The 72,089-nt window shown below is 42.0% G+C and overlaps 1 protein-coding gene across 2 annotated transcripts; it reads right to left on the bottom strand.

Moving 5' to 3' along the window:
- Positions 1-38,554: 38,554 nt before the first annotated feature.
- HPRT1 (hypoxanthine phosphoribosyltransferase 1) lies at positions 38,555-69,922 on the bottom strand. Of its 2 annotated transcripts, none has more exons than XM_070783894.1 (9): positions 69,726-69,922; positions 60,677-60,783; positions 59,000-59,183; positions 49,927-49,992; positions 46,373-46,390; positions 43,548-43,630; positions 40,021-40,067; positions 39,790-39,866; positions 38,555-39,268 (listed from the first exon to the last, which is right to left on the bottom strand). In XM_070783894.1, the coding sequence occupies exons 1-9, from the start codon at positions 69,750-69,752 to the stop codon at positions 39,221-39,223; spliced, it is 657 nt and encodes a 218-aa protein (XP_070639995.1). In that variant the 5' UTR covers positions 69,753-69,922; the 3' UTR covers positions 38,555-39,220. The 2 variants fall into 2 exon arrangements, with proteins under 2 accessions (XP_070639995.1, XP_070639994.1); XM_070783893.1 differs by lacking the exon at positions 69,726-69,922 and adding an exon at positions 64,681-69,383.
- Between the last annotated feature and the right edge of the window lie 2,167 nt (positions 69,923-72,089).

Genomic DNA, 72,089 nt, shown 5'->3' with positions numbered 1-72,089 from the left:
TCGGCAGCTCCTCTGCTGTGCTGTGCGCCTGGCCGCCCACCTGCCCCGAGGCCCCCGGGTGCCTCCCGGCCTGCGTCCCGTGTCCGGGGCGGTGGCCGCTGCCGGCCAGCGCTACCCATTGCCCTTCCCTTCCAGAATTCGCTGGTCTGAGCCCTGCGTGCTGACAGATTTGTCCCACCCGGGACAGGGAGGGAGGAAGGAGTCGCGCTCATTTTCCTAGACAGCATTCAGGCGCTGTTTCTTTAACGAGGAGAGGGAGTTCTCACAACGTTTTTATTATGACATTTTGCAAGTAGACAGGAAAGTTGAAAGAACAGTACAACAAACATCCACTTATCCCCCACCTGGATGTGACAACTTAACACACTATAACACTTGCTTCCTCTGTCTGGCACAATGTGTGCGTGTGTAGGCTGTATCATCTGAAAACTGAAGACAAGATGATATTTCACCTCTCCACTCCAGCCTTCATCTTCTAAGGGTATCCTCCTACTTAACTTCAATACTATTCTCACTATTCTCACCTAAGAAAATCAACTCTCCGTCCCTAACAGCAGCTAGCATTTATAATAAGGGCTCATTTCCCTCCTGTTGCCCGGGGTCAATCTTAAAAATGTTTCCCCTTCTTGGACCGGGACGTGTGCAGACAGTTGTTCCATTCCTCCGGGCTCTGTGCCCCCAGCGGACGGCCTGCAAGTACGGGACCCGCTCCGGGGCTGCTCTCCCCGAGGGCTTGGAGGCTCGGAGGGGTGGCCTGGGCAGGGGAGTCCCCACGAGGCTGGCCTCAAACGCTTGGGGAAAGCGCTACGCTCACGCGGTTCGAAGCACCCCTCCCCGTTTCCTCCCGCAACAAGTCAGGCACCCCCAGCCGGCACAGCGCCAGGGGCGTTGCTCAGTCACCTTGCTCCCTACTGGCAGCTCAGGGGGCACCGCGAGAGGACCAGTGGGCGCGGGGTGGCGTCCGTCCTACACATCTGGGTGTGCGCTGCGCTACCCTGTGCCCGTGGCTTTGCCTTGTCCCATTCTTTTTTCTCCCTAAACCCCGGCTCGTCGACTCTGTACCGGCTCTACTGGATGCCCCGTGCCCTTCTCGGCCCCATCCCGGCTGCGGGCCAAGGTTGTGGCGTGGAGCGCCGACACACACACACCCACACACCCACCCACACACACACACACACCCCGCCCCCCCATCCCTCTCCTCTTCCCCTCCCCCTTTCCGCCCCGGGGCCGGGAGCAGCGCGCCGAAGGGGGGGGGCGTGGGCACCGCGTGGCCACGCCCCCGGAGCCGGCTTTTTCTAGAGCCGCTGCTGGAGGCTCTCCGCCGGCCGCCCAGCTTGCCTCCCAGGGTGCGCGAGGCTCCGGTCCCGCGCTCCACTCCGCTCCGCCTCCGCCACGCCGCTCTCCGAGCTTCGGCTGCAGCCAACGCAGGAGCGCGCCCTCCGCGCCGCCACCCCGAACCCCGGCCCCGGGCTCCCGCCTCTCCGCGCCCGGCTCCGGTCCCTATGGCTCGGGACCCGGTCCCGCGCCCCCCGCGCCCTCGCCGACCTCAAGCCCCGGCCCCTCTCCCCTCCCGGGCCCCGCTCTCTCGCTGTCTGTCTGTCTCAGCCCTCCGCACCCCCTCCATTCCTCCCTCTCTCTTTTGCTTGCTTGCTCGTTCGCTAGCTCTCAGACGCGGCGAAGCAGCTTCGCAGGAAAATCCCAGAAACCTTTGCAAACAGCTGACAATGAAATTTAAGAAATTCTTCGATTTCGGCGCCATTTTCGAGTGGATCGAGAGGTGACATGAGATTTTTTTAAAAGGGACTTGTTGGCTGGCATTTCTCCCTTTAATCACGTTGGTTACGGCAGACTGAAAAAAATTTGAGTTACCACGCTGAAAAAGTTATGTGTTGCTTTGGGATTGTAAAGCATGTTGGGGCGGGAGGCGGGGGGGGGGGGGGGGGGGCCGGGGTGCGGGCGAAACAGACACATGAGTGGGCTGGGAGAATTCTTAGGAAACGGGCTGGAAAAAGCTAAGATGGAGGGGTGGGGAGAGAAAATCGAGTAAGGGGCTGTGACCGCTTGTCAGCCTCGCTAGAGTCGGGATCCACTGGTTTTGACGGACTGTACATGAACTTTTCGTGGCTCCTATTTGTAAGCCGTAAAATATGTCTTGGAAATAAATGTATGATTAGTTTTGCACTGTCTTTTCCCAACTAAAACTTTCAAGGTTGTTTAGTTTTCCCTGTAGGAAACATGACGTTGGTAAAGTCGGCATGAATGAGCCGAGGGAAGGTCCATCGTGTTTGTGGTGGGGGGAAGAAGACATCTGCAAAATTGAGACAAAACGTTGTAAAATATGAACAGAGGAAGAGGCGTATGCTTTGGCTCTCAAATGATTTGGCCCAACACAGTTCAGTTCAGAAGGCGGGGTGGGGCTAAGGGCAACTCGAAAGTATCGATTCTTTGTCTATTGTATCCGCGACTGACTCTCTTCTGAAGTGACAAGACTTCTGTTTGTAATCTCTTTTCGTAAGTAAACTTTAATCTAAGGGGAAATCCATAAACTAGGGGAGCGAAGTGGCTTTTTAGGAATGTAAGTCGTTGTACTGTCACTAGGAGAGAAAAAACGGGTTAAATGACAGGTACAAATGAATTCGATTCCAGTGAGTTTGCAGAGCAATCTGGAAGGGACCTTCGCCTTTGACACCATTGCTGTTTCGAATGAACTTTTGTTTTTCTAAGTAGTCAACTAAGGAAATGTTAAATGAGGGATGACTTTAATGTGAGGGTTCTCATATTTGTGTGGGGCATAAATATTTAATTGGGAGAAGGTTGTGGAGTTTTAAAGTAAAACTGTACATTTGCTAAACATGTTTTTTTTTTCTTTCTTTTTAAAGGCAACCAAGGACGTTTATCTCCATTAATCCCAAAAGTGAGAGTTGTTTGTAAATAGCATAGCCAAAACAAGATGGAATTTACACACACTTAAATGTATGTCCCAATTTAGGGAACGAGTTATTAATAAATTAGTTTACCATAAGTAGTGCATTTGGTAACACTGGATCTCAGTCTGGTGTTACGAATTTTGTAATTAGTCTCATTGAATACTCTGAACATTTTATCATCTAATAAACAGGACACAGCATCCATTAAACTGGTTTTGAAAAAACGATGTAAATTTTAAATGAACCAAAACACTTAACAGACGTGGATACTTGTCGTGTCTATTACTTGTATTGAAACGTATTTTAACTTTCAAAACCATTAGCATTTTGTGCTACTTGTGTTGTTTTAACTTACAGGTTTGTGATTGAGGGTTACAGATTTATTTGCTTCTGCTTGACTATTCCGTTTAAACACTGTGGGAAAGGATGCGTGTAACTTATTGCTAATGTGTGTCCATTTTAAAAAGGAAAAAGTGGTATGTAATGAGTTAATCATTAAGGAGTATGCACAGAGCCGGCCATTTCAGAACGGGAAAGCATTTCTGGGGAACTGCTTGAGACAAGAAGGACTGATTTGACATCAAGTATTTAAACTTTTTGACTTGTGTTTTAATAGCTGATACTAAAAGGTACAAAGTATTTATGAATAAGTTTGAGTTAGTTTCATATGTAAACATCCAGATATTTCATATCAGAAGAGTTATCTCTTCATTCTTTAATACCTTTAAAAAGAACTCAAAGCAGGGTGTTTGCTGTAATAAGAAAGCACTGGTGAGTTCAAGAGGACATCTCATGCTTCTAGGGATGGATCTGTATTTCCCAACTATCATATATATTAAAATAAGCTGAAGCCGCCATAGACATTTTGGTGATCTTCTTTAAGTCAATAAATGAAAAGTTATTGTTTTTTTAGTGGGGACATTGAGTGAGGCTTATTTATAACATACACCAGGAAAAAGTTTCAGGAAGACTTTGGAAGCAGGCAAGAGTGATCCAGATGTTGCCAAACTGCCTCAATTTCTTTTCTTACTATGCTTTCCTTCAGAAGTAAGATTCTTTCCCACCCTAATTCCTCTCTCAGCCCTCTGCCTTTCACCACTACACTTTTCCAAGATTCATCCTCTGAGGGAAAAAAAGAAGAAATCGAGTAACATCCTTCACTCCACCTGCTGAACCTGGAAATCAAATTTCTAAAAAGTATGTCGATTTGGACTGACGTTTCGCTTTATTCCTCGCCATCGGGCGGCACGGGGGTCTTCCTTCCAGTCACCTTGTCTTTCTCCACCTGCAGGTACCCCAGAGCGATCCTCCTTCGTTGACTCCGAGGGGATGCAGCAGCAATTCATGTTTTGAAGTGCTTTAAACGGTTCAAAACGTGAGGCGCTGCTATACCCCCTTGCGAGGAAGTAGGAAGGTGGGGTTCTGCTAGACGTGCGTGCGTTCCCGGGGAGCACCGGCTCCCCAGGCCAGCTCTGGAACAGGTAGGTGAGCGGAGGCTTGGATCTCTCTTCCTCTTCCCCCAGCGCCCTTTCACCTCCCACGAGGCTCCGCCAGAATTCGAGGAGAGCTCTACTGCTCGCCCGGGGGGCTGGGGGCTGGGGGCTGGGGGCTGGGGGCTGGGGATGGTCTGGGCCAAGCGCTCCGAGAAGGGGGTTGCCGTGCAGCACTCAGCCGTGCCCTAGCAGCGGGAACAGTACTGCAGTGGGCAATTGGTGATCTGGAGTATTGTTTCTGCTGCCCGGGCAAGACTGGGACTCCCGCACGGGCCCCCCCACCAGGTAAGTCCTAGTCCAGTGCCCGCCTTGTCTGCTCCAGCAGCGAGACCCGGGTGAGGCGCGTTTGTCCTCGGTCCAACCTTTGCCCGCCTTTGAATAGATGCGAAAGAAACTGCATTTTAGCACTCCTTTCCCCGTCCGGGTAAAATTTAAACGAGGGTGTGGGGGGAGAACCCTCCTGATCACCTAGACTACCACTCACAGGACAAAAAACGAATAAAGACTACCTTCAAGTCTCAGCAACTAAATGGTGTGGGGTGGCGAGGAGGGGAGTAGTTGGAAAAGAAGTAAGGGGACGCCTTAAGGTGACCCATTGCAAGCAGTCGCCAGGCCGCTGTGCGGCTCCTGGTAAATGACTCACATCCTGCGTGTGGAAAGGACACTGGAGTCCAGGAAAGAGAATGTTTCTGGCCCCTTCTCGACACCTTCCCCACTCTTCTCCCTGTCTCTGTTGGGGGAAGCTTCTGTCGAGATCTGGCAAGGCACAGGGCCTGGCCCGCCGGTGAATCCCAGGCTGCCTCGTAGAAAGGCCTGACCTAAGTGATCTGAGGCCTGCAGGGAGCGAGGTTACCCAAGGGGGTGGCTGTGGAATGAGGCTCGGCGGTTCAAGCTGCCTCTTGCCCTATCTCCCAAAATCTGGTACCAGAATTCCACTCTGGAGGCGCTTCCCCAAGGCCACCGCAGTCGCCCGGGGGCCCGCCCACGGGGATTGCCCCGCTGGCAGGGCGCTGGCTGGACAGCTCCTGAGAAAATGGCAGCCCCTGAGCTGTCGACTCTGGGGCCCTCCGTGCCTACAGAACTCCAGGAACTGTTACCAATGGACCTCGAACGCTGTCTCCACCCCTCACTGTGCGCCCCCCAGTCTAGGCTAGGAGCTTGAGAGCCGGCCTAGAAAAGAGAGGACTCATTCTCTGGCTGAGGTCGTACTTTGCCTGTGAAAATCACTTTAGGTTTTTGGTTTGATCCAGCGCATGGGCAGGTCAAGGACTCTTGGCAAAGACAGAGAGAGGTATGGAAACTTTCCCACGCTTTCTGTCATCCTAAAAGAAACCAAAGACGTGAAAGCCCCTCTGGTCTGTACAGGCTGCCTGGAACTGTCTTCCTGGGGGCCAGGAGTGGGACCCCTGGAGGAGGAGCAGGAGGAGGTCGGGTTTGGGGAGCCCTGGGTTCCAGGCAGCCCGAGCCGGGGCTCAGGCTCCTGCCGCCCCCACGCGCGCTCTCCCAGACTCCTTTGCGCTGAGGCCGGCGCGGGCGGGTCGGGGCCCTTCCGGCCACCGCGGACCTGAGGGCTCCTGGGGCGCCGCCACCCGGCTGCTTGGGGCCAGCCCGGTTCCCCGCGGCCGCCGCTGCCCCGCCCCGGCCTCGATCCCGGACCGCGAACCCTGAAAGTTGGCTCGCGGCCGGCCCAGGGCCCCGCGGGCTCGCAATCCCGAGGCCTGAACGGCGAACAGGTTCCCACACCCGCCTGGCTTTGCGCTTAGGGTAGGAAAGGCACCTCGAGACTGCCGCCGCGCCTCTCATCTTCTCCCTTTCTCCCTGCTCAGGACGGGTCCCCTCGAGCCAGAAGGAGGCCTGGCAGCAGCCAGCGCCCATCCCACGGGAGGACCATACCCGCGCCCTCCAGCTCCCTCCAGCGAGACCCAGGTGAGAGACCCGGCCGGTTGGGGACTGCAAGTGGCGGAGGGTGGGAGCCACGATCCGGATTGGGGGCATTGCCTTCCAGATGCGCTGTGGCCCTTGGCCCCAGGCCCCCAAGAGGCATCGAGCTTGAGGGCATCCACACAGCCTTCGGACTGCGTAGTGCCCTTTTTCTGACTTAAAGCAGTCATCTTACACCATTATTCACACGGTCGAAGTTGCAGTGTGCCTAGATTTTCCTCCAAGGACAAAAATGTGAATAAAGCAATATTTTAGCCAAACATTTCCGTGTCAATTAAGAAGATTGCAATTCGTTCCAGACTATAAATTCTCTTTAACTCTCTAAGGTATTCATTCAAATTGTTTTTCAACGTTGCTAAATGTGCATCATAATGTGTGGGAGTGTGAAAGGAATCCACTTATAGTCAGCAGATCAATTGATCCGATGTTACCACCTTCAAGTAGGCACCTTTCCATTGTTTTCTCATCTTTTCCCAGCACATGTTATTTGTTAGGAAGCTGCGTGCACACAGCCTTGTATTAAGTTTATTAGACAGATGTGGCCCATAAACTAGGAAAAGTTTAGTCAGGCTCTAAATTTAAAATTCCACATTTCTGTAAGTTGTGGGACAAGATATATAGGTTACATTTATAAGCTAGAATTGAACATAATTTAAAATATTTTAATCACAAGGATATTTTTTGAAGGCATCCAGCATTTCCAGTTAGCAGTAATGACTTTTTTTCCAACAAAGGAACACTGCATCAACACTCTTGGCCCGGATCTGGACACAGAAGACTTCTGTTTCAAGAAAATACAGTCATCTCTCAAATCCTGTAATTTATATGCATTCTAAACTCACTAGGTATTGAAAACCACCCAAATGTCCCACAACATGGGATAAAATATAATCAATCACTCAGTGTAATATTATGCATCCTTTAAAAAAGTTATTGGAAAATGTTTTATGATCTGTAAGTCAAAATAACCCTCTCCCACCATTTCTTTCTCCCTGCTGCTCCCTGATACCCATGCTTCTTTGTTCCAATTGGCATGTAAGCTTGTTTTCCCCGCCAAATGAGTCAGTCATGATGGGAACGTCAATTGATTTGAACAGATGTGTGTCAATGTTACTTGGAAAACTAGATGCCAATAACCACAGCCACACACACAAAAAAGGCAGTGGTTGCAACTATGTAAAAATTTATGCATACATACAGACAGTGACTAAAGTGGAACCCCAAACAGGAAAACAGTTGGATATACTCCAGTGCTGGGACATTAAATGATTGTATGCTGCTTTTGATTTTTATTAATATGAATAACTGTCCAATTAAAAAGACCTACTAAGGACTCTGCAGTGCAAATTATTTTGCTGATTGTTTTAAAAAACACCATACCAATCAAATCATCAAGGCAGATGGGGCAGCAGGGGACTGGGTTTGTTCACCCAATCCTGGAACAGGCTCAGGGCAACACTTGGAGAAAAAGTCATCCTACACAGGTGTGAGCTAACTTCTAGGCAGCTTTCCTGAGAAACTGCACAAGACGAAAATAAAAATAGGTCCAAAAAGCATTTTTTTGAAAATCAATTAAAGTTTATAAATAGGAATTAAAGACTAGAGTTGGGGGCTATATCCAAGTTTGAGTAAATTTTTAGAGACCTATTTTCCCATCGGCCTACAGTGTAACTTATCCTCATAACCCTAAAACTTGATACACATTTGTGTTTAGAATGATTACATTACTCCTAAAAGAAAATCGATCTATGCACCAATTATAGCAAATGTGTAACTCCCTGCTATTCTACACCCCAGTTATCCTTCCCATTAGTTACTGCTCAGTAAATGAACAAAAATCTGCTAGCTCTTTCATAATATCTCACCTGCCTGCAGCCTTTACCTCCCTCCCCTGCTCCAAAAGTGATCTCTTTGGCAAGTTTAAAAAGACATAGACCCCTGTAGGGATAGTAAATTAAACCATTGGGGAGGAGCCCTGACAAGACCTCCATTTCCAGGCAGCTGCTCAGCTTTGGAGTGCTCCACTTATGCCAGTGAGCTCTAGAATCTGAGCAGCCAGTGGGAGTCAGTGGCCCTGGCTTGGCCACTGCTGTTAGTCAAGGAGCTGAGAACAGAGCGGTATCCATGAGCTCCGAAGGCTTTGAAGCATGCCTCTCCCAAAGCAGCTCCCTTTACCTGTCCCCTAACCCACCGGACCTGCCCTCCAAACCAGACTGTTGCCCCAAGGCTAGACATTTTAAAGTCCCGGCCACAAAAACTACAATAATCAGAAACATAATAATCCTAACATTTTTCCTTTTTTTAAAAAAAATTGTGCTTTTACATGCTTTTTCAAATGTTTTCATATTTTCTACTTGCAACAACCCCAAGAGATAGGATAAAACATCAAGAAAAGCAATTGCTGATAAGAAGCCTAGAGCTTATGGGGGTTGAGGCTTTTATGGGGGTCTGAGGCTAGTCTGGGGCCTCTTCCTCCTGAGCTCATGTTGAACTTCTTGTTTCATTACCTGTTAATCAGAACCAACTACACAGTAGTGACTAGAGCAGGAAATGGAGTTGGGTTTGTTTAGAAAATTTAGAGGTGAAACTGATGAGTTGTCTGATGAGCTTTTCCCTCTGCCCTGGACAGTTCCTGCTTAAGGCCCATGATTGGCCCCTGGATGGCTAAATAGTGACAATAAATAACCCAGGTGTATACATATAAGTACACACAAACCAAAAAAAAAAGTGTGATTGAAAATCATTTTAAAGTCTCTGACCTATATTGGATACTTTCTAAAGATTTAACCAAATTAATCTTAAGCAGAGATATGGAATGTCCAACCATAAGAGTTAACAATGTAGTCACTCACTCAGTGGAACCTCTTTGAGCCATGACAAATAATAATTTTAAAGGCTGAGTTGAAACCTGGGAAACACTTATGATATCAAGTTTTAGAAATCATGGACATAGAAGCATGTGGACACCGCAATTGACAAGGGGGTGTATGTAGGAGCAGAAACTGGAAAGAACATCAAAACAAGCATACTTGTTGCTTAAGATGGTGGAATTCGAGCGGAAGTTCTTTCTCTGCTTTTCCATGTGTTTTTTGTTATGCCGTGTTTTTTGTTACATTGTCAAACATAATTCTCTAAAAAGTCTTTAGGGGTCACAGACGATACAGCAGTTTTGAGTCAAGGATGCACAGACCTCAGACATCTCGGGGATCATCATGTCACGAGATACCACTGTGCACTTGTGACAGATTGATAACTGAAAGGTCTGGGAGCCGCTCATCTTCACAGCAATACAACTGGTAAGTATTACAAGACCCATTGATGAAAAGATCAAAAAGTGGGTTTTGAGCGAGGAAGAAAGAGGTTGCTGAGGTGGAAGGAATGGGACAAGCTGTACTTTACAGTTTAATGGGAGGTGGGGGGAGTCAGACTTTGTGTCTTTAGTTGTTGTTTTAAGTTCCTTGTAATGAATTGACATTCATTTAAGGCATAAGATTTTATATTCATGCTAGAATGTTAAAGAATTTATGCTCAAGCAAACAACTAAAAAGACATGAACCATAAGTACTATAGACACAGGGTCATCCTTAATATGTTGTTGATGTAAGTTGTTAAGAAAAGGCATAAAAACTCCATGAACAAAAACTCACAGAAGAATACATAAAAGATGCTCATTTCAGTACTTTTTTTTTTTTTTTGTCCACGCCATGCTGCATGTGAGATCTTAGTTCCCTGACAAGGGATGGAACCTGCACCCCCTGCATTGGAAGCATGGAGTCTTAACCACTCGACTGCCAGGGAAGTCCCTCATTTCAGTATTTTTAAGAATAGAAATTAGAAAAATCTTGATGACCAATGAAAAAGGATTGGGTAAATAAAAGATGGTGCCTCTAATATGTGGCAAGAGAATATGCTCCTGCTGAAGTATTTAGCAATAAAAGAAATGAGCAAATTTTTGCACCTCTCCCATCTATGCAATCTGAGCGTACAGGGGGCATTCTGTATGTAGTTTTGTTTCAATATACAGATAAAAGGCTGGGAGGAAATGTATCAAAACTTTTAAAGTGGTTATCTATGAATTGTGGTATAAAAAGTGTTCAAAGAAAGATGCTAAACTATTTTTGCGATGTGTTCCTAATATGTAATCTAAATGTATTGGGAACATTTTGCATTCATAGTTTTGTATCAATCTTCATATTATTATATGGAAAGAAGGCTAGGAGGACGGATACCAAAAGTCCATCAAAGAAAGATGCTAAACTATTTTTGCGATGTGTTCCTAATATGCAGTATAAATATATTGGGAGCATTTTGCATGCATGGTTTTGTATCAATATACAGATAAAAGACTGGCAGGAAGAAACCAAAAATTATATCATGGTTATCTGTGGATTATGATATCATAAAGTGATAAAAGTAAGATGCAAAATTATTTTTGCAATATGTTCCTGAATATTTAATATAAGTATATTGGGAACATTTTGCATCCATAGTTTTGTATCAGTATTTAGAAAAAAAAGGCTAGGAAGGAATATACCCAAATTTAATAGTAGTTATTTCTGGGTTTTAGTATTATAGATGATATCTGTCTTTCTCTTTATACTTTTATGTATTTTCCAAGTAATACTTGTATAAACAACAAGATTCATTACTTTTATAGCGATAATAAAACTTATTTTATGTTTTTAAAGAGTTTGTACTCATTTAAAAAAAAAAAACAAAACATGGTCCTTCGACCCGGGGATGGGGGAAGACTTCCTATTTGGGCAGCAAAGGGCCTAGAATACATTTTCAAACCTGTCTGAGCAAAACCTACACAGCTTTGGTTGGCTCTGTGGTCCAAATGTATGTTATCATTTACTCTTGGCAAAGGAAAGAGAAAGTATAATTTTAAAATATAACCATGACAGAGTAATAATAGTAATATTGCTAACCAGACTGTTATCTCCGGTCTAATCAGAGTAACACTTCAAGAAGTATAGAAAGTTGAAAAGAAAAAGATAAAAAAAGAAAAAAAAAAAGAAAAAAAAAAAAGAAGTATAGAAAGTTGAAACAGGCTGCTTTTCCCCATGAACAATTGAGGCTGGCGGGACTTGGGTTGTTGCCCAGGGCCTCAAGACACAGTGGCCAGCTTGGGACAGGCTTGAGTCAGGAAAACACCTTACAGAAAGTCTAATTCCACTTAGCTAACTTTTTGCAGATGCAGATAAACCTCCTGCATCCCCCCACAATTCTGCTGCACTTCATAGCAACCCCGGTGGTGAAAAACACATGTGCCACCCGAAATGTAAGCTTTCCCTGTTCTTTTAAGAGAGATAGAGACCTAGAGGGGTGGGATGGGGGGGTGGGAGTGAGGCTCTAGAAGGAGGGGAGATTATTATTATTATTATATATTATTATATATATATATTATTATATATATATACACATACACATACACACACACACACACACTTATAGCTGATTCACATTGTTGTACAGTAGAAACTAACATAACATTGTAAAAAATGAATAATTTTTTTTAAAAAAAGGAGGAGTCAAAATAACGTACCCAAGGTCAAGCATGAGGCCGGCAGCTAGAATTTAAAAGAGAGAGAGACAGACAGAGGCATTTGGAGACACATCAGGCTCACAGCCTGACAAGACAGCCACCAAGGGTCGAACGCTCCTTAGCTGCACTGATTTCAACAGAGACACTTTATCAGAAAAGGACTAGGGTCCCACCCCCATCCTTTAAGTAGCACTCTGGGGAAACTGTTTCCCCTCAAAGAATCATTCAAACCCTGTAGCAAGTCCATATTATTAGACATTATTTTTGAAATAAGACTTTGAGAACAGCCTTCCAATTTCCTGGTGCCATGCCCTTTTTCTGCTTAAGGACAATTGTCATATAACCAACCGTGTCCTTTTGCGTCAATGGTTGTGCTCCTCTTTAATCTTTCATACGCACTTTTCTCTGCCGCACTCTAGCAATCTGAGCACATTTTCAGGATACCTAGCTCTGTGCTACTTATTTTTGCAGGGAGGAGAGGACAGAAGAGAAGCGGGTGAATGTGATACTAAGCCAGAGTGCCCTTGAACACACCAATCCTGTCCTCTGTCTGCCACTGAGTACAGAGAAGGCTTTGACCTTCTGAGACAGGGCAGACCATACGGAGAATCTGCTTTGCTCAGCTGAATTATCCAGCATCTTCCTTTTTGCCTAGATCCAGAGCATGGAATGGGGGAAGGGTGTGGGAGGGCCCCCTTCCTCAGTGGAAGCTTTCCTGTACAGCTGAGAGAGAGAGAGGGTGGTGGGGAAAAGGAGAGAGAGAAAGAGAGAACTCTTAACATAAGCACTGACCATAAACTCTTCGTTACCAGAGAAAAAGCCCCCAACTCCTGATTTTCTGAACCAATAAAATGTCCTAGAATTTAGCCACTAAAGAGAGTACTCCTAGTTGGGAATGTGCCAAGAGGGGCAGGGCGGTGGGGGGCAGGGGGCCAGCGCAGGAGCTGGGAGCTGCCCTTTGCTAGCAGGGTCAGTGCAATCCCTCATTTTACAGAAGAGGAAACCGAGTTGCTGAGAGGAAATAACTTGCAGAGAGGTCGCAACTTGCAAAGAATTGGTGGTGACGTTAGAACTTGAACCTTGATCTTCAGGGCTCTTTCCACTGTAATTCATTGCATCTAAAGGACAGAGAAAGCGACTCAAGAAGATGCTAGATAGGATGTGGGGCTTGATCAACATCTGCAAAGGTAGATGGAGCCAGAAGAGGCAGAGAGGCACATGAGGACACTCTAGGTGGGGGACAATGACCCAGGGCAGGCACGGGCAGAGTGGGCATGCTGTGGCACTAGGGCAGTCAGGAGACAGGTCTGGAGGAAATTGCTAAGGTCAAGTCTAGATTGTCAATGTGGGCTATGCAGACCCTAGAGGGGATAAGACATTGTCCCAAGAGGTACAAAAAGCCACAGAATACAGATGATACAACTTCCAAGAGAAAGATTTGATTCAACAGTGGGTCATTTAAAGCACTGTTTTTCTGTTAAGCACAGATTCGGGAAGATAAAACTGAGATCTCAAAATCATTTCAAGTTTGTTGCAGGCCCCTGTGGGCTGCCCCACATCTTCCATCCCAGTCTTATCCTGAGGGAGGATTTATGCATTTGTCTCTAGACATTTGGCTTTCTGCTTGCTTTTCCTGCCAGTTCCAGGATCCTTGACTTCTGCTAACAGCTGCCCTGCTCTGCCCTTTAAGGTGACTGCTGCTTACCCCAGGAAACTGCTAGAGCCCCGTGTCAGGCACAGGACCCAGGTCAGGCCAGTCCCACAGTACCCATGTCCCATTACATACACATCAATTACACTCTAAAAATCTCATGTGACCCCAGCCTGATCAATGAGAATACTTCTCTTATTGATGGGAGTAAGGGTGGGTTAATCCTGAAATGGGAAGTCTTTCTTGCAGTTTCTAAGCTTGGGGCTGTATGTGGCTATGCCCTCACCTACCTTGCTCTTCCGTGTCCATCACTGGGAGGAAGTCCATCTTAAGCAGGAGAGAATGAGAACAGCATGCACCTAGAAACACTTAGAAACACAGCAGGAAGGGGAGGAGCAGTGGGGGAAGGGGAGGGAGGCAAATGACCTAACTAGTCCCATCCCAGGTTGGGAGCATGTATGGTCTGTTCCTTTTTTGTTTAAGCTGGTTTCATTTGATTTGTTAGAAAAATATTTACTGAGCACCTTCTAGGTGCCAGGCACCATCCTAAGGCCTGGACATAGAGCAGTAAAAAATGTTCTCATGGAATTTACATTCTAGATTGAGTTGTGCTTCTGTCACTTGCAACAGATTGCAGAAGAATGTACACGCTAAGCATAAGGACCAGAGAGAGAGAGTCTGTATTATAAACAGAGGAGTCTGAAATTTCTTGAGCAGGGGACTCATGTGATCTTTCACAGCAGGCCTGGCTGGTAGCAGTGACTATGAAAAGACTGGAATGGCTGGGGCTCCAATTTGCTCCATTTTTGAGATACTCTCATGAAGAGAATGTCATGGTTCCTGTGATGAAAGTCAACTTCAAAGGAAAATAAAATGCTCCCAGGAGGTGTTCAGGCCCAGCTCTCCTGGCCCTCCCACCACCCCACTCCCTCTGGTTGTGTGGTTCTGCCGTCCCTGGGCTGCTCCGTTTTCCTTCCCTTTGCCCACGTGCAGTACAATGACAGCTGTCTGCACGTGAAGTGCAGATGCCACTGACCAGAACGTAGTAGCTGAAGGGAAGGCCCACAGGAGCTGCCATCTAGGCTGCCCTCTCCTTGCCCCAACCCACCCACCTAAGACCCATCCCAAGTGCTTCATTCTCTAGAAGACTCCCTTGACTGCCCCACCCAGGTAGAACCTCCTTTGGGCTCCTGCCACTCTCGTATCCGGGCAGTTGCTCATAGCAGAGGTGGCTTTTTTTTTTTTTCAGGCGATCCTCCTACAATTCAGTAGGAAGCTGTCTGAAGACCAGAGCCAGGCTCCCCTATGCTACTTCCCCCGCACAGAGCCTAGCCCTGTGCCTGACACTGCAGAGAGGGTGCTCCACCCCAGTTAGTTGATGAGACTGTGGAGATGACTGAGGGGTAATGATCTGAAGTCCTTTTCCTGGGACAGTCCTGTTTCAGCCTATGTTATTGCCATAATCATCAGCAGCATCCTCCCACTTTCAAAAGTATCTTGTGATAAAATATATTGTTACCTACTTGTCTGGAGGGCACCGAAGGAGCTGTTGTCACAGCCAAGTTGACAGGGGTCCTGATATAAGACAAAATACTTATAAAATCAAAGCAGCATTATATTGCAATTCTGTGTTCTGGTTACTTGGAACTGAATATGCTCCTTATAGAGCTCAGTCCAGAAGCAGAAAGAGTTCAAAGGCAATCATGAACACCCCAGAAATCCAGCAGATGGGGCAAAGTGCTGCTTGATGATTCTTTTCAGCTCTTAGCTTGTGAGAATCTGCCTCCCAGGGGCAACCAAAAAAGAAAAAACAGCCTCACCCCATCACCCTCCCATCTCCCTCTCTACCTCTGTCTCCCCAGGGTTACAGCATCATTTTGCCACTGCTCCATACTCACTGGCTTCTGTGTAGAGGCCCTGTGAGACAAACATTTCTCCCTTGAATGGATTAAAGAGGGCCACAAATTCTTTGACACATGGCTCCCACTGGGATATGAGGTCTATGTCCTCTCCCCTCAAATCTGGGCTGGCCTCAGTGCCTTGCTGCCCCAGGTGGCAGAAGTGGCCTTGAAGCTTCCACCTGGGCCTCTTGGAGCCTCGTGCTTCCACGTATGAGTCCAGTTGCTCTGAGGAGCATGCTCCAGTTGCTCTGGAGAAACCATGTGAAGAGATGCCATGGAGAGGCCCCGAGACTCCAATAAGGAGAGAAAGAGATGCCCAGGCTGCCCCTAATTGTTCCAGCTCCCAGCAGTTTAGGTCACCCCAGCCGAGTCCCTGGATATCACAAGTCATCTCTGCCAAACTGCAGATTCCTGAGCAAAATCAATGATTTTCATTGTCTTAAGAGACTAAGTTTTGGGGTGGTTTGTTCTCTAGCAACCCATAAGCAGGGTACTCCCTCTTGGAAATATTTATTGATTTATCAATTCTTGTAGCATAAGTCTGGTGCACTGTTCAGCTCTAGGACCAAAAGTGCGGATGGGGAAGGACTCAGGGGTGAGAGGAAGAGGGAACCCTGCACTGCTGCATTCCTGGTGCAGTAACCTGAGAGCACAGCTGGGAGTAGGCAACAGAATGGTTAGACAGTAAAGGGGAATTTGTTTAAATTTAGTACTATGACTGTTTTTAGCTTCTTTTTTTATGGCAAGCAGAAATGGTTTTGTGTTTACCATGTTGCTGTTGTTGCTGTTGCTGTTCAGTCGCTAAGTCATGTCCAATTCTTTGTGACCCGCTGAACTGCTGCACGCCAAGCTTCCCTGCCCTTCACTATCTCCCAGAATTTGCTCAAACTCATGTCCATTGAGTCAGTGATGTTATCTAACCATCTCATCCTCTGCTGCCTCCTTCTCCTTTTGCCTTTAATCTTTCCCAGCATCAGGGTCTTTTCCAATGAGTCGGCTCTTCGGATCAGGTGGCCAAAGTATTGGAGCTTCAGTTTCAGCATCAGTCCTTCCAATGAATATTCAGGGTTGATTTCCTTTGGGATTGACTAGTTTGATCTTGTTGTCCAAGGGACTCTCAAAAGTCTTCTCCAACACCACAATTTGAAGGCATCAATTCTTCAGTGCTCACCCTTCTTTGCAATCGAACTCTCACATCTATACATGACTACTGTAAAAACAATAGCTTTGACTGTAGGGACCTTTGTCAACAAAGTGATGTCTCTGCTTTTTAATATGTTGTCTAGGTTTGTCATAGCTTTCCTTCCAAATATCAAATGTCTTTTAATTTCATGTATTTACCATAGTGAAATCAAATTATACTTACAAAATAAGTGTGTGTCACACCCATTAGAAAGGCTACTATGGAAAAAAAAAACAAAATAATAAGTGTTGGCAAGGATATGGAGAAATTGGAACACTTGTGCATTTCTTATAAAATGGTACAGTTGCTGTGGACAATCACCCGGCAATTCCTCAAAATTAAACATAGAATTACCATGTTATCCAGCAATCCCACCTCTGCATATATATATATATATATACACACACAAAAGAAAGCAGATTCAAATAGATATGTATACACCAGTCTGTGTTCATAGCAGCATTATTCACAATAGCCAAAATGTGTACATAATACAAATATTCATCTACAGATGCATAGATAAAGAAAATGTGATATATCTATATAATAGAATATTATTCAGCCTTTAATGGAATATTATTTGGGCTTCCCTGGTAGCTCAGTTGGTAAAGAATCTGCCTGCAATGCAGGAGATGCAGGTTTGATCCCTGGGTCCGAAAGATACCCTAGAGAAGGAAATGGCAACCCACTCACGTATTCTTGCCTGGAAAATCTCATGGACAGAGGAGCCTGCTGGGCTATAGTCCATGGGGTCGCAAAGAGTCAGATAGGACTTAGGGACTAAACCACCATTCAGCCTTTAAAAGAAAGGAAATTCTAACACAGGCTACAACATGGATGAATCTTGAAGCCATTATGCTAAGTGAAATAAGCCAGACACAAAGGGGCAAATATTGTATGAGTCTACGTATATGAGTTATATGCTTTTATGAGTAATCAAACTCATACAGACATTAATTCTGGCAGCTAGCCACATTCTTCAAGGGCCCAACAGCAGAGTCATCTGCAATTAAGAGTCTTCCTGGTTTTATTTCCAGGGTCCCAGCAGCTGAGGAGCCCCTCTGGCACAACACATCCTGGGAGAGTGTCTCTAGACCTCCAGTAAGAGATCAGACTCTGGACAGGTCAGAATTAACCACAAGGCATTGACCCCGCTGGGACACCCTGCAGGCGCCCAGGGGTCCCCATCTACCCCAATAATGGTGGGGATGCGCTCTGCCCCAGGACTCTGACGGACTCCCTCCCAGAAGACTCGGGGATGGACCCACTTGTATTACCCCAGTATACCTGGCGGTGGAGTCTGGGGGAGAAAGTCAGGCCTCCCGGCTCCCCCAGGGTCAACCACCAGGACCGAAGGCTGACTGACGACCACCCAAGGGTGTTTAAGCCTCCACCCCTGATCCTCTTTGGTACTTGGATAGTACTTGGACGGGGACGCGAGACACGAGCTGGAAGCTCTGCGACCTCCCACAGGACACAAACCTCAGCACAGCGCTGCCGACCTGTGAGCACACATCCATGTGGAGGGGTAACGTGACACATGTGGGGCATCTTGGCCCAAGTGGGTTAAGGAAGGCATCAATATGGAGGGTAAGGGTGAATTCTAGAAGATCTGCCATTGGTAACACTTGACACAACTGAGAATGGGAGCTATTCACCAAACCAAAATGGAAAGGATTAACTGAAAGTCCAAATGAATGAGAACTATATTACCATCACCCCAACCTGTCTTTCCCACTGAGCTTCCAGAATGCTGGCAACTGGGCTTATGTCCCCCAGACAGAAGGTGGGATTTTATTCTATGTAGTAGACACCTCTGGTGCCTCCTGTCCCTTCCCCTTGGGGCACCTCTGATTTCAGCTGCATAAGTGCACTGTTTTGTAGGAGATCAGACTCACCTCATATTGGCAGTGTTTGACCTTTAGAGAGTATTAGGTCTCTCTTTGCTTTCAGTTCCAAGGCCTTCTCTAATGCTGTGTGTGTTATGCTGTGAATGTTTATGTCTCCACTCCTGAAAATTTATATGTTGAAACCTAACCCTCAAGGTGATGGTACTGGGGGATGGGGCTGATTAGGTCAGGGTGGGAGGCAATTAGGTCCTGAGGGTGGAACTGTCTTCAGGAATGGGAGTAGTAACCTCATAAAGAAAGCTGAGAGCCAAAGAATTGATGCTTTTGAACTGTGGTGTTGGAGAAGACTCTTGAAAGTTCCTTGGCCTGCAAGGAGATCAAACCAATCATCCTAAAGGAAATCAGTCTTGAATATTCATCAGGACTGATGCTGAAGCTGAAACTCCAATACTTTGGCCACCTGATGCAAAGAACTGACTCATTGGGAAAGATCCTGTTGCTGGAAAAGATTGAGGGCAGAAGGAGAAGGGTACAACAGAGGATGAGATGGTTGGATGGCATCACCGACTTGATGGACATGAGTTTGAACAAGCTCTGGGAGTTGGTGATGGGCAGGGAAGCCTGGCGTGCTGCAGTCCTTGGGGTTGCAAAGAGTTGGACACGAGTGAGCAACTGAACCGAACCTCATGGAAGAGGCTGGAGAAAGATCCCTTCCCGCTTCTGCCAGCTGAGGACACAGTGGAAAGAGGCCAGTCTATGAATCAGGAGGCAGACACCATGATGCTGCACTTCCCAGCCCCCTAGAATGATGAGCAAAGAATGTCCATTTTTGATAAGCCCCTCAGTTTGTGGTATTTTGTTGTAGCAGCCCCAGTGGACTAGGAGGCTGTAGGAGCTACTTATAAAAGTAGCTTGTAAGTGTGGTCAATTAACACCCCAGGGTTAATAAGACTTTATTAAGGGTTAGTAAGGCTTTACCCTCACCCAACAGGGAGATGGGAGCTGGTGTTTAAAGGCTGAAGCTTCCTGTTCTTCAGTGGTCAATTCTGGAAGGTCTCTGAAAGCTTCTAGGGAGGCCCCGGGTGGAATGAAACTCATGTTTCCCACAAGGGTGACCTCAATAACACTTGGTTATATTGGCTTTTCCTCTTGCCCTGTGTCACTCTCTTAGCTCCCTCATTCCAACTTCCCGAGATCAACTCCCAAATAAACTACCTGCTCTCAATTTTTTTTCTGAGCCTCTGCTTTTGAGGGAATGCAAATTAAAATAGTCTCCATTTGAAGACACCAGAATGAAAAGCCTGTGTGCTGGTCCAGCTGTTCTAGATTGGAGCCAGTGGACAGGCCTGACACAGGTCACAAAGCTTCCAGTCAGCACATTAGTGTCTCATCCCTAAATGTGGATCAGGGCCCAGAGCTGGGATGAGAGTGAGCCAAGGGAGGCACCCAGGGCGTCCTGTTTGCCTCTCCTGGCACTGGCTGAAACAGTAGCAAAAAGCCTTAAGACTAAAACCAACAAATGGAAAAAAGAAACGCTAATAAAGGAAACAATGCACACAGCAGAACACAACTTTGAACAATCCACCGTATCTCCAGAAACATAATTTATGCATTCTTCAAGAAGAAAAGAAGGAGCATTTAAAGAACAAGAAATGAAAAGTTTAGGGCATCTCTTAAAGAGTAGAACAAAAAGGCAGAGTAGGAAAATAGAAAAAAAAAAGGAAAAGAGCATTAGAGGATTGTTCCAAGAGACAAATCATAGATGTTTCTAGAAAGAGAGCCAGAAAAAAAAAAAAAAAAGGGGGGAGAGGATATTATAAAAGAAATAATACATAAAAATGCCCAGAACTGAAGGACATGAGTTTCCTGTTTGGCAGAATACAATGTGTGCCCAGCGTAGTGAATTTAAAAAACCCACATCAAGGCACCTCATCATGAAAATTTCAAACGGAAAGATAAAGAAAAGTTTCTAGGAGCTTCCAGGAGGAAAAAAAAAATAGATTATATGTAAAAGATCAGAAACCAGGATGACTTTGGATTTTTCAAGAGGAAAACAGGCAGCTAGACGACAGGAAACAATATTCTGAAGGAAAATTAATATCCAACCTAGAATTCTGTATGCAGCTAAAGCAACAATTAAGCATGAGGAGAGAATATAAACATTTGCACACATGCAGGGTCTCAAAAAAGTTGCTTCCTTTCTCAGGAAGCTCCTGGAGGCTATGTGCCACCAAAATGAGAACGAGACTTCAGCTTCTGCACATGGCAGGCTAGGTCATTTGGACCAACACTCCTGCTGAAGACATCAAAGAAAGTGGATAACATAATTTTAAAATATCCTTAAAAGCATGAAACACTTAACAAGATAGACAGTAGTGAGCCAAGATCCAGGAGAGATGAGACCAGCTCTTGGGGTCACTTTGGTTCAAAGATATTTTTCCAATCAGAAAGAAGAAGCCAAGAGACTGAACATTGCCAGTGGCCTCCAATGGGTAGGGAACAAAAGTCAGAGTCCAGGGTCAGGCCACGACAAAGATTCTGGTAAATCATCACCTGTCTTGGGCTGGGATCTGGAAAAGCTGTAGCCTAGGAGTAAGGATGGCTTGGAAATAAACCAGCTCTCACACGCAATGCAGCCTGCCTTCCATTCTTCCGAGTAACCCCCAAAACCTCATGCCCTGAAATTGTATTCAGTGTATTTCAGATAGCTAGCAGTCGCAGGCACCTGGGAAAAACAAATAAAAACCTTTGGAGGAATAGAACAGTATCCTAGGCTTCATTAAAAAAGTTATGTCCAACACATAATCAAACTCCTAAAGTTTTTAGACACTATGATGAGCAAGAACCAGTAGGAATGATAGCCAATACAAATTAAAGCAGAACTCCCAGCACCACAATTTTCAACCATGATTGTAAAACAGTGATGTGTATTTTGTTCAGAGGGGAAATGCCAAGCTTTACAACTGTAGCAGGAAGCTGAAAACCATAAAACAAATCATTGAAGATTAAAAAAAAAAAAAAAAACGTGAGAGTAAACCAATGAAGACGAAGACATGGGATCCATCAAACAGAGAATGTAACACAGGTGAAATACAAAGGAAATTCCCCGGCAATAGGGAAGGAGGATGCCAGGATGAAATCTGTACACCAGACCTTGAGAGCTACCAGTTCAGGTTGGAGCAGGAACTGGAAGGCCTCAAGAGGGTTGTTTTCAGGAGGAAAAAAGTGGAGCAGGAAAAAAAATAGAGTGGAGTTGATAGATTCTCTAATGTATTTCCCATATGAAAAATTGAGTTGAAAGTTGTCGTACAAAGTTACTGGACATTGAGAATTCCTCTGCAGTCCAGTGGTTAGGCCTTGGCGCTTTCACTGCCTAGGGCACAGGTTCGATCCCTGATTGGGGAACTAAAATCCCACAAGCCACATGGCACAGCCAAAAAAAAAAAAGTTATTGGGTATTATGAAAATATTTAGCCAAAGATTTGAAGAAAGCCAAGGAGAGAGGGCGAGGGTGAGTAAGAGGAAGGGAGAGAGAGAGCACAAGAGACAGGACAGAGGCAGTCAATAGGAAATATTTAAAATTTTTAAATCAGGAAAGAGTGGTGTTACCACAGGATTTTATTTGTTTATAAGTCTAATATCTCACATAGCTTCTTTGATGTATGGGTTATTTAGAAGTGTGTTAGTTTTCTAATATTTGAGAATTTCCTGCCTTCCTTGGATTAATATTTCTTTGTGATGATGTAATTTTCTCTATTGTCTTCTTAGCTTTACTTCTTTTTGTTATTTTTTAGCAGTTGCTCTAGGGTTAACAACATGCATCCTTAACTTAGAAAGTCTACTGAGAGTCATTATTGATACAGAGACAAAACATCAGACTTCCAGCTTTCCCTTCTCATCTGTGTGTGATACTTCACAAATCTAGGAACCTTAACAACACAGTAATTACATACACTTGCCCTCCTGTTCTCTGAGCAATCATTGTCATATCTTTTACTTCTACAAGTCTTATAAACCCCAGCTGACAGTTTCTATTGTTTATTTTTATCGTCATTTGTCTTTTAAGTAAATGACAGGAAGAAACACAGTCTTTTATGTTTACTCACTTACTTGCCATTTCCAAGGCTCTTCATACCTTCTTGTATATCCAGAAAAAATGATAATGCTATTTTGATTAACAAATTAATCACTGCGGTTAATTTTTAAAATCTCACCATTGGGGGTATGGGTCAAACAAAGACCCTACTTTGGAAGTTTTAACCCATCTCAGTTGAACTGTGAAAGGACCTGCTCTAAGTCAGAGCCCTCCAGAAACCACAGGGAAGAAAAAAACTATTTTGATTTTGCAATAGTTACTGTCTTAAAAATAATATACAGCTGTTAAGGGCTTCCCTGGTGGTCCAGTGGTTAAGAATCCACCTTGCAATACAAGGGACACTGGTTCGATCCCTGGTCCAGGAAGATCCCACATGTTTTGGAGCAATCAAGCCCACCTGCCACACCTACTAAAGCCTATGCACCTAGATCCCATGCTCCACAACAGAAGCCACTGTGATGAGAAGCTCTCACGCCACAACTAGAGAAAACCCCTGTGCAGCAACAAGGACCCAGTACAGCCAAAAATAAATATTAAAAAATAATTATAATATACAGCTGTTAAGAAGATTGGTGATAAAAGCTGTGTAACAATTATAGTAAGAATTGTCATTTATTGACTATCTACCTACCCCATGTTGTTGGAAATGGACACTCAGTGGGAACTGAACCTTGCTCAGATGCCAGGGGTAGGGAGGAAGTGGAGGTGAGCACATAAATTCAATTCTGACAGTAGATACATGTTGGTTTTCTCATGCAATAGCCTGGAAATGTGTATGACACACAAATGTTAGTGTTAGTTGCTCAGTTGTGTCCAACTCTTTGTGACCCTGTGGATTGTAGCCCACCTGGCTCCTCTGTCCATGGAATTCTCCAAACAAGAATACTAGAGTGGGCAGCCATTCTGCTCTCCAGGGGACCTTCCAGACCCAAAGATAAAATCTGAGTCTCCTGCATTGCAGGCAGATTCTTTACAGTCTGAGTCACCAGGGAAGGCACAAAGCTAAGCCCCCAAAAATGTCATGGTCATATATAAAGTGTGATTAAAATTAGGATAAAAAACACTATGCACTATGATTGTGTTTGGATAGACTTTTCTCTAACTTCCACATTTTTAAAAATCAGAGAGCATTAAAATCTATAGGAGCACAAACAGGTTTTCTTCTTGATGTAATCAGAAAGACTGAAAAATAATTGAAAAGAGGAAAAATCACAGAGCATTAGCTTTATTTAAAAAATTATTTTCTTCTTTCTCTGTTTTGGCTACAAAGCAAATAGTTTCATTTTTTTTCTGATTATATAATTTTATCATGCATGCTCAGCTGCTCAGTCATGTCTGACTCTTTGAGACCCCATGTACTGTAGCCCACCAGACTCCTTTGTCCATGGGATTCTCCAGGCAAGAATACTGGAGTGGGTTGCCATTTTCTCCTCCAGGGGATCTTCCCAACCCGGGGATTGGACCTGCATCTCCTGCATTGGCAGGCAGATTCTTTACCACTGAGCCACCTGGGAAGCCCCATAAGCATTCAGATATATGCATAAAAGTTCAAAAATCAAATAAACAACCTGATTAAAAATGGGCAAAGGACTTGAATAGACACTTCTCCGAAGAAGATGTACAAATAGCTAATCAACAGAGGAAAAGATGCTCGACATCACTAATCACAAGGAAAATGCAAATCAAAGCCACAATGCAATGCTATTCATACTTCAGACCTGTGAGAATGGCTGTTATCAAGAAAATAAACAATAACAAGGGTTGGTGAGGATGTGGAAAGTTTGCAACCCTTGTCCATTTTGGGTGAGAATATAAAATGGTGGAGTCATTGTGTAAAGCAGGATGGCAGTTCTTCCAAAAAAAAGTTAACAAAAGTATATGGTAAACATCAATTCCATTTCTGAATATATACCCAAAAGACTTGAAAGCAGACACAAGTGGGTATTTGTATACCCATGTGAATAGCAACCTTATTCACAATAGCCAAAAGGTAGAAGCAAACCCAACTGTGTTATTTGCTAAGGGCTGCCATAACAAAATGCTACAGACTGGGTGACTTAAACCGCAGAAATTTCTTTTCTCAGTTTTGGAGGCTGGAAGTCTAAGATCCAGCTGTCAGTAGGGTTGGTTTCTCTTGAGACCTCTCTTGTTGGCTTATAGATGGCCACCTTCTTGCTGTGTCTTCACATAGGCCTTTTGCACTCGGTTTCTTGGACTAGGGTCTTATATCCATGACTTCATTAACTCCATTACCTCTTCAAAGTCCTATCTCAAATGCAGTCACATTAGGGATTATGAATTTTGAGGGGACACAATTCAGTCCATGACACCAAATGACCATCAGTGGATGAATGGATACACAAAAAGGCTATATATACATGCGATGGAATATTATTCAGCCTTAAAAAGGAAATTCTGACACATGCTCCGTGGATAAACCTTGCAGACATTATGGTAACAGACATTAGCCAGTCCCCAAAGGACAAACACTGTATGATTCCACTTACATGAGGAATCTAGAGGAGTTAAATTCCTAGAGACAGAAAGTAGAATGCTGGCTGCCAAGGGCTAGGGGAAGGAGAGACTGGGGAGTTATTGTTTAATGAGTACAGAGTTTCAGTTTGGGAAGATGAAAAAGTTCTGGAGATGGATGATGGTGATGGTTGCCCAACAGTGTGAACGTGCTTCACGCCACTGGATTCTACACTTACAAGTAGTTAACATGGTATGTTTTATGCTGTGATGTATACCACAATAAAAAATGTGCAAGAACTTCCCTGAGATAGTAATCATTAAAACTAGGGAACTGTTCTCTGGTGGACCAGTAGATTAGAATCTGCCTGCAAATGCAGGGGCCACGGGTTTGATCCCTGGTCTAAGAAGATCCCACAGGCCGTAGGACAACTAAGCCCACGTGCCACAACTACTGAGCCTGTGCTCTAGAGCCCAGGAGCCACAACTATTGAGCCCACAGACCACAACTGCTGGAGCCCATGCACCCTAGAGCCTGTGCCTTGCAACGAAGATTAGCTCCTGCTCGCTGCAACTAGAGAAAGCCTGCAAGCAGCAATGCAGACCCAGAACCTCCAATAATTAATTTAAAAACACACAAAAACTTGGGGAACTCATCTTTTCATGCATCTTTACACTTACATGTATATATATTATGTGTTTTTTGTCCTCATAGAAATCCTTTTAATTTCAAAATATTTTATTATTGTATGATATATCAAATGTATAGAGAATCATAATGCAGATGTCCATGTACCCACCACTCAAGTTTAGAAAATTTTTTTGTATTTTCCCATTCTGGCTTGAGACCTTTTATAAAAGTCTCTTATCATGTAATATTCAGTACCTACAATATTTTGTGTGTATAAAATTAAAATGCACACTTAAGAACCTACCACAACACCCAGTCTTGGAACTAGGCCCTGTGGATGCCTTTGAATCCACCCGTGTCCAACACCGTGTCATGTCATTCCTCTGCCTCTGCCTACTGGCACCCCGTCCCCTGCCACCAAGAAACGCTGTTCTGACTTTTGTGTTTATTCTTCTCTTGCTTGTCACATATGTATCTAGCTCTATTCTGGCCACTTCTTGCTGCCTAAAAACCTGTCTCAAAACAGTGATTTAAAGCATCAGGCATTTAATTATATCTCATGATTCTGTGTGTCAGGAATTCAAGCAGGGTTCTGGTAGGAGATTCTTCTATTACAAAGAGTGGATGGGCTGGGCTGGAAGGCCTACATGGGCTCAGCACAAGTCTGGAGGCTTGGTGGAGATGGATGGGTAGAAGGCTGGGTTCAGCTGGGACTGTTTACTGGAGCCAAACCTCCTGAATAACTGACTCTGGGTAGTCAGACTTTTCCTAGGGTAGCTCAGGGCTTTCAGTGTCCCAAGAAAGCCAAATAAAGCTATAAGACTTCTTATGACTTAGTCTAGAAGTCTGGAATGTCACCCTGCTGGACTCTATTGCTCAAGCAAGTCTCTAAGGCCAGCCCAGATTCAGGAGGAGGGGAATTTTCTCCACCTCTTGACGGGAGGATTAGAGAAGAATTCTTGGCCATATTTAATCTATCACAACAGCCCCTAGACTATGTTTTCAGTATTTTTATTGCCAGATGGTGACAGGGGTCCTGTACATGCTGAGCATTCCACAGCAAATGTCACCTTCTCAATTAAGCTTATCCGGATATCTTGTTTTTCTTCCTTTCGTTAAAAAAAAAAAAAAGTTTTATAATGGAAAATTTCAAATGTATAAAAACGTACAATAGATCCATCACCCTGCTTCAATGATCATCAGCTCATGGCCAATCTTGCTTTCACGCCCCCACTTATTATTTCCCCCAACTCCCATGTTATTTTGAAATAAATCCCAGACATCAAGACTTTTTTGTCTATAGATAATTGAATATTATTGTATTTCTAAAAGACAGATTATTTTTAAAAAATAACCACAGTATATTATTTCATATTCTAAAGTGAAGTTGCTCAGTCGTGTCCGACTCTTTGCAACCCCATGGACTGTAGCCCACCAGGCTCCTCTGTCCACGGGATTTTTCCAGGCAAGGGTACTGGAGGGGGTTTCCGTTTCCTTCTCCAGGGGATCCTCCCAACCCAGGGATCAAACCCGGGTCCCCCACATTGCAGGCAGACACTTTACCATCTGAGCCTTCTAAAAGCCACAACAATTCCTTGATATCAATGTACGTTCAAGTGTGTGCAAATTTCCAGTTGTCTCCTAAGTGTCATAAATGTGTATTTTTTTCTGCACCAACTCTCCCTTTTTTAAATATGCATGTATTTTAAAGTTTATTTGAATTGGGATCCAAATGAGGTCCATATGTCACTATTGATTGATATTTCTTCTTCTTTTTTGGCCATGCCACATGCATGACATGTGGGATCTTAGTTCCCTGACCAGAAATCGAACCTGTGCCCCCTGCAGTGGAAGCCCAGGGTCCTAACCACTGAACCTTCAGAGAAGTTCCTAATGGATATTTCTTGAATCTCTTTTTCTATTGGTTTCTCCTTTATGTCTTTTTTCCTTGAAACTTATTTGTTAATGAAACCAGGTTGTTATCCATATAAAAACAATTGATAGCATCTTAGATTAGAAACACAGGGATATTTTTGCTTTATGAAACCCAGAAAGTTTTCCAGGTTCTCCAGTTTCTCACTTAACAAGCATAATGCAGTTTCTTGGCACTTTTTGCCTCCTCAGCACAAATTTCTCCCTTATTCTTTCTTCAGTGAATCCTGACCTTGTTCAACATGTTCCAAGGGAAATTAACTATAATCTTAGCTTTAAAAGTGGGCTTGACTTGGGAAAAGGCAATCCCATCCTCCATTTCCAGTGACTGATTAAGAAATGGGACATTTGAGCCCATTTTGGCTAGTGGGACTTGAGAGATTTGTCATTGCTGTTGAGAATTGACTCAAAAAGCCTTTCTCGAGGAAGCTTGCACTCACATGACTATTGTCAGCCTCTCTTCTGAATATTCACTGGAAGAACTGATGCTGAAGTTGAAGCTCCAATACTTTGGCCACCTGATGTGAAGAGTCGCCTCATTGGAAAAGACCCTGATGCTGGGAAAGATTGTGGGCAGGAGGAGACAGGGGCAACAGGGGATAAGATGGTTAGATAGCATCACCAACTTAATGGACATGAGTTTGAGCAAACTCTGGGAGATCATGAAGGACAGGGAAGCCTGGCGTGCTACAGTCCATGGGGTCACAAAGAGTCGGACATGACTGAGCAACTGAACAACAATTCCTGACCGTAAGAAGGCACAGACTTAGGATGAAGTTGGCATTATGGACCGCAGAATAGAGCGATGGAAACCCCGTGAGTCCTTGGCATCATAGTGGAGCAGTGGATCAACTGGTCATGCCTGAGCTACCTCTGGATTTCCCAGTTACATAGTCAATAAATCTTCTTGTGTAAGCCAGTTTGATCTGGGCAATATGACTGGGAGCCTAGAACATCCTAACTGATACAAAGGCCATTCTGATGAGTCCAGTCCCCCTGTCTGGCTTCTTGTCTTGTCACTTCCCTCTACCTTCCCCTTTGCAACCAGAATAGGCTACTCACCATTTCCCACACTCCCCTGCGATTTTTTCCCTATGACTTTGCCCAAGCAGACCTTATGGCTGAAACATTTTCCCCAGCTTTGTTTCCTCTATATCTCCCTGTCAAAACCTTTCCCACTCTCCCAGGTCCCATTTCAATGATTGTTTCTCCCTGAAGCTTCTCCCCAAATGCCCCCCACCTCCACCTCCCTCTTCTGAGTTTCCTCTTTGAATTCCTGTTGCGTTAGGTGCGCCCCTTTTCTAGCACTGAAGGAAGAATTGCCTTGCTTTACAAATGCTTCTATACTTGATCCCTCTCCCCTACTAGACTCCCGTCAAGTGCAGGGATAATTTTCTTTCATCTCTATCCCTGAAGAACCTAGCACAGAACCTGAGACACAGAAAGGCGCCATAATAAGTCCCTCACATACCAAAAATTTCCATTTCGAGTGTGCCTTCGTAAGTCCAACAAAGTCAGCCTAGGTACCCAACTAACACAACTGACTATATGGTACTATACTGTAATAGTAATAAAAATAAAAACTCTACTGTAATAGTACTTACAATACTTTTCACACAAATAATACATTAAAAAACACAAAAAATAAAGAAAATACTTTTAGTCTTACAGTACAGTACCTTGAAAAGTACAGTAGTACAGTGCAACAGCTGGTGCGTCTTAGCAGTACCAGCCACATCACTGCTGCTTTTATGTTTGCTTCCAGACATGCTGGGCTTGACATAAAGATACTGTACTACTATACTCTATACAGTACTGCACAGTAAAGTACACTCAAGTACAATCACTTGTAGAGGATTCACACGTGTGACAATGTACGCCAGACACAGATGTTCGCATCTTTGAAAGTTTGCAACTTGAAGGTTCTTGTGGAGGGCGCTTGTACTGAGTTGAACAGCAACAATACCAAATGTGGTTGCTTCTTTAACTTATGTGACTCCAGACAGTTGTTTCCTATGAAGGCTCAGTGACTTTTTAAAGAAATGGTTATGTCTCCAAATTTACAAGTAACATATGTAAACACATTTTGAAAGTGCGGAAGTCAGATTCAACTGAAGGCAGTATCCTCCCCCAAGTTCCACCAAAAGGCCAGATGGCCCCTTGTGAAACTTGTTTAACCACACATGACCAACTAGAGCAAGTGTTGCAACTGTTAACAAAATGTCGTCAGAAAGGTGATTTTGGAAGTGCTGAGGTTCAGAAAGACCCAGACTGAAGAAAGACCAGATAACTTTCCCCCAAGTTCCAACAAAAGGCCAGATGGCCCCTTGTGAAACTTGTTTAACCACACATGATCAACTAGAGCAAGTGTTGCAACTGTTAACAAAATGTCGTCAGAAAGGTGATTTTGGAAGTGCTGAGGTTCAGAAAGACCCAGACTGAAGAAAGACCAGATAACTTTAAGAAAAGGGTGCTTTGAACACCATCCCTGGTGTCAGACAGATCCCGGTTTCAGTACTGGTTATGTTCCAGATATGTCACCTTGGACAAATTCCTTCCACTCTCTGGGAGCTCAGCTCCCTCATCTAAGAAAATGGGAAGAGGGAATAATAGTGCACACTCAAGAGGGTGTTGTGCATAGGAATGAAGCAGTGTGTGCCCAGTGTTCACACATGGTCAGTGGTCGGTAAAAATGTACCTGCCATTAACAATAAGGAGGGTGATCCTCAAGGGATGGGAGGGGAAAGCAGTGGAAAGTAGGGGTAATGGGGACAGGATAGTGTGGAATGGGGAGGGAAAATCTAAGTAGACCTTTTTGTATAGCTCTGACTCTAACGTTTTGCCATAATAAGTATTTACGACTGGGAGCTGGAGGGCCTACATGAAGTATGAAAGTGAAAGTGAAGTCGTTCAGTCATGTCCGACTCTTCGCAACCCCATGGACTGTAGCCTACCAGGCTCCTCCATCCATGGGATTTTCCAGGCAAGAGTACTGGAGTGGGTTGCCACTTCCTTCTCCAGGAGATCTTCCCAACCCAGGGATCAAACCCGGGTCTCCCACATTGCAGGCAGATGCTTTGCCGTCTGAGCCACCAGGGAAGCTGAGTTTATATATGATGTTTATACATGAAGTATAAACATTAACAAATGAATCAAATTCCATTATAGGTTATTAAAGTAATCATGGAGAACAGCATTTTGACTGAATACTATAAGTCTTATGACAAAAATCTGTCCACAAATACTGGACTCTAGTTAATAAATCTGTTACAGGCATATGTAACTACTTTATGACACTAGGGTCGAACAAACTACTGAATTGAGCCACATTCTCTCTGTCAAAGAAAAAAAGTTTAAGAATAAAGAAAAGGGGAAGGTTAGAATGGATCTTGTGGTGTGGATGAGTGGAGACAACAGACATACGGAAATAAACATACTGACATCTCCACTCTCACTCAAACTACAGGATTCATTCTAGCCCAGATACAGAAGTAAACATAGATGTGTGTGTACATGGGTTAGTATGCGTGCTTGTATTTCCTAGTTCTGTCCACTGGGAGGACCTAGAAGCAAAAACACCCCAATAGTCATAAGCACATCTAGCTCTCGGATCTTGATTTCTAATACCATTGTCCAGTAAAGGAACCAGGGCTTCTTGAAGTAATGGTTGATTCCATACCAGGGCAGGGTAAACACAAGGCAAACCTGTAATATCCCATGGTGCCAGGAAATAGGAAAGTGCTTGGGAAAGGGTGGGATTAATGGGAAGATGCACAGCAAATGTTCCAGGGGAAAAAATGTGCAATAGAAATGAACCTGTGATTTATGTTCAAAACTCTCAAATACTGTCATAATGAAAGGAATAGGAGAAAAAATGTTAAGAAGAGAAGTTCTACTGAAAAGTTACCAAGTTTGAAAGTCACTTCAGTCATGAATCATAATGAGGAGGCTCATTATGATGCACACTCAGGCTGTATAAAGAGAAAACTTGAAACTTAATTTGGCAGTTTTTATTAGTAATGCTTGAAGTTACAAATAATAATGAAAAACCATTAAAAAATCATTACTCTTTCAAGTGGTTTGAAGTATCTATAAAATTCACATTTAAAAATGGCAAAGAGCACACACAATCCTTCATGCCAGAAAGTTATTTTGTCTGAAGCTGCCCACGGGATCATAAAATAAGCCAGCAGAAAAATTTGAAGATCACATTAGAAGAACTCTGTAATCATCTTTGAAAATGCTTCCCAGTGCCAGAGGAAGTCAGTTTGCATTCTTAAAGATCAGCCATGACCTCAAAAAAGCACTTTAATGTACAAGTCATTTGGAATTATTACCTTCAATGAGCTTAATATTTTCCTCTATGCTCTCAGTGTATTCATTTCCACTTAAGAGCTGAGTGCCAAAGGTTAAGTGGCAGTGAATGAAGAGCCAGGTTCTGGACTAAGATTGCCTGGGTTCAAATTCCTCATCTGCCACTTCTAGCTGTGTGATCCTGGGCAAATGATGCAGCCTCTCTGGGCTTGCATTTCTTTATATGCAAAACTGGGATAGTTAAAAAAACCAACCCACCATCATAGGGTTTATCATAAAGATTCAAAATGCTTAGTATGGTTCTATTGCCTATGGTGATCATTCAATAAAAGATTAATAATAAATAGGGTTTGGGGGTTTTGTGTGGGCCTTTTTTTGTTTGGGTTTTTTTGTTCAACCTGAACATGTTTTGCTTCTTATTCTAGGTAATTCAGATACAATTTAAAAATATTATATTTATCTTTTTACTTTCTATCATTTATTCAACAAATATTTATTGGGCACTACAATTTGGCAGGCACTGTTGTAGGGGTCTGGGATGAAGCAGTGAACCAGACAGTCCAGGTCCTGCCCTCATGGAGCTGATGGTGTACCACCGGAGACAGCCAATAAATAGAGAAATAAAGGAAAAGCTCCACTCGGCAGGTGCTTTTAAGGGAACAGCTCTGCCATAGGCCATGTGGACAAGGTCAACTGCAGTTGGACCCAGGTCTCAGATCAACGCCCCGTGACCCTCCCAGGAACATGGTAAACAGCTTTGTGAGGCGCTGTCCTGAGGCTATTGGTTACCCACCTCCCAACCTTGAAGGGGCTGCCTCACAAGGCAGTTTCTGGTCCTTCTCCTTGGTTCCCGAGAGGCATGGGGCTTCCAATCTTGCACCACTGAGGCTACAACTGAGGGCAATACAATCATTTAGTTGGAGTATGGAGCCAACCCCACCATGACAGGGCAACCCACCACTTGTCATCTGTCCTCTCTGGTTTGGTGCCATCCTGCAGGGACTGGGGATGCAGGAAGCTGACATCGTGCTGGGATCTCGCCTACCCTTTGAAGTAATAAACTCTGCAGCCACCTTGGGCTTTGTTTCCTCCCCACCCCAATCGATGGCAGAGTGGCAAGTCCCGAGTGGCAAGTCCCACCTAGCAGCTATGGCAGTAGTTGCCATTTAGGGACTGCCTGACCGCTTGACAGAGCTAAGTACCATGAGGAGATTAAAACAGAGGTAATGGAGAGAGACTTTGAGGCTATTAGGCAGACCAGGGACAGGTCCACCAAGGTGATGGGTGAGCTCATCTGGGGGAACAGAGTAATAGGCGGAAGGAACAGCAGTGTGAAGTGAAGTGAGACAGGAGGCAGAGGATAAATGAAGTTAGAGGAGCGGGCAGGGGCCGATTTACCTGGGTTGGGAAGATCCCCTGGAGAAGGAAGTGGCAACCCACCTCAGTATCCTTGCCTGGAAAATCTCATGGACAGAGGAGCCTGGTGGGCTGCAGTCCATGGGGTCGCAAAAAGTCAGGCACGACTGAGCGACTAATACTTACTTACTTTTGCAGGTCTGCGGATAGCTTGAGTTTTCAAGTGCTAAGAAGGCAAGCGATATACAGTTGACGCTTGAACACAGAGATTAGGGCCGCTGACCCTTCAAGTAGTCAGAAATCTGCATAGAAGGTGTCAGTTCCACGTGCACAGATTCAATGCACAGCAGTGTGTAGCCCTGTAGGTATTTTTGGTAACACATCGCTGTATAAGTGGTCCACACAGGTGAACATCGTTATTCAAGGGTCAACTGTAATCTGATCTGTAGTTTTCAAAAGATTATCATCCAAAAAAGAGAAAAAAAAACACGTAAGAATGAAAAAAGGGTGTCCAAAACTATGGCAACCCACTCCAGAATTCTTGCCTGGAGAATCCCATGGACAGAGGAGCCTGGTGGGCTACAGTCCATGGGGTTGCAAAGAGTTGGACATGACTGAAAGCAGGGGCCTAGCACTCTGGTGAAATATGCTCAGAGTACTAGGAGCCTGGTGCTGGGAGCAGCAAGGTGGGGAAGAGATAATCCACCCTTGTAGGAGTTTGGCTTGAACTCTGAAACCAAGAGCCACAGGAAGGATTTGAGCCCTGTACACACACATACACACACAGCCCTATCAATACTCACTCTAGAAAAGATTTAAATTAGGATCACTTAGGCATAAAGGACAGAAATGGTATGGACCTAACAGAAGCAAAAAATATTAAGAAGAGATGGCAAGAATACACAGAAGAACTGTACAAAAAAGATCTTCACGACCCAGATAATCACGATGGTGTGATCACTGACCTAGAGCCAGACATCCTGGAATGTGAAGTCAAGTGGGCCTTAGAAAGCATCACTATGAACAAAGCTAGTGGAGGTGATGGAATTCCAATTCAGCTATTTCAAATCCTGAAAGATGATGCTGTGAAAGTGCTGCACTCAATATGCCAGCAAATTTGGAAAACTCAGCAGTGGCCACAGGACTGGAAAAGGTCAGTTTTCATTCCAATCCCAAAGAAAGACAATGCCAAAGAATGCTCAAACTACCACACAATTGCACTCATCTCACATGCTAGTAAAGTAATGCTCAAAATTCTCCAAGCCAGGCTTCAGCAATATGTGAACCGTGAACTTCCTGATGTTCAAACTGGTTTTAGAAAAGGCAGAGGAACTAGAGATCAAATCACCAACATCCACTGGATCATGGAAAAAGCAAGAGAGTTCCAGAAAAACATCTATTTCTGCTTTATTGACTATGCCAAAGCCTTTGACTGTGTGGATCACAATAAACTGTGGAAAATTCTGAAGGAGATGGGAATACCAGACCACCTGATCTGCTTCTTGAGAAATTTGTATGCAGGTCAGGAAGCAACAGTTAGAACTGGACATGGAACAACAGACTGGTTCCAAATAGGAAAAGGAGTTCATCAAGGCTGTATATTGTCACCCTGTTTATTTAACTTATATGCAGAGTACATCATGAGAAACGCTGGGCTGGAAGAAACACAAGCTGGAATCAAGATTGTCGGGAGAACTATCAATAACCTCAGATATGCAGATGACACCAGCCTTATGGAAGAAAGTGAAGAGGAACTAAAAAGCCTCTTGATGAAAGTGAAAATGGAGAGTGAAAAAGTTGGCTTAAAGCTCAACATTCAGAAAACGAAGATCATGGCAACCAGTCCCATCACTTCATGGTAAATAGATGGGGAAACAGTGGAAACAGTGTCAGACTTTATTTTTCTGGGCTCCAAAATCACTACAGACGGTGACTGCAGCCATGAAATTAAAAGACACTTACTCCTTGGAAGGAAAGTTATGACCAACCTAGATAGCATATTGAAAAGCAGAGACATTACTTTGCCAACAAAGGTTCGTCTAGTCAAGGCTATGGTTTTTCCTGTGGTCACGTATGGATGTGAGAGTTGGACTGTGAAGAAGGCTGAGCGCCCAAGAATTGATGCTTTTGAACTGTGGTGTTGGAGAAGACTCTTGAGAGTCCCTTGGACTGCAAGGAGATCCAACCAGTCCATTCTGAAGGAGATCAGCCCTGGGATTTCTTTGGAAGGAATGATGCTAAAGCTGAAACTCCAGTACTTTGGCCACCTCATGCGAAGAGTTGACTCATTGGAAAATACTCTGATGCTGGGAGGGATTGGGGGCAAGAGGAAAAGGGGATGACAGAGGATGAGATGGCTGGATGGCATCACTGACTCGATGGACGTGAGTCTCAGTGAACTCCAGGACTTGGTGATGGACTGGGAGGCCTGGCGTGCTGTGATTCACGGGTTCGCAAAGAGTCAGACACGACTGAGCGACTGATCTGATCTGATCTGATCTGAGGCTGCTGTACTGAGAGACTGTGTCTGTTGGTCAGGGGAAAGGGGGACAAGAATGGAAGCTGGAGTTCAAATCAAATCGAATCGGAGGTTACTGCCATAATCCACAGAAGAAATCATGGCCAATTTGTCCGTGGCAGCCTTTCCTCCACGATTTTGGCAACTGAAGCTCAGAGGTAGTCTCTTCTGTGAAATGTGCTTAGAATGGATGTATATAATGTATAAAATAATGTATATAAATAATTTAGCACAGCATCTGACATATATTAAACCTATTAAATAGTAGCTACTACTGGCTTTGCCAGTTTCATTCCTGAAGCCTCTGCACCTACCTTGAGAACTCTCTTACAGGTTCTTGTGTCTTTAAAAAATGCAAATACAATCTTATCTCTCTCTACTTAAAAACCCTGAAGTGCCTTCACCCTGTGGAATGCAGAAAATCCACCTTCCTGGTCACAGCCTACTGGGTGGTCCATGGTCTGGCCTTGACCTTCCTCTCCAATCTCAGGGCCTGCCTCTCTCCTGGCTCGAAGACACTGGCTTTCCTTCTTTCCCTCCAACCCCTCAGATGGTTGTCACCACCAAGCTCATCTCTTCATGTGGCTGGTTTCTCTTCCATTCAGTTGCAGCTCAACCACGACCTTCCCTAACTGCCTTATCTAACATCCACCCCTCAGCCACCAGTCCCTAACACATTGGTGTTTTAGGTCCTTCACAACCTGCCACTATTGGAAATTATTTGGTTTGCTGTCCCTCTCCCCAACTAGAATGAAATCTTTGTGAAACTAGGAACCTTGCCCATCTTTCCCAGGACCTAGAATATTGTAGATGCTCAATATATTTCTAGGATCTCAAATGCAGGGAAGGACATTACTTGATTAACTCTAGCCTAGCTCAAGAATTAAGGTACTAGCCCTGGTTATCTATAAATCTTTTACACGTGGAATTAAAATGGGGACCTACCTATATTTACAGGTATGATTCATAGATTATAAGCATTCACAATATGGGAACATATGAAAGCTTTGACATAATGAATTTTCCAGGTTGCTGAGGTGTTCTTCTTTAAGCACCAACATTTCCCTGGATGGCAACATTCCTAAAACAGAGTCTGTGTTGCCCTAGCTCCTAAAATCAAGTAAATGAAATTTCATTTTTCCTTCCTTATGAACATTCCTTATTGTAAGAGGCTGAAGTGAAAGAGCAGCCCTGAGGGATTACTGAGGTGTGACATTTATGACCATCTGCTCCAATCCTCAATGACTACATGGTCCCGGAGCCTGCAGCTTTTTCCTTTTAAATATTCTTCCTCTACCTTGACAGGCTGTTATCCTAAAAATTACTGCTATTCCTGTCAGTATCTCCCCTCCCCTTTCTTATAAATGTGTTAGGGGAAGCACACTGATTGAAACCGCCCACCCTGGCCAGGCACCATAGTAACTTTGCATGAGTTGTTTTATGACAGGAGATCCTGATAAGGAATACAGAAGTAATAAGCCACCACCAATCGGAAGAGTTCGGGAAAGGTCGAAAGGAGACACCGCGTGTCTGTCCACTTCCCAGAATCCCTCTCGCTAGCATCCGTCTTGGCTGAGCGATGTGTGCGCCACCAGGAAAGACTCTGAATTAAAGTGATTGGCCAAAGACCACTCGGAAACTAATCCCATCACCATAAAACCCGAGACTGTGAGCCACGCGGCAGAGCAGTTCTCCTGGGTTCCCTTGCCCTACTGCTCTCCACCCGGGTGCCCTTTCCCAATAAAATCTCTTGCTTTGTCAGCAGATGTGTCTCCTCAGACAATTCATTTCTGAGTGTTAGACAAGAGCCCAGTTTCAGGCCCTGAAGGGGTCCCCTTCCTGCAACAGAAAGAAGAGGGTGAGGCAGGTGTGCAGTGGGAGGCAGGATGCAGTGGTGAGTAGGGTGGCCTGGGACGCCTGGTTGGGGGCACGTGGTGAGGAGAGGACTTGGGAGGCATCCTCTTCCTGATCCTGGATGCTACACTCACAAGGTAACACCTCAGACTCACAGGTCACGAAGATCAAATGAGATAACAAAAAGTGAAAATATTTTGCAAACTAGGAAGTTCTAGGACTATAACACATTATTATTCATTATCATTCAAAGTTCCCTGTAGGGAATTACAGCAAACTTTTTAAGGCACAAATACAGCTGGATGGCCTACAAGGTTGCTAGTTCATACCTTACCTGGAGCAGAGAAGCAGTGAAGAGTTTTGGCGTAAAACTTACCTTCCTGCTCCCAGAAAACAAAAAGTTTTGTTGTTGTTCTTTAGTCAATAGAGTATTCTCTACCCAAAGAAGGTAGCAGTCTATGTTTGAAAAGCTGTGCAAGTGTAGGTGAAGTTGTGACTGAAACAATTTAACAGAATTACAAAAGAGAGAGCCATGTTACTTTATTTTTGGTTGCCCCACTCAGTTTGTGGGATCTTTCTTCCATGACCAGGGATCGAACTTGGGCCCTTGGCAGTGGAAGTGCGAAGTCCTAAGCACTAGAGTGCCAGAGAATTCCCTGAGCCGTGTTATTTTAGCATAGGAAAACATAATAAACTATATACTATGTGTCTAAAATCTAAGGCCTCTGAAGAAGGTCTAGCTCCACCAACCCATTTTAATAGATAACCATTATTTGCTGTGTTTGGTCAAGATTACAATTAAACTATCTACTAAAATTTAACAGACAAGGAAAAGGTAGCCAACAGAAAACTAGGTTAATTTGTAGAGAAATGACAGGTATGCATAATTTCCTTTAAAGAGATAGCCTTTATTTGAAGGATTTTTACACTGAAGAATTCAAAAATGGTAGGTTTTTGGAACTTACTGACCTGTATTGAAAAGGAACTGTTGACAAAGATTCACCAGAAATGATCTGAACAAGCAAGAAAATATAGTTAATACTACCGAAACCTACTGAAACACTTGCGGGACATGCGGTCTCTCTGACACAACAATGCCTCAAAGTGGTGTCGTGGGTACGAGACTGCCTCTCGCTACTTTCCTAAGCACACAGTAGCATAGGGAACAATATTCAGTCACTTCTGTTCTTTCCTGAACATATAAAAGTTAAAATACCAATTAAAAAACTAATATATTCTTCTCTTCAAATGTTTCTTACACATACAATTTCCATATTTCCAGTCAATAGTGGTGTGGTTTAAGAGCTATTTCATTCACAAGTCAAACAACAATCTACCCAAAGGGAACTGATAGTCTTTAGGCTCGTAGTGCAAATGAAGAGTTCGGGAATGCAGCAACTGACATTTCTAAAATACAAAACAGATCAAATTCTTAGGAGATACATGCAATAAGCTCTATTAAGCAGCTGGCCACAGAACAAGAACATTGGATCATGTCACTGGTGATTTCACTGGGACGCCAGGTATTTCCAAACTCAACTCGGACTCTCATCTTAGGCTTTGTATTTTGCTTTTCCAGTTTCGCTAATGACACACACGTGCTATAAAATAAAAATTGAGAAATTTACATTAGAAAAGTATCATCTGAAGTAAAAGGCAAGAACAATATTTGGCATGTCTTCTATGAACAGTATTATGCTGCAGGGGTTTTAGTGAAACCAACAGAGGTCTGTGTGCCTTCCCCATCTTCCTCACCCATGCTCACAAATGCATTCTCCAGATTCCTGCCTCCAGAGGAGGAGGTGGGTATTTGAAGGAGAGTGACTTGAGACAGAAACTAGTTCCTTTCTTTCTTATGACCACATCCATCATCTGAAATAATAATGGGACGGTTATTGTGTATTAAAGCTGTTCAACTGTTGAGCCAGCAAGAAGTGTCACCCTCGCCTGGCCAAGTTCCAGCTCTAAGGATGTCTGTACTTGACTACAGCTTTATGTGACTAATGGGAACCATCAGTCTGTTCAAATTATGAGGTGCTGGAAAGAGAAAACAAGTCTTCCCTTTTGTAAATTTTTATATGGGTTCTGAAAACTGAGAGTGAAGAAAAGAAGCATTACTTACATTCAAGTCCCTGAAGTATTCATTATAGTCAAGGGCATATCCCACAACAAACTTGTCTGGAATTTCAAATCCAACAACTAAAAAGAACCATAATTCATCATTCAGATACAGAAAACATCACTTTCAAATCTAATATGTGTAAACATTCTCTAAAGTAACTCTAAACCATTTCATATAAAACTTGTTTGGGTTAAAGATGGTTAAATGATTGACGAAAAGTAATTCACTTACAGTCTGGTTTATATCCAACACTTCGAGGGGTCCTTTTCATCAGCAAGCTGTTAATTATAAAATGTGACATGTGACACGTGGAGACACCAGAGGGCATTACAGAAGAGAACATGTGTGTTCTGCAACATGGTTTCATCTGCTGTTTAGCCTGCTATGGTCAGTTTTCACAAACTCAAAGAAAGACTGTGAAATGGAGAGCAACATCACAGGGCTCGCTGGGCAGGGGCAGCAACGAGTTCACACTACATATGGGGCCCTTGACTGATCTCCACCTGGGACAGAAGGGACTGTTCTGAGAGCTTCCCCCTGACTACCCACATGCCCATCAAAGGGCAGCTCATTGGGAGGATGAATGGGTGGGGAATGCCAATGAGCAAAGATGATAAGATAAAGGCTCTTAGTCCCAAATCCCCAGAAAACAATCCCTAAGCCACAAATAAGTGGCTTACAAAGAGGCACTTTAGCCAAAAAATAAATAAATAAACTACCACCCTAAAGGAGCTGGTATTTATTTTGGAGAGCAGAAACTGCTGGTAGGATGCGGCACCTCTACAAAAGCTAATTTCATAACCCAAATGCTGCCTGCAGAATTTTTTCAGCTGTTAAAAAAAAAAAAAAAAAAAAAACCTGTAATGGTTCTTTGAAAGTCTTTACATATGATAAGGGCAGTCCCAAAAAAACTCAAGATTTCACACCTTCAGAGATAAGTATATTAAAAGGGCTGGAAAGGACCTGCACATCAGAAGTATCTGGGAACCTTAAAAAATACGTAACAGAACTCAGATGCCCAAGCCATACCCCTCACCAATTACATCTGAAGCTCAAGGGAAGGGACTTTTAAATTCTCAGGTGAGGGACTTCCTGCTCCAAATACAGGGGGTCTGGGTTTGATCTCTGGTCAAGGAACTAGATCCTATGTATCAGAGCTGGGAGTTCACAATGCCACAACTCATGATTCCACATGCCACAGCTGGGGATCAAGGATCCTGAGTGCCATGGCTAGGACCTGGGGCAGCCAAATAAATAAATCAAATAAATAATTATTTAAAAAAACTCTCAGGTGATTACAATGTACAGCCTAAGTTGAGAAGCACTAGCCTAAACCTTAGACTCCAAGAGATCATAGTCTAGTAAGTCCTTCGTGATTCTCCTTTCAGTAATGAGAGGAGACACTTGGACTCAGTTTTCATTTAGAAAGAAAATAACAAATCGATCACAGCAAAACCCCTTCCATCTACCTGAACTCATTCAGGAACAATCCAGAAAAGGTATCATTAAACTCAGTGCAAGCTGTACTAAGAGCTCAGGGGAACTCAGCACCTTATGTTCCTATAGATCTGAATGAAATAATTGGAAGTTACAAAGAAATGCACAGGGAGGATCCCTGCGTCCTTTCTCCAGTGTCCTCCAATGAACATTTCACATAATGTAGCAATTACCACAACCAGGACATGGACATTGGTGGACTGACCTTGCCCCGATCTCACCAGCTTTGCAGGCTCATCTATGTGTAGTTCTAGGCAACTGTATCACACGTGTGGACTCATGTAACCACCACCACAATCAGGATACAGAACTTTCCATCACACATGGCTTTCTCTTGCTACCTCTTTATTTATAGTCACCTCCAAACATCACCTCCTAACCCTTGGCAAACACGAATCTGTTCTCCATTTCTACCATTTTGTCACTTTAAGAGGTTGTGCAAACGGAATTATACAGTATGTGCCCTTTTTAAGATTGGCTTTTATTGAACAGTCCCTTGATCCTCCTCCAAGTCATTGTGTGGATCAGTAGCTTGTTCCTTTTTAGGGCTGAGTAGGATTCCATGGTAGGGTGGACCACAGTTTAACCAGCGACCTACCAAAGGACATTTTCATTCTTTCCAGTTTGGGGCTATTACAAATGCAGCTGCCATGAACACGCACACATGGGTTTTGTGCGGATGCAAGTCCGCATTTCTCTGGGAGAAAAGCCCAGTGTACAGCTGTTGGGAGCTGTATGGCAGATACAGGTTCAGTTTCTTAAGAAACTGCCAAACTGGTTCCCAAAGTGGCTGCAGCATTTGACATGCCTTGCAGTTAATAGTTTTTATTTGCAATTTAACTTTGAAGTTAAAAAGCTTTCTAGTCATTCTTAACCCTGCTCTGAATAAAAAGAATAAGCTTTATGTTTCCTCTCTTTATGCATAAAACACAAATACACATACACTACACAAACAAATGCACAATATATCTGTGATATTAAATGTAATGGCAAGGAAGAGATTGAGAAAAAAAGGTTGAAAAACAACTGACTTGGGTCAAGTCCATCACTAAGAAATGACCTAGGTATTCTTTGACTACTTCACACCTCCAGCAACAGGAAATACCTCTCTCATGAGGCAGTCTTTCTCAGTTTCTCAGCATATTCCAGGAGAGAGGCACAAAAGAATATCTAGAGAAGTACATGCCATGGTAGGTTGACATTTAAAACCCTAAAAGCACGTAGACAAATAAGCAAGTGCACTGACTGGTTTACAGGAAATTGCTTAGAGCACTAGAATGCATCATTTCTGCACTTCCATCATGCCTGTCCCAAATCCTGATGATAAACTTGCACCAGCTATCAGAAAAGCCCCAAAGGACAAACTGCAGACATATGACTCAGTGGAAGGCTTACTCTGATTCAAAGATGTTCAACAAATACTTTGTTCCTTTAAGACAGGTTTATAAAAACCAGATAATCATTTAGGGGAAAAAAAGGCAGATCACTATCTGACCCCTACACAAAAATTGCAGATTGGTCAAATTTTTTAAAAAAATGAAAAAAAAATCCACACAGGAATGTCAGTCGACAAAACACTTAAAATAGTACAGCATAAACTCAGCCAGGTTTCTGGGTTCAAATCTCACCTTTACAGTGATCCAGCTCTGTGCTTTTTGGATAATTCCCTATGCCTTGCTATCCCCATCCGTGAGGTGGGACTAACAACTGACCTCAGAGTTGTCGGGGGGTGGGGGGGGTGAAACTCTAATTAGGGATAAAATAAACACAGGTAGAATAAAGCAAAAACCAGACAGCATAGGTAGGACCAGGAGGTGAGGCTGATCCAGAAGAAAGGAAGCAGGCACTGTCCATTTTCAATGTAGTTACAAGATGCGACACACAGGCCCACTGCGTCACGTGACTGCGGGAGCTAAGGCGCTTCAAGGCCTACCCCTTCCCTCCACCTCCTTACTTGTCTTTAGGATCCTTGGTCTCAGTTTTGCAAAGTGGCCCCAAACCCTCTGCCATGCTACCCTGGACAAGTTGGTATCATTACTATATTGTTGGAAAACCAAATATTAATAACATAAGACAATAAGGCAACTGCACTGAAAGGCTTTAAAACGTGACGAATGATTTACAAGGACATTTACTGAGTCTTATTTGAGATTACATTACTTTTTGAAGATAAAACTAGAGTTGAAAAAATTTACCCTTACAAAGAAGCAAGTACTCTTTTTTCAAATGAAGTAGCTTATGTCAAAATGTTATATACATACCTCGCAACCTTGACCATCTTTGGTTTATGCTTCTTGACCAAGGCAAGCAAAGTCTGCATTGTCTTCCCAGTGTCAATTATATCCTTTCAAAACAAAGAAAAGATATTTAAATGGCAAATAAAACCGTCACAGCTTTAAATTCAGTCATTATACAAACACACACAAAAAACCAAAATCCCATGTATAACTGGAATAACGCCATTTTTTTAACTGCAGTTATTCTCACCACAATTCATACTGAGATATTCTGGAATCTGAAAATCAGTTGGCTCTCAGCAAGCAGTAGGAACGCCAGTCCTCAGGGCTGGATTTTATAGGCACCAAGAGGTCAATGACAGCTAGTTTAAATATATATGCAAGTATGTACATGCATATTTTATTAGAGAGTTGTGGTTGCTGCCCTTCATTATAAGAGATTAGATATTTTTTCATAAATTCAAGATGAGGATGCTTTCCTTCCAACTCTTAGACACGGGTGGTTAAAAGACCACACTGAGAAACACTGTTTTATATCATCTTAAAAGTATCCAAGGGACTTCCCTGGTGGTCCAGGGGCTAAGACTCCACATTCCCAATGCAGGGGCCCGGGTTCCATCCCTGGTGAGGGAACTAGATCCTGCATGCCACAACTTAAGATCCCGCATGCCACCACCAAGACCAGGTGCAGCCAAGTAAATAAAGACTACAAAAAGTATCCAAAATATTAAGATTTTACTATATAGAATGACTTTACATGAAAGTGAATTTTAGCTATTTAGTCAAAAGTAGGACATTATTCAAAAGAAACCCATCTCTAATTGGGAAAATATTTCTTCAACCATAACCCTAATGTTCTTTTGTGAAAATATTCTCTACAGATGGTCTAAAGCAGCGCTCACAAAATGAAGCTGTAAGTCATCAGAAACATCAGGGCTGGGGATTTGTGAAAAATACAGATTTCTGGGCTGTGGTAGACAGACTCTGACTCCCGCCCCCTAGTGGACACATCGAGAATAATCCCCTGCTCCCTGAGTGTGAGCAGGACTTGTGAAATGATGGAGTAGTCATTAGGTTGTGTTACACAAAACGGCTGGAGCAGCCTGGAGAGACATTCGGCTGGTTTTGAATAAGTCAGCTGCCATGTGAGAGGGCCATGTGCTAGGACATGAGGATAGCCTAGCAAGAAACTGGGGCTCCCAGTCTCGCAACCACAGGAACTCAGTTGTGCCAACAATGGGAATGAATTTGGAAGACAGTACCAGAGTACCATGAACCACAGGTGAGATCAGAGTCCCAGCCTTGATTCAGCCTGATGAGACCTGGGGCAGAGGATTCAGCTACCCTGAACTCAGGCTCCTGATCCCTGAACCCTGAGATAATAAATGTGTGTTGTTTTAAGCTGCTTAGTTTGTAGTAACTTATTAAGTGGCATCACCCTAGACAAAAATGAATCAATCTGAAGTGGAATTAGTGAATCTGCATTTTAAAAAAGCAACCAGTTCCCAGGGATACTCATGTACACAAACCGTTTGGAAAGAGTCTTACTTGTTTATTTACTTTTTTAATCTATAAGCTAAAATCTAAGAACCCTGATAACAATAAAAAAATGAATTAGGGGTTACTGGCGGCTCAGATGGTAAAGAATCCGCCTGTAATGCGGGAGGCCTGGGTTCAACCCCTGGGTCAGGAAGATCCCCTAGAAAAAGAAATGGCAACCCACTCCAGTATTCTTGCCGGGAGGATCCCCATGGACTGTAGCCTGCCAGGCTCCTCTGCCCATGGGGCTGCAAAGAGTCGGACATGACTGAGCAACTAAGCACATGCTGCTCTTAAGCCTTACACCATTTGACACAAAAGAGTGAGAATTTATTCTATATAGTACTATGATGAGTAATTTGGCAATAAGAGTCAAATTGAAAATGTACAAATTCTACAACCAAGTCATTCCACTTCTAAGTGCCTGCACCCGGAAGGAACTGGAACACATGCACACGGGACCTCACAGAAGGATGCTCTCAGCAATCCTGTCGTAGTAGGAAAACCTGGAAGCCAGCTCCCTATTTGTAGGGCAACAAACAGGTTCATTCATACACTGCAAAGTTATGATGGATTTTAAGGTCAAGTAACTCTATATGTCTCAACATGAATAACCTCAAAACCAATTCTGAGTGAGAATAACAAGTTGCAAGAGAGAACATATAGAGACTATGGGCTTCCTTGATAGCTCGGTTGGTAAAGAATCCACCTGCAATGCAGGAGACCCCGGTTTGATTCCTGGGTCAGGAAGATCCGCTTGAGAAGGGATAGGCTACCCACTCCAGTATTCTTGGGCTTCCCTTGTGGCTCAGCTGTTAAAGAATCCGCCTGCAATTTGGGAGACCTAGGTTCGATCCCTGGGTAGGGAAGATCCCCTGGAGAAGAAAAAGGCTACCCACTCCAATATTCTGGCCTGGGGAATGTCATAGACTGTACAGTCCATGGGGTCACAAAGAGTCGGACACAACTGAGTGACTTTCACATGTAAATTATCAAAAGATATGCTTTGTATATGGTTATATATATGCAACAGAAGCATAAATACATGGATGGGAATGATATATGTAATTTTAATTTTTAAATTCCAAGCCAAAAAGAGAGGGGTAAGATATATACCATAATGTTTCCACTATCCAATTTAACTTAAAAATAAATTACTAAATACTTCTTACAAACGATCTCATTCCCTTATAATACAAGCCCATCACTAAAACTGATGCAAAGGAATTTCTTTCCCTGGGTTACCTTTAGGACTGCATATACCAAGTTAGAAAATCATAAACACCATATTAAAAATATGTAAAACTTACTTCGACAATCAAGACATTCTGGAAGAAAAAGAGAAATGAAAATCAGTACAATGAATCAGACAGTGTTTCCAATTATAGTTTAAGTCACATCATAACAAACTCTAAGGATTTCTCCAAATTCTTGTTTTAACCTACTTTACTATATCAAACCCTGATTTAAACAAATGGGCCATCTGTTGGGATTTGGAACTCTTTAATATAAAATTTTCACTGCAATGGAATTTTTAAAATAAAATTTGACCCATATGTTCAATTTTTTAAAAGAGTTTCCATTACTTAAACAGAATAATCTTGGGCAAGTTGAAAAATTTCTCTGGGCCTCAGTTTCCCATGTAGAAATACACTAATGTGTATTCCAACTCCAACATTCAAAAAACTATAATTTGTACAATAACTCCAAAATCATGCATTTAACTTACCATATGGAATCCTATTAAAACCCCCATTTTCTTGGTAGGCTGAAATTGATCTGCATGTGCTCATATTCTTGGACTAAACTAAAAAAAGATATCAATGCTTCCTGCTACCATAAACCCTTATCCCAATTTCTACCTCTTAGAATTTTATAGCTGAAAGAACCCTTAGAGGAAATACTGCCTTAACTGTCTAAGGTAGAAAAGAGTCCTATCTATTCTTGGGAATGAGGTAGCATTTCATATACTGATTATAATCAGTCATAAGAAGATTCATGTATATTATTTATTTGTAGTCCTCATTTCTCTGTCACATACCTATAGCATTAGGTATGATGTTCTCTATACTTTTCTAAGTCAGTGGTTATCAAAGAAACATTTGAAACTTTTTAAACCTCACCTTATTTAATCTGTAATTTTATAACTGCATGTATTTTATAATATACATTATATTACTACAATAGTTCATATACAACACTCTCTTTCTCATATTACAACTAATTTCTCTCTTCTCAAAAGACACTGTAACCTAAATCTTTAGGAAAATTGAATATACAGTTGACCCTTGAATGACAAGGAGGCTAGGGACACCAACCTTCCACACACTTGAAAACCATATATACCTTTACAGCCAACTGTATCACAGTTCCTCCATATTCACAGATTCAACCAACTACAGATTGTATAGTAGTGTAGTACAGATTGATAGGAAAAATGTGCATATGAGTGGACTCACACAGTTGAAACCCATGTTGTTCAAGGGCCAACTGCAATCAAGTAATGAACCAATAATTGTTTCACCACCCACCATGTGGTTTGCTCAGCATTTTCTCTAGCCCAGCTAGCACATCTGAAGGATAATATTTTCCCATCAGTAACTTTGGCTCACTGATGTGGCAATCAGAACCATGGGATGGAGTTATAGTTTGAAAACAGCATTGAATTATGAGACAGAAAAACTGGAGTCTAGTCTTGGCTCTAATACTAAGTAGCTGCAAAAGCTTGTCTAAATCATAATCAAAGACTTTTAGTACTATGAGACAGTTTACACAAATCAAAGTCTAGAGAGATTAAATATTTGCCACACAAAATTATAGTATTCAGAGTATGGTATCATTACTGTTTAAAAAATAAAAGAATGAGAATTACAACCATTATTGAGAGTTTATTTTATATCAAATAACTACCTCTTTACTTAATAAATGAAAAAAAAAAAAAAGAGGCTCAGAGGTCAAATGATTTGCTTAAAGTTATAAAAATAGTCAAGTGGATAGACTTGAGAGGTTTTCAGGGTTCAAAGCCCATATTCTCAGCTACTAACTAGAAAAAAAAGGGAAAACTATTCATAGAGACAAACTGAAATAGAAAGTCTAAATAATCCATAATCTCACCCCTAAGAAATAACTTCACCCAACTTCTGCATCTTAATTTTTTTCCACAATAAATGAGCTTACTCAAAGTTATTTCAGAAGCAAAGAACTTGTAAGATCACAGAGCTATGCAGTGGGACAGCCATTAGGTGGGAAAGGCAAGGTCGAACGGAATCAGAAAGCTTTGAAGGCTAGGTCCCTTCCAGCACTAAAAACTGATTCTAGGAGTAAGGGCTTCAAATGACTTCTAAATATGGACAAAGCATGCTGAAAGGGAAGGAGGATATGTCTGGCAGAAAGGGAGAAGAGTCAACAGATTACAATTTCTCCTTTGAAGTTTTCAAAAGATGTTGAGGAAGACAACATTAGTTTGGCATGACCCTGATATGGGACCATAGAATTTGACACAAGTGTTGTATGTTAAAATTGCCTTACAGATACTCAGTCATGTAAGTAAGCTATAAGCATTAAAATCTAAAAACCAGAGGAAGAAAAGAACTTTGGAGCTACATAGACCTAAATTTAAATTCAAGTTCTATCATTCGCCAGCTTCCCTGGTAGCTCAGATGGTAAAGATTCTGCCTGCAATGAAGGAGGCCTGGGTTCAATCCCTTGGTTGGGAAGATCCCCTGGAGAAGGGAATGGCAATCCACTCCAGTATTCTTGCTTGGAGAATCCCATGGACAGACCATGGGGTCGCAAAGAGTCAGACATGACTGAGCGACTAACACTTTAACTTTCTTTCACTCTGCTGGCAGAGTGACTTTGGACAAGTCCTTCAACCTTTCTGAGTCCTAAGTTTCTTGATCTATGAAACGAGAATGATAATATCTACCTCACAGGATTCTTGTGAAACTTTTATAAGTTTATGCCTTTATATTTGGTACTGCATCTATCAGCAAAAAAAATAAAATAAAATAACTGGCAGCTGAAAAAGAAATCATAGCATTCCATCATTTATCACAGGTTACTCAAAAATCATTTCAGTGTATCAGAAGAATAATATTCAAATATTTTAATAGCTCTATTATCTCAGCTAAATGTCTGTACTGGAAGATTTTTGATGTATTTAAAACTCTCTTTGCGATTCCTTAAAATAATAGTATATTTGAAGTGTTTGTACTACCAGAAACTGCTGAAAGTTCTACACAATTATTATCACTTGACCCTTTTAAGTCTCTGAGGTGGCTGCCAGTATCATCCCACCATACATATGGGAGACAGAGAAGTTAAAGAACCTGCCCAAGGTCACGCAGTTAGGAAGCACTGAGTCAAGCATTGAATCGAAGTTCTCCAGCTCCAGAACCCACACTTTCAGTCACTACATTATACTGTTTATCTTGTAAGAAACGATGTGTGATCTATTTTTAAAAAGGAGGCTTTTCCCTTCATATATTCTTTTGAAGGATCCCAAATTAGATCCCCACAGAAGCATACCAACAGTACTTGGCAACAAGAGATTTGAAGTTTAACGTTGGATTCTGTGGCCTCTTTGCTATATGACCTAGCTTAGATGCCTAACTTAGATTGTTTCCAAGGGCTAAATAACTTGTGTTTGAGTACATAAATAACTATCTAAACTGCCTCCTGGTGATGGATTGAAAGCACAGTATGACTCTTGGTATGGAGTGTTCTTTCCTTCTCCCTCAAGATACATACCTTTCCCTAAGAGGAAGTTTATCTATGAGCTTGCCCCAAAAAATGAGAAAAACATCAAATAAACAACCTAACCTTACACCTAAGAGAACCAGAAAAAGAACAAGATACATACCTTTCCAGTTAAAGTTGAGAGATCATCTCCACCAATTACTTTTATGTCGCCTGTTGACTGGTCGTTCTAATTAAAAAAAAAAAAAAGGTATAAATATACATGTATATCCTTCCATATAATACACACACATTTCAAGTTATCAAATGGGAACTAGGAGATTTAAGAAGTTAGCTATCTCATGTCACAGCATTATGATACTCTAAGAATTATGTTTCTAGAAATGAATGACAAAAAATTAAGAAGTTCTAATTAGCCATTACTGATTTGATGCTTTGAAGAGTCCTAAAAATGGCGCACACGCATTTTTGAGTGGGCAGTATTACAGCAGCCACCCATCTTCAGTCTCAGGAATTTCTGAACCATGAAAGAATTTATTAGCATGACAGGTGTCTGGTTCTGGCCCAGGACCATTCCCATGAGTCAATCAAACTGTAGAGTCTGGTCTATATCACATTCAACTCCAAAGATATCTCCCTCAAAAGTCTAGCTGAGGCCCAGGCCATCTTCAGCACAGTCTGGGAAATCAGGTCTGATCAGGAGTCCTTTAAAGCATACCTCTTAGGCTCCAAGTTTTCTGCTATCATAGAATCTAGTAAAAACCATTAAGGAGTTTCAAAAAGGAACGCTCCACACCCACTCTAGCTGGTGGTGATAATGATCGTAATTCAGCTGTGCTGGATTCAAGACAGAAAACTAGTGAACGAACAGTGAATGAAAGAGCTTAGACTTGCCCTTCCAGAGAGCAAACCATACCAAAGTTCTGCCAATTATAATGGTGCTGTAACAGACAAAGAGATCAAGGAACAGAATGGAACCCAGAAACAGACCCAGAAGCACATGAGGATTTAGTACATGATAAAGATGGCTATTTCAAGTCAATAAGAAAAAGAAGAATTATTCAATAAATGGTGTTTCATCAACTAGTAATCCATTTGGGAAAAAAATAATGTATGATCCCTACCTCATAGCATACACAAAAATAAATTCCAGATGGATTACAATCTAAACATAAAAAATAAAGCCATAAGCAGACCAGAAGAAAATGCAGAATATTTTCACATTCTCAACAAAAATTGGAGACAACCAACATGTCTATTAACAGGGAATTATTTAAATCAAGGTCATCCACGCAGTGTAATACTGTGCAGCTATTAAAAAGAATCTGACAGTCTGTACATACTGTCCTGAACAACAGTAACTAAAACACCAAGTTGTAGGGAAATGTGCTGCCCATGAAGCCATTTCTGTTCAGCATTTTAAAAAAGCTTATAACTGCAATTACCTCTGAGCAGTGACAAGGGATAAGAAGACTTTCTACTTTTACATGTAGGAATACTTGAGATATTTTGGGTTTGGTTCCAGACCATCACGATAACATGAATGTTGCAATAAAGTAAGTCACACAAATTTTTTGGTTTCTCAATGGACATAAAAGTTATATTTACACTGTACTGTAGTCTATCAAGTGTGAAACAGCATTATGTCTGAAAAACAATGTACATTCCTTAATTTTAAAATACTTTATTGCTAGAAAATGTTATCATTTATATGTGGAATCTTAAAAAATGGTACAAATGAACCTATTTACAAAACAGAAATCGAATCAAAGATGTAGAAAACAAACTTAGGGTTACCAGGGGTAAGGGGGGAGAGGGATACATGGGGAGGTTAGGATTGACAGATGCACACTGCTATATATAAAACAGATCATAAAGACCTACTGTGTGCAGTGCAGGGAACTCCACTCAACACTCTATAATGGCCTCTATGTGAAAAGACTAAAAAAAATGGATATACGCCCACGTGGGGCTTCCCAGGTGGTGCTAGTGCTAAAGAACCCGCCTGGGAGACAAGATGCGGGTTCCGGAATTTGCCCTGGAGGGTGTGGCAACCCACTCCAGGATTCTCACTTGGAGAATCCCACGGACAAGGGAGCTTGGCGGGCTACAGTCCGTAGGGTTACAAAGAGTCCCACACGACTGAAGCAACTTCATGCACGCACGCATGTGCGTATGCATAACTGATTCACTGGTGTACACCTGAAACTAACACAACGGTGTAAATCAACTATATTCCAATAAAAATTAATTTAAAAGAAAATAAAGTAGTGACAGCAAACACTGTGGAGGATGCAGAGAAACTGGACCATTTATACTTCATGTGAGTGTACAGGCACTCTGGAAATCGTACAGGCACTCTGGAAATCAGCAGTTTCTTTAAAAATAAAACATGAAACTATGGTACAACCTCCCCCAAAATATATATAAATAAAAATTCTAACCATCATTGGAGCCTTCAGTGAGTCTTAACCTTTTTGTAATGGTAACATCAAAGATCACTAATCACAGATCACCATAATAAATATAATAATAATGAAAGCTTGAACTGTTGTGTCAATTACCAAAATGTAATTCACAGATGTAAAGAGTGCAAAAGTGTTGCTGGAAAAATGGCACCAATAGACTTGCTTGACACAGAACTGCCAAAAACCTTCAACTTCTTTTTAAAAATGCACTATAAAATGAAGCACGATAAAACAAGCTGTGCCTGAATGCTTCTATATACATGTCCATATTTGATGGCAATGTTATTTTTGAAAAACACAAATGGGCCAACAGAACACAGTGATGCAAACGAATATAAGATACAAAAGTATGACTTCCAATATAAAAAACCCTTGCATATCACTTCTCATCGCCACCTCTTATTCTAACTAACCTAAAACCTAGAGTTTCAAACACAGAATAGAAAACAAAAAGTGTACAAAACCTGAAGCTTTCAATGAGCACAACAAATCAAGGTAAACAGCGACATCTTCTGTTGAAATTTGGTATTACACTCCAACTTCAATTGACCCTTTTGTACAGAGGATAGATCTGAGAACTGAAAAGTATGGAAAGTATGAAATCATGGAAAAAACCCTGTGATCCAAAGGCGACGGTAATAGGGAAACAGACAAGAGAACTCCAAGTATGCAAGACACTGCTGCTCTGATAGATCTAAATCTCCATATTCGTGTTTGCCCCAAGGGTTTTAGCTTCTAAGGCTTCTTTGATGAAAACACAAACAACTTTTAAAATGCAGGCTAAAACAGCACATTCATTTACGAAAAATGTTACAGTCCACTGTGCTAGAGAAGGCAATGGCACCCCACTCCAGTACTCTTGCCTGGAAAATCCCAGGCTGCAGTCCATGGGGTTGCAAAGAGTCGGACACGACTGAGCGACTTCACTTTCACTTTTCACTTTCATGCACTGGAGAAGGAAATGGCAACCCACTCCAGTGTTCTTGCCTGGAGAATCCCAGGGACCGGGGAGCCTGGTGGGCTGCCGTCTATGGGGTCGCACAGAGTCGGACACGACTGAAGCAACTTAGCAGCAGTTCCCAAATCGCATACAAATGACAACCATGAATCCGTTCCCCCCCAAAGGATTTCCCTCACTCCCTCCATTCCCGTTTAGGTCAAGGTTCCCACTGTCTCCCTGCTGCATTTCACTACTGAGGGACTCTCAAGTACTTCAAACTTCATGAGATGATGGTACTGGCATGGGAGAGCCCAATCTGTCCTTAACTCAGAATGTCACTGTCTACTACATAAAATTCCCAGAGAAGCTCTTTGGGTTTACAAATACATACCCTTAGTGTCTGTGTTTCCATTTTATCAAACCTTCTTTTTTAAAAATATCTCTTTATGTGGCTGTACCAGGTCTTAGCTGTGGCATGGGAACTCTTAGTTGCTGCATGTAGGATCTAGTTCCCTGACCAGGGATCGAACCCAGGCTCCCTGCATTGGGAGTGCAGAGTCTTAGCCACTGGACCACCACGGAAATCCCTCCATGTTTAAAAAAATAAAATTTGTGGTTTCATGGGGCCAAACGTGACTACTTCCTTCATGTTCTATGAGTCAGGGTGCTTGTATAAAACCTAAGCTGCGCAAGAAGGACTACATCAAAGTAAAAATCCACAGGCAAGGATGAGAAAACACACTTTTGACCTTTCTGTTAGAGTTTCTTTACACTGTGGACAGTACATATCCCCATTCCTGCCAATTTAAACTGAACAAATTCTTTCCCCCATCAGTGTCCAATAGTCTTAGTTCAATAAGCAGGAGAAAGGCATAAATCACTTCACTTGCTTTATATATATAAAAATAGGTTTACAGAAGATAAGCTTTCAACCACATCAAAGTGGTACTTTACATTTAAACTTTAACTGTTCTGGAGAAAAAAAGCATACCTTAAAGCAATTGACTAAATACATACAGATTGAAAGCTACTGACCTCTTCTTAGAAGAGATACTTTAAGAAACTACTCCAATATTTTCTACATTTTTCTTTAACAAACTCAAAGAGCCAGCTTCTTACAAATAACAAATCACTATAAGTAATTTGCACCTTTCATGTATTAAACAGTTGGCCTAATCAAGCTACTAATCAAGTGACCTCCAAAATTAAGACTGAAACTTATAGCTTTATGAATCTTGATTATAATTGAGGAAAAAAATCCCAGAATTGGCAAAATGAATTGTCTTTGCATGCAAAACTGATGAAGAAATAATAGGAAGCCCATATCAGAGGATCCAAGTCAGTTAAAAAGTTTCCCAAGTAAGACTCTTCTGCACAGAATTAAAAGGCCTGGGTTCAAATCAAAGGCCTGCATGATCTTGGGGAAGTCACTTAATCCCTCTGCCCCTCATTGTTCTCAAATGTCTTGTTGCTGTTGTTTAGTTGTGTCCAACTCTTTTGCGACCCCATGGACTGTAGCCCACCAGCTTCCTCTGTCCATGGGATTTCTCAGGCAAGAATACTGGGGTGGGTTGCCATTTCCTTCTCCAGGGGATCTTCCTGACCCAGGCATCAAACCCATATCTCCTGTGTCGGCAGGTGGATTCTTTACCGCTGAGCCACCAGCGAAGCCCTCCCAAATGTACACTGAGATAAGTCCTAACTCAAAAAAGGTTTCTACAAGATTTAAAATCCTAAGAACAATTTCATTTTAAGGTAAGCCATTTAGTCTGAACACATCATAAATCAGGCTAATTTTTCCTTTGATTACGGCCCACAAAAAATTTACTCATCTGACAACTTTCCCTCCTGAGGCTTTCTTCTTTTTAAAAAAAATTATTTATTTTTAATTAGAAGGTAATTTGGAGAAGGCAATGGCACCCCACTCCAGTACTCTTGCCTGGAAAATCCCATGGATGGAGGAGCCTGGTCGGCTGCAGTCCATGGGGTCACTAAGAGTTGGACACGACTGAGCGACTTCACTTTCACTTTTCACTTTCATGCACTGGAGAAGGAAATAGCAACCCACTCCAGTGTTCTTGCCTGGAGAATCCCAGGGACGGGGGAGCCTGGTGGGCTGCCGTCTATGGGGTTGCACAGAGTCGGACACGACTGAAGCGATTTAGCAGCTTAGCAGAAGGTAATTGCTTTACAATGTTGTGTGTGTTCCTGCTGTGCATCAACGTGAATCAGCCATAGGTATATATATGTCCCCTCCCTCTTAAACCTCCCTCCCACCTCCCACCCCATCCACTCCTCTACATTGTCACAGAACACCTGATTGGAGCTCCCAGCACCACACAGCAACTTTCCACTGGCTCTCTATTTTACATATGGCTATTTATGTTTCCATGCTACTCTCTCCATTCGTGCCACCCTCTCCTTCCCCCGCTGCGTCCATAAGTCTGTTCTCTATGTCTGCGTCTCCACTGCTGCCCTGCAAATAGGCTCATTAGCACCATTTTCCTATATTCCATATGTATGTTAATACATGATACTGTTTTTCTCTTTCTGACCTACTTCATTCTGTATAACAAGGTCTAGATTGATCCACTTCACTAGAACTGACTTTGTGGCTGACTAACGTTCCACTGTATACATGGACCACAACTTCTTTATCCATTCATCTTGTCGGTGGGTATCGAGGTTGCTTCCACGTCCTAGCTACTGTAAATGGTGCTGCAATGAACACTGGGGTACATGTCTTTTAAAACTGTGGTTTTCTCAGAGTATATCCTCTTGGAAAAGGAAACGGCAACCCACTCCAGTATTCGTGCCTGGAAAATCTCATGGACATAGGAGCCTGGTGGGCTACAGATCATGGGGTCGCAAAAGAGCCAGACATGACTTAGCAATGAAACAACAACAAGGTATACGCTCAGTAGTGGGATTGCTGGGTCATAGGGTAGTTTTAGTTCTCGTTTTTCAAGAAATCTCCATACTGTTCTCCATAGTGGCTGTCTCATTTTTTTTAATTAAACTATTTTAGTAAAAAAAATTACTAAAAAATTGAACTCACAATAGAGAAAATACATTTGCACAGTTACTAACTGCTTTTTAAAAAAATATCATAGATCTTTAGTGATAGAAAAGGTCACTTAATATATAGCATTTTACTTTTGAAGGATATATATACACATCTTAATACCTCCTGAAATTGACATATGACAGTTGCCAGCAACTTACAGATATAACTGACAGTGTCTTCTTTCTTAGCAGTACAAAAAGTAGTGGGAAATCTTAAAATCGAGGCTATCTTAGATTTAAACATGGTATCTGGAATCCCTAGGCAATTTCTCAACTAGGCAGTAAGCAAATAAAAATCTGAATAGCTAGTCTAAAAGTATGTAAACTATAATATGTGTGTGTATGCACAGAAAATTCTTCAAAATATTACAATTAAAAGAGGTACTGGAATTTAATTCCTTTATAATTTTTTATGGTTGTATGTTCTTTTACAGGTTTTTTTTTTTAATCAGAAAAATTTACTTTTTATTCTGAAGAAAAACTAGATAGGCTGTGTTAACACTGTTATGGCTGTTCATATATCCGGGGAAATTTAATAGTTCATGGAGCATTTCTTTAGGATAAGTACAGATCAGTTAATGTTTAATTCACTACTTCAAACTGGTGAAGATTACACTAACGTCATTGTTACCGATGCTACAAACAATTTTAAATGCCTATTTTATGATTACATCAAATTGTTTTATAATATGCACATGTAAATATCTTCCACAAGTTGATGAATTATTAAAGAGGGTAGAAATGTTACTTCAAATCAACAAAGTATATATGGTTTTCCTAATTTCTATTGTTTAGTAGTAAATCTACACAAAATGTCACATAAAATAGAACAGATAATTTTTCTCTATGGGAAAATTTACCTAAATGTTTGCTTTAATTATGTTCAAGATCTCAACACTTTTTATCAGTTGAGGACTTCAGCTTAACAATCCTCTAAGATCTAAAACTAACGGGAAAAAACTAGCAATTCCTTGGTGGTCCAGTGGTCGGGACTCCACACTTGCACTGCAGGGGCACAAGTTCAGTCTCTGATCAGGGAACTAAAATCCTGCATGCTGTGTGGCGTAGCCAAAAAAACAGAATTAAAATGTCAATGTTCCTACTGCTTCAAATTGCTCTATGACTATAAATATACTTAAAAAGAAAATATTAAACTCCCTTCATTTTTTAATGAGCTTTCTTTTCAAAGAAAGAACATTCTGCACACGTCTCCACAGTAATGAAGTAGAAGTCATAAAGCAACAAAACTGATTTTTATGTGTATGTGTGTGGGCAGGAGGATTCTTCAGAAGATCAAAAACAGAAATCATGCCCTGGACTGTGAGCCTCTAAGCAATAGCATATTAAAGTCAGTTATATTGACTAGAATTAAACCTTAGTGTAAATCAGCAAAACAACTTCTGTTAAGTAAAAATCCAAATTTTGCATTTAAGCAAGTCTTTAATTCAAGCAAGATACGGACAAGTTAAAAGGAGTTTATAATTACAAAGTACTGTCATGATATATAAGCACAAAGATTTTTAACAGGATAGGGAAACTGTCTATGATGATACTTAAATAGTTGTCCAATCACCAGCAGGACTGATAAAAATGGGGGAAAGGTCAAAAACTTGGGTCAAATAGATGATTAACGAAAAGAAAGGAGGCTGAAAGTTAAATGTACGTAAGTGGTCCTTATTTCCAAATGGAAGTGTAAACATAACACAAGTTTCTACAAAGATGCCCTACAATACTGATTTATAAAGCAGAAAAAGATCAGACATTCATTCTAATCCTTGAAGAAGCTAGGGAAAAAAATCTATTATTTAAGGAAAATAGTAACTCTCAGGAATTACAATGCCAACATGCAACCAGAAAAAAGGCAACAGTATGAAGTAATAAAAATCAAGCATACGGATGATGAAATTCACATGAAAAGATGACATGGATTTTGGTTCACCCCACAAGCATCAATAATGCTTACTCTGTCAATATTCTGAAGCATTTGAGACTGTGTGACACAGACAGAGGGAATGTGACACAAAGGTGGTTTCTTCAATGTGCTAATGCTCGCACTCCAACACGCTTCCTAAAGGACAACTGCTGACCCTCCTTATTACTTACAACTAACTCCAAATGCCTAGGACTCCCTTGCAAGTCAATCTAGCGCCAGAGAGGATATCTGCCACCAGTCAACAGAGGATCCCCTAAGTCCCAAGAGCAATTCTTCAAGGGGGTTTTAAAAATCCAGAAAACCGAAACTAAATCAAAAAAACTTTAAAATAAATATAGGCTTTGGGGGAGAATGGATACATGTATATGTATGGCTGAGTCCCTTCACTGTTCAGCCGAAACTACCACAACATTGTTAATAGGCTATATCCTAATACAAAATATAAAGTTAAAAGTTTGAAAAAAACTATAATAAATACTGGCGACTGTATAAGGCAACTAGTTTGAAAAAGACAATATTCACTTGGATATAAAGTACTAGGGAATATATTAGAAAAGCTCAGTAACCATGTAAAATGAACATGTAAGTATAGTTTGAAGAGCTTCAAAACATAGGAAAACCTACAGCTGCCATGGGTTTTTTTGGTTTTGCAAAACATAATGCTTCACAATAAATTCATGTTAATCTGAATTTTAGAATCCATGTAGTTTTGTTTTTATTTATTAATATAGATCAATTGGAATTTATGCATAATCAGTTAAAGCTGATACATATAGGATGCATAATAAAAATGCCATGTTTATTTTAAACATGTATGAAATATACTTACACAGTAGCTCTTCAGTCTGATAAAATCCACAGTCATAGGAATGGATTTGTCACTATTTCTGTTCAGTGCTTTGATGTAATCCAACAGGTCGGCAAAGAACTTATAGCCCCCCTTGAGCACACAGAGGGCCACAATGTGATGGCCACCCATCTCCTTCATCACATCTCGAGCCAGCCGTTCGGTCCTACAGAAATTAAAATCAGTAACTTAATAGAAATTAAATTATATTATTAAAAAAAACATTTAAACTTTATGGAAATTCCCCAGCAGTCCAGGGGTTAGGACTCCATGTTTTCACTGATGAGGGTCTGGATTTGATCCCTGGTAAGGGAACTTAGATCCTGCAAGCTGAAGGGAGTGGACAAACATTTAAAAAAAAAAAAAGGAGGTTCAAGTCAGTAAACCTATTGCTGATTCATGTTGATGTATGGCAGAAACCAACAAATATTGTAAAGCAATTATCCTTCAATTAAAAAATAAGTTCAAAAAAATATAAATAAATAAAATCAATGCATTGCAAATGTTAAAAAAAGGATTAAGCTTCCACAAAACACGTCCTCTGCCCCCTGTGAAGTCTATCTGTGCTCATAAAGCAAAGGTAAAAATTTCAAAAACCTTCAAAATCCATGTGTACTATAAGATCTATCATGAAAAATTTAAAAAAGCAAATTAAAATAAGATACAATTTTTACCTATCAAACTGGCAAATTCTGATAATACAATATTAGAAGAGACGGTGAAGAAAACAGCACACTCATATACCATTGGGAGTATAAATTAATATAACTTTCTGGAGGATACTTTGACAGTATCAAAACATTCAATAAACACCTTCCCCTTGGCCCAAAATTTCCCCATGCATAAAGTTAATTGACCAAATATCTGTAAAAGGATGTTCCCTTCTAGTATGATCTGTAAAAGCAAAAAAATGGAGACATCATGCATCCATCAATAAGGAACTGGTTATATCAATTATGGTACAGCCAGAAAGTGGAATGCCATGCAACCTTTAAATATTGACACAGTACCAGATGTACTAATCTGAAAAAATGTCCAATAAATTGTAGATCTATACAACAGCAATACTCATGTGTTAAAATATATGGTATACATACATAGGCAGTGAGTAGGGAAGAAATGTGTACAGGAGACCGAGAGAACTTTACTCTTCATGTTTAAGCGTCTAGAGTCAGAATATTTTAGAATATAGTTATAATAATATTATAATCTTAGAATAAAAAAGAACAGCCAGAGACACAAGACAAGCATTTAAAGAAAGTGAAGTTTTTCACTGAAATTTATTTAACAGAAAATTTTCAAGCTAGTGTGCGTAATAATCAAAATATGACCTTGCCTTCCCATGATTGAGCCCCACTCCATTACCCTGTTCAGGGTTGAGAAATCAAAGACTTTGTGACTAAAGTTCATTCCTCCAGTTTCCCTTCAATATTTACTTTATTCTTCTCCATACAGATTCCCGGTATACCATGACTTATACTGGGTTATTCATAAGTTCTCCTCCCCTCCCTTTTTGTCAAGAGGGCTTCTAAAATAGAAAGCATCAATTATGTGAAAAGCTGGCCTAGTTTATGTTCAAATATCAACTAGTTAAAACAGTTGCTGACACTAGAAATTAATATAAGGAAAGACAAAATTCCAACTTGAGATCATACTAACCTGTCCATAATTAGTCCATGAGGAATAAACACCTTCTCTAAATCCTCAGCATAATGATTGGGTATACAAAATAAATTTAGGTCATAACCTGGTTCATCATCGCTAATCTGAAAAAGAAATACAGCTGTGTTAATGAGAGCATTTCAGGATACAAACACTTGATTGGATTTAGATGTTTAAAAACCTTAGCCTATCACAGAAATTTAGATATTATGAGATATCTTGTGTGTGCTAAGTCATTTCAGTTGTTTCCAACTCTGTGACCCTATGGACTGTGGCCAAGAACTTTCTGTAACTTCATAGGTATAATGAATTGTAGTTATAGAAGAAATCAACCACGTTTCAGAGATGAACAGTTAAGATTACAGAAGTTGAATGACATGAAAATTTCTTTAGTTCAGCAGAGAAGAAAAACTAAATAGCTAAGACAAATATGGCAAAATCTTGATAATATTATAAACATAGGTGATAAGTACATAGAGATCAATTATACTTTTAATATGCTCTCCACTTTTGCATGTTTGAAAATTTAGTAAAAAATGTTTAATACACTATAGTCTAACAAGTTAAAATATCACAGTGAACAAGAAAAATTGATGGTCCCTAACTCAAATCAAAATAGTCTCATCTCACAGTAGGGGAAAAAAAACCCACCATGAAGCTAAGTGATTCCTTAAAAACCCACGCTTGCATAACTCTGAGACTGTTATAATCAACTCATGAGGAGCCTTCACACTAGACACTCTAAGATTGTTTGAGTAGGACCACATATTGGTCATCTTGGTATGTCCAGTTCCTGGAAAGTAAAATATTAATAACACTGAGGACGTGGTACCTGTGGTGGTGAAACATACTATGAGTACAGCTTTCTAAATTTTGTATATGAACCTATACACACAGAGGACTTCCCAGGTGGTGCTGGTAGTAAAGAACCTGTCTGTCAATGCAGGAGATGTAAGAGACGCAGGTTCGATCCCTGGGTCAGGAAAATCCCCTAGAGGAGGAAATGGCAATCCATTCCAGTATTCTTGCCTGGAGAATCCCATGGACATAGGAGCCTGGTGGGCTATACTCCTTAGGGTCACACAGAGTCAGACACAACTGATGTGATTTAGCACGCATACACACAGAAAAACTATAATAAAATCACAAAAACCTTTATCTTGGGGAGTGGAGTTACAGTGATTTTATTTAGCTATATATTTCAAATTGTCTTCGATGAGTATATATTGCTTTTTACAAAGTCAGGTCCTCATTAATTAGTTGTGGTAGTATGTCTTTTCATATATAATATGAAAAGCATAGGGAAATTTTCTAAGATATATTAAAACCAAATCTATGAATAAAAAATTATAATAGAAATAAAAGGAAGACAAGAAAAAAAAGAAAGGTTGGTATGCAAGAATATACCAAACAGTGGTCAACTGTAAAAACTGGGGACCTGCCACTTTCTGCACATTAATCTTGACTTGGGTTTTTTTCATTGTTAATTTCACTTAAAAAAAAATTATAGTTTCTTTATAATTTCTATTCGGCATTATATTTAAAATTTCTTCAGCACCTGGCCAGTTAGCTCAGTTGGTTAGAGTGGTGCTAATACAGCTTATTCCAAAGACACCAACCAGAATTATAATATTTTGTTTCACATTTTATTCAAGATGGAATATCTTCCAAATCACATTCAAGAAGCTGATGACATGAACTTTGGCAGCTGGCAAGAAATATTGGTCAAACCATAATTAAATCTTGCCAAGTCAGTTATTATCTATTGAGCATCTCCTGCTCCACTCAGCACTGTGTTAGGTGCTTAAGGACAAGTAGCTTGGTTTTCAATAAATTGTAAAAATAGATTTTTAAGATGCATCTATTATCCACAGAATTGATAATTATATTTTAAGAAATTTGAAGTTCATGTCGTCTTTCCTTCGGTCCCCAGAGTTCTGAGTTTTCCAGACTTTGGTGGAGTTTCAAGTGCTGTCAGACTGGTAGTAATTGCACGCCACTTCCGTCTGGAACTGTGGCCAGGAGGCTGGTGGTCATTTGGGCAGGTGGATCGGGACATGTCCACGGGCAAGGTCCAGCAGCACGCAGAGCACAGGCACTCGCTGGGCATGCAGCCTGAAGTCAATATGGGTTTGTTTTAAAAACAAACATGTATTACTTTCATACGCAGGGGGGAAAATCCTATTTTGGGTATGGGAGAAAGATTATGCTAGATCCTCTAGGGTGAAGTACTAATGTACCCAACTCAGCATTCACATCAGGCTTATTTCACAAGACATTACTACAAAAAGAATGGGAATGGGACATCTGTGACACCTACAGGAGTATTTTAAGTGAGTATTATTTTTATAATGCTTCATAACAAGCAAGGTATTACTTTTCCAAATTTTATAAACTGAAATCTAATCAAAGTTTTGGGAAAAGGAGAGGTAGACCTTACTAGATCCTATGCAAGGATAAACATTCATGTCAGGCTTGTCAGACTAGATCTGCTATTACCTGACAAGAATGAAAAATGTACCATTTCAGAGTGCTTTAAAATCAAGATCCAGAGCACCAAAATGGCTTCCCTTCCTCCCAGTTACTCACTGCTCTGTCACAAGCATAAACCAGGACCCACCCAGTACTCTGAAACATGCAAGACTTTCACGGAAGACTACTGCTTCTGTGAAAATGACTCAGTATCTGGCTATGGGTTTTGCATGCATCCTAAGAACTTCAAGTCTTGTTTGTATCCATCAAAGCTAATGTGAATTCTGACCAGAGTTCAAGTCAGACACGCAGTCTAACACAGACAGATCAGCAGGGATATAGCCCCAAATAGGAATTCTGTCATCATGCCAAATTCATTTCCATCTCAGGGAATTCCCTGGCAGTCCAGTGGTTAGGACTCCATGCTTTCACTGCTGGGTGCCCGGATTCGATCCCTGGTCAAGGAACTAAGATCCCTCCAGCTGTGTGGCATGGCCAAAAAATGAAATTTTTAAACAAATTTTCTCCAATTGAAAAGGTTTTATTTTCAACTGGTACTATTCGATTTATATATCACATTCAGTGTAAAAGGGTTTTTTTTGTTATTTGATGCATTAAAAAAAATACATCAATATAACTCTTTCCAAAAGGCAAAAACAAAATTCATAAAATCTGCATCACTTGAGGTACTTTAGACATAAATTCACAACTTTGTTATAATTCACTATAAATATATGGGGTTGCCATTTCCTCCTCCAGGAGATCTTCCCAACCCAGGGATCGAACTAGTGTCTCATACGTCTCCTGCAGTGGCAGGTGGATTTTTTACCACTGAGCCACCTGGGAACCTCAATATTAATTGATTAATATCTGATATGAATTAACCCCATCTAATATGGATTAGTTAACAATCCAGTGGGTACTTTGATAGGAAGGGATCATATATATTTAATTACATAAAAATGCATTCAGCATCCACCTTGATTATAGCACTATGCCAGATTTTGTAGGAGGATACAAAGATGATTATAAATTGAGAGACTTCAAAGAGTTTATAATCTAATGGAAAAGACAAATATATATATATGACTAACTATACAGCACATTAAAGCTTATAATCTGTACCATATCTAATCCCACAAGCCCACAAATGTGTGATTATCAAAAGTGCTTATATACACTAAAGATAAATGGAACCCAAGGTCACCTAGCACCAATGACCCCTTCCTAAAGAAATATTAAGCTTAAAGTATACGATAAAGTATTATATTCTGTTGCCTAAATTGCAAACTGAGTAAATTAGACTGACATGTCTCTGGCACCGAATTAGCACAGCCTTCTAAATCAACTAGGTGACAGAAATGCCCAACCTTGTATATGAGTATAAATTACATGGTATTATTTGTAGCTTGCATGTCTAAGGACAGTGGTTACTACCAACACTTCCTAAAAGAAGTGTATTAGTCTGCTGTAACAAAAAATCATAGACTGGGTGGCTCAAACAACAGTAATAGTAACTTATTTCTCACTGTTCTGGAGGCTGTGAAGTCCAAGATCAAGGTTAGCAAAGTAGGCTCCATTATGAGGCCTCTTCTCCTGGCTTGTAGGCAGCTATCTTCTCCTGGCTATGTGTGTGCTGGGGGTGGCGTGGGGCTGGGAACTCTGGTGTCTTTCTTCAAAGACCAAGGCCCCACCCCCACAACCTTATCTAATCCTAATTACCTTCCCAAATACCACTGCTTGGCAGGGCAGGTGGGGCGGGGCGGTGGCTAAAGCTTCAACATGTGAACTTAAAATGCCTCAAGCTCACAAAGAAGCTTCTGGATGGCTTTGGGAAGGGCCCAACCCCAAAATATTTAGGGGAGAGCTCTGGAGGGGCTGGAAGTGGAAAACAAATGAAAATGTGGTTTCTTTGCAGATACATCTTTCCTTCTATGATTCCCAGTTCAGCCAGAAATGGCCAAAAGATAGGTTATTAATAGCTCTGAGACACTTACCATTTACTCAGTTCAGAAATCTGACTGCATCTACTCAGAGCTTTAGAAGGTAGCTTTCAAATTCTAACTCATCTATAATAAACTTGTTAATGGTAAAATCTACAAGGCACTTTTATTAATATGAAAGATTACTGAAAAATGTAACATTACTATATATCTTTTGTTTAGGACCAAAATCCATCTTTTACTATCATAACTTATCAAAATTATTTTATTTTCCAGTAAAACTGGAGCCACAAATTCTTAATAATTATATGTGTCACATCTATAATAATGGTTTTCATACATGAAAAATGTTGTTGCTTGTACATAAGATGTCTAATTACAAAGATATATTATCTAAAATTACAGTAAGCAAAGAAATTAACTAGAATGAAGATAACACATGCAACATCAATTCATCATCTGTGAGCTGGATGGCTTAGGTCTATTTGTGATCCAAAAATGACAATGTTTATGCGTCTAAACAAGACTAAATGGAAGTGAGGAAATGAGTTTTAAAATGTGAATTAAAAGGTGTACAGTAATAGATAAAATACATTTTATTTTATTCTTAGTAACCAACAATACGGGCTTCCCAGGTGGTGATAGCGGTAAAGAATCTGCCTGCCAAGGCAGGAGACCTAACAGACAAGAGTTCTCTGAGTCAGGAAGATCCCCTGAAAGAGGAAATAGCTACCCATTGCAGTACTTTTGCCTGGAGAATCCCATGGACAGAGGAGCCTGGTAGGCTACAGTCCGTAGGGTCGCAAAGAGTTGGACACTACTGAAGCAACTTAGCACACACACACCAACAATAATCCCAAGCTTCCAGAATGGGCAGAAATGACCAGGTGGCATATTTTTACCTTTGATATTCAGACACTTCAAACTCTCAAAAAACACCAAAGCAGATATGTCATACCCTTGGGATAATCTGTGATAACTCAGGGTATCTTAAGACCAAAATTATGAATTTCTGATGCATTTATTCCTAAATGTGAAAATAGTTTAAGCTAGTAGTATGTTCATTTTCCAATTTTATATCAGCCTTACAAATAAATTACATACATCACTTGCTTGCCCTCCCTTCTAATAGGTAAAGAATTAAAAGCTTTACAAGAATCTAAGGCTTACAAGAATTAAAATCAGCATTCTATTCAACTCAGGGATAAATTATTACCTGCTTCTATGTAAGCGGGCCCATAACTACTATCTATATGTACAAGGACATGCATTTAGCCAACATTATCATCTTTCCTTTCCAGTGTGCACAGTAGAATAATAGGCATGTTAACTCTGGGCAAAATACATGCCTATCAATTATCAGAAGCACAGTGCTGAAGATAGTAGTTCACAGCAATTTCAAATGTCTGTTTGAATTCTTATTTGTAGCAAATTTTTCTAAATATTAGACATTTGGCAGCCACTGGTAGGAAAGTAACAGTCTCAATATTGATATTAACAATGGTGGCTGGCAATTTTACAGCATATAAATCTTACTGATGCATGTACTATACAATTACAGAGGAAGAAGAGGACACTAGCACATCTTCATCTTTAGCATCTCTTCACGCTGGCGGTAAAAATGACACGGCCTAATTACTCCCTAGTGAACTACAGAAAGCTAACAGAAAGCTAAAAGAACTCCAAGACCCTTCTTCTCTGTTGATCTGGTTGTTCCTTTTGTCTTTTTCCCACCTCTTGCCTACAGACTTTCTGTAATACCTAGATATAAAAAATGGACGGAAAAAGTTAAGATGAATCTATAGGATGCATGTCACATTAATTAATCAATTTTAGAATGAAACCACCAAATTCAACTACTCCATTTCTCAGCGGTCACCAAGGATAATTTTGGTCTACACTGTCAGCCTAAATCCTGTTGATAAAATGATAGTGTTGTGGACCCCAAGAAAGCACTATTTTATCAATTCTGTGAAAATGTGGCAGGGTAAGATTTAAGCCCAGTTAATAGGGATTACATTTCTAGCAGTGCTGCTGCTAAGTCACTTCAGTCGCGTCCGACTCTGTGCGACCCCATGGACGGCAGCCCACCAGGCTCCCCCGGTCCCTGGGATTCTCCAGGCAAGAACACTGGAGCGGGTTGCCATTTCCTTCTCCAATGCATGAAAGTGAAAGTGAAGTTGCTCAGTCTTGTTTGACCCTCAGCAACCCCATAGACTGCAGCCTTCCAGGCTCCTCCGTCCATGGGATTTTCCAGGCAAGAGTACTGGAGTCGGCCATCCTGAAATGTAGAAGATATTTTATCCACATAATGTATTTCTGATGCTTCATAATAACCTGCAAAAATTTAAAAGCTTGTTCTTTGTTCAAGCGTGTCCAAGTTTTCCCTGGTAGTTTAGAGACATACTTAGAAGTAGCATGGGTCTTACCAGGTAGATCTGGCGGTCAATTTCATCTGATTGATACTGGGTAAGTTACTTCATCCATCTATGCCTCCAAGATCATACTAGTATTTATCTACCTCCCTCAACGTCCCTCGGAATATCTATTTTGTATTCTTAGGGCATTTATACTAGATAATGTTGTAAAATATTTACTTCACTGCCTAAGACATAGTATGTACTAAATAAACACCTACTACTGTCACTTTGAACTTAAAAGTGGAGAGGTTAAGAGCAGACTCTGGGGCCAGATAGCTTAGATTCAAATTCTAGTATTGCTGGGTCATCTTGGGAAAGTTACTTAACCTCTCTGAGCCAGGTAAATTTTTTAAATAAACATCAAACCAATTAATATGTATAAAGGGCTTAGTAACCAGCACATAGCAAGCACTATTTAACTGTTTGTTATTGCTAACATGGAGACAATTTCTGGGAAGGAAATAAAAAAGGGAACAGGAATTTGCAAACCAAAAACACAATGAATATCTTGATGTTTAAACAAAACTAACAGCCAGTTATAGCAAAAATAATTCACTGTATGCTGGGGCAAGCATTGGACCCCAAAACTTAAAACCAATCAACCTCCTCAGCAAGTGAATAAAAATAGCTGAGTAGGTACTATTAGCATCATATTTAAGCACATGGCGCTTGATAGAGACCTAGGTTTGAGTCTGAGCTCCTTTCAATAACTTCAGAGATTTAGAGCCTAAAAGGATTCAAAGATTCCCCATCTGTAAAATGATAACCATACTTCTGTTAGAGGGTTGTTTTGAGGACTAAATAGGGATAGGCAGGTAATGACAATGATAGGATCCCAGCTGCTACTGTTGCTAAGCCGCTTCAGTCGTGTCCGACTCTGTGCGACCCCATAGACGGCAGCCCACCAGGCTCCCCTGTCCCTGGGATTCTCCAGGCAAGAACACTGGAGTGGGTTGCCATTTCCTTCTCCAATGCATGAAAGTGAAAAGTGAAAGTGAAGTCGCTCAGTCATGTCCGACTCCTAGAGACCGCATGGACTGCAGCCTACCAGGCCCCTCCTTCCATGGGGTTTTCCAGGCAAGAGTACTGGAGTGGGGTGCCATTGCCTTCTCTGAAGGATCCGATAGGATCCCAGGGCAGACTCCATTAAGACCACTGCTCTTTAAGTCACAAGGCCTAATATGAAATAGAATCCTTTCTTTTTTAGGGCTCAACGGTTTATTTAATTTACTCATCCAACAGAAAATCATCGAGAATTTCTTACGTGCAAGGCACTGTGATTCCTGCCCTTTTGGGAGAGACAATCAACAGGTAATAAGGTAACTGTTAAAATAATAATAATAGTAATAATGCAGGCTAAGGCATTTAACTATTGAGAGAGGGTTGGCTCTTTTAGCAAGCATGATCAGAAGGGGAGAGCAAGGGGAGGGAGCAGCTTGGCTTCTTGGAGAAACAAGAACCAATGAGGTTGGAGACAGGATACCAGAGACGGATTATGGTACCAATGTCCTTGAAGGTCAGGACCAGATTCGCATTTTTTATGCCCCCTGAGACATCAAAGAGCAACGGATTGGGATTCAAGCATATCTGATTACGAGGCCTGGCTTACCTCTGGGCTGTGGGAAAATTACCTAATATCAGTTAACTATTTTCTACGCATGTAGGTATGGTTACGGCTGCCAAGGCTGCCGCGAGGATGCAATGAAGCAATGCGCATTCCCACAGATATTCATCATAGTGTTTGCAGAACTAAGTGAAAATACCAGTCCCCGCATGCCTCCCATGTGGTCGTTTCCGTGCCCGGGGCCCTCTCCGGACCTGCCCTGAGGACCTCACTCCCACACTCCAAACCTACAGAGAAGAGCCTCTCCTAAGAAATCCCCCACCCTCACCGCGCCAGATCATTCCCGAACTGGCCCACGGCCCCTCCCCATAGCACGCTCGCCAGCGGCACATGTCAACCAAAACGCCATTTCCACCCTCTCCTCCCACACGCAGCCCTCCTTCCCGGGGCTCTCCAGAGGCGGCCACCCCGACCTCGCCGTTCCGTCACCCCAACGCCCCAGCGTGACACGCGGCCGAACCCAGGAAGATGCGGCCTCCCCCCTTCCCGCGACCCCAGGCCACCCGGACCCAAGCCCGCACTGCGGCCCCGCGGCTCGGGGGGGGCCGGTGGCCGCCGCCACGGGCCTCGCGAGCCAGGTTGCTCACCACCACGCTGGGGCTGCGGGCCGCCATAACGTAGCCGGCTGGCGCGCGGGCTGAAGGCAGTCTGGGGAGGAGGAAGCCGGTGGCGGGGCCGAGCGGGAGGCGGAGGCGCGGCGGTGGGCGGCGCCGCGCGGGAAAGCCAAGAGGTCTGCAGGAGCGCTCTCCACCGCCGCTCAGAGCTCCGGAGCAACAGGCCCCGCCCCGCCCCGCCCCGCCCAGGGCCGCCCGCGCGCTCCCCGCGCGCCTCCGTGGGCGCCTGCGGGTTTCCACGCTCCGGTGGTGGCCGTGGGAATTTTCTTCCCAAGGAAGTGGAGAGTCGTCCGCAACCTCTCTTTTGCTTTCCCTCAGTCTCTGTCCAGACGGTCCCCAAATTCCCAGACCTGCCGCCGCCCTCCTTTCCTCCCAGTGGCCCTAAATCGGGCACCGACTCTTCAGGTTTCTGTCACCACGTGGTTCCTCTCGCCCAGCGTCCCCTTCCCAAGACCTTGGACTGCATTGCGGCTTCCATTTCCCTGAATCGTGGCCCAATTCTAACAAAAATCTTTAACTGGGTGTACGAGTTGAGACCTAGAACCGTAGAGTCAACCCGAACAGGGTATAAATCCGAAGGGAAACCTTAACTGTTCTTTGACTGTGCGAATCAGACTCACTGAGCCACTCTTTTGCGTCTCAGTAAAATGAGGGTATTAACTTGGATCGTTGAGAAATAATGATATGTACGTAGACGGTGTTCTATGAGCACACACACACACACACTATATATATATATATATATATATATAATATATTATATTTTACATTACATTACATATATATATATGTAATGTGTGTGTGTGTGTGTGTGTGTGTGTGTGTGTGTGTACAACACTGAAGACGGTGCACGATCAGTAAATGAGAGCTATCGCCTTCACTGATCTTTATTCTTTGCCGCCACAATTCCCGATATGAATCTGGGGGGGAAAATCTTTCCCTACACTCCAATAGGTCGAGCACGCCAATAACAGTTGTTCCATTTCTACTGTGCTCATCTGTGTAGCTCCAGCACCCACCACAGCGCCTAGCACATAGTTGGTGGCCTCCATTAAGGCCACTGACAGGTACGTGGTGGGAGGAGATTTGTGAAACTGGGCAAGTCATTGAACTCGGAGCGTCAGTCTCTTTCTCAGTTACGAACTTTTTGTACCTATCTTTTGGTGATCATGAGTGTATTTCCATTGGGTATAGACGTTGACGTTCATATCAGCACATTTTTATTACTTATTCCTTTAACAAACACTGTTGCCCTAGGAAGTTAAATCAGAGAAGTTTCGGTTATATATTTGGCCCCTGACACAAGCGGACTCAGCCGCCCACGTTGGTTTCTAAATCAAGTTCCAACTCTTCAGAACCCTTCCAGCTTGCTTCTGCTTTGCAGTTTCTTTCTCCAACCCCTATACTCCTGTATTTTAACAGAGACTTGAAATAAATGGTGAAAGCCAGTGATTTTAAAGACAAAGAAACAAATCATTATTTCAACCTTGTCATTTTAGGTGACAACTTGGAGCTTTTACTTGTGAAAAAAAAATTTTTTTAACAGCAAACAGAGTACAACCTACAAGAGGTAATCCTTTTGTTTGGTAAGTGAAAATCTGGTTCATATATGACATCTTTTGCTGATTTTGGACAATATATTTTAAATTGAAATGTATTCATTTAAATTTTTAATTGTTTTAAAACTAAAGATGAAACAAGAAAATAATGGTTTTTACTAATTACTATTTTTTCTGTAGTAATTAGTAATACCATTATTTTAACAGAAAATAATTTTGTCAGATAGGCAAAATAATTTTCTCACATAATTTTGTCATTCTGGGTGTCAAATATGCTAGGCATGCCACCATTCTTCACTAGAAGATCTGCATGCAGAAAGCAGTAAAAAAAAAGCATGGGTATAACGCAACATTCCCCTGCCCCACCCCTGCCTTTCAAGAAACAATTTTGTAATCCACTTATGTGGACAGAATGAGGAATTATTTCTATACTACAGCCAATTCTGAGTATATTTCTGCTCCACAGGTTTCTTTGTTTAGTAAGAACCTTGTTTTTACCATGGTACTGTGTATTTCTATGGGGGAAAAAATCACTGCAAAAATCCGTATCCTAAATGTTGAAAAACTGAATTTACAATAGCCTTCTCAATGTCAGATGTTTCTCCATCAGATTAAATTCTCATTAGTTTTACTTTGATTCCATGAATTGGATGAGAAACTGAACAATTACTGGAATTAACTAATGGGATGGTTCATTTTATGTGCCAACTTTGCTGGGTTGTGGTGCCCAGATATTTCATCAAACATTATTCTGGATGTTTCTATGCAGGTGTTTTTT

Source organism: Bos indicus, chromosome X (genome assembly GCF_029378745.1).
Source record: "Bos indicus isolate NIAB-ARS_2022 breed Sahiwal x Tharparkar chromosome X, NIAB-ARS_B.indTharparkar_mat_pri_1.0, whole genome shotgun sequence".
Taxonomy (NCBI): domain Eukaryota; kingdom Metazoa; phylum Chordata; class Mammalia; order Artiodactyla; family Bovidae; genus Bos; species Bos indicus.
This window is presented reverse-complemented; position numbering and strand designations above follow the sequence as displayed.

Coding starts and splice junctions, on each gene's coding strand:
- HPRT1 (XM_070783893.1), bottom strand. CDS start 64,731: ATGGAGCCTACTTTGCTAACCTTGATCTTGGACTTCACAGCCTCCAGA. Junction 59,184..60,676: donor CATGGACTAATTATGGACAG/GTTAGTATGATC, acceptor TAATTTCTGTAG/GACCGAACGGCTGGCTCGAG. Junction 49,993..58,999: donor TCAGACTGAAGAGCTACTGT/GTAAGTATATTT, acceptor TTTTTTAATTAG/AACGACCAGTCAACAGGCGA.